Source organism: Peromyscus leucopus, chromosome 12, assembly GCF_004664715.2.
Source record: "Peromyscus leucopus breed LL Stock chromosome 12, UCI_PerLeu_2.1, whole genome shotgun sequence".
In the NCBI taxonomy this organism is placed as follows: Eukaryota; Metazoa; Chordata; class Mammalia; order Rodentia; family Cricetidae; genus Peromyscus; species Peromyscus leucopus.
Genome location: NC_051073.1, coordinates 9,531,134 through 9,603,222, shown reverse-complemented (window position 1 = coordinate 9,603,222; position 72,089 = coordinate 9,531,134). Strand labels below are relative to the sequence as shown.

At 37.4% G+C, this 72,089-nt stretch overlaps 7 protein-coding genes across 7 annotated transcripts; 2 read left to right on the top strand and 5 right to left on the bottom strand.

The window, feature by feature from the left end:
- Window positions 1-4,559: 4,559 nt before the first annotated feature.
- Window positions 4,560-5,067, bottom strand: LOC114698408 (keratin-associated protein 6-1). Its single transcript, XM_028877058.2, has one exon. The coding sequence runs from the start codon at window positions 5,022-5,024 to the stop codon at window positions 4,782-4,784; it is 243 nt and encodes an 80-aa protein (XP_028732891.1). The 5' UTR covers window positions 5,025-5,067; the 3' UTR covers window positions 4,560-4,781.
- Window positions 5,068-11,663: 6,596 nt separating this feature from the next.
- On the bottom strand, window positions 11,664-12,361 carry LOC114698406 (keratin-associated protein 6-1-like). Its single transcript, XM_028877057.2, has one exon. It carries the CDS (start codon window positions 12,359-12,361, stop codon window positions 11,978-11,980), a length of 384 nt encoding a protein of 127 aa, XP_028732890.1. The 3' UTR covers window positions 11,664-11,977.
- An 11,436-nt stretch (window positions 12,362-23,797) lies between these two features.
- Window positions 23,798-24,324, bottom strand: LOC119088846 (keratin-associated protein 6-1-like). The gene has a single exon (XM_037210007.1). The coding sequence runs from the start codon at window positions 24,288-24,290 to the stop codon at window positions 24,033-24,035; it is 258 nt and encodes an 85-aa protein (XP_037065902.1). The 5' UTR covers window positions 24,291-24,324; the 3' UTR covers window positions 23,798-24,032.
- Window positions 24,325-42,821: 18,497 nt separating this feature from the next.
- On the top strand, window positions 42,822-43,326 carry LOC114698392 (keratin-associated protein 20-2-like). The gene has a single exon (XM_028877048.2). It carries the CDS (start codon window positions 42,857-42,859, stop codon window positions 43,037-43,039), a length of 183 nt encoding a protein of 60 aa, XP_028732881.1. The 5' UTR covers window positions 42,822-42,856; the 3' UTR covers window positions 43,040-43,326.
- Window positions 43,327-46,761: 3,435 nt separating this feature from the next.
- Window positions 46,762-47,269, top strand: LOC114698388 (keratin-associated protein 20-2-like). The gene has a single exon (XM_028877043.2). It carries the CDS (start codon window positions 46,762-46,764, stop codon window positions 46,951-46,953), a length of 192 nt encoding a protein of 63 aa, XP_028732876.1. The 3' UTR covers window positions 46,954-47,269.
- A 15,730-nt stretch (window positions 47,270-62,999) lies between these two features.
- LOC114698387 (keratin-associated protein 20-2-like) lies at window positions 63,000-63,522 on the bottom strand. Its single transcript, XM_028877042.2, has one exon. It carries the CDS (start codon window positions 63,469-63,471, stop codon window positions 63,292-63,294), a length of 180 nt encoding a protein of 59 aa, XP_028732875.1. The 5' UTR covers window positions 63,472-63,522; the 3' UTR covers window positions 63,000-63,291.
- A 4,852-nt stretch (window positions 63,523-68,374) lies between these two features.
- Window positions 68,375-68,855, bottom strand: LOC114698383 (keratin-associated protein 20-2-like). Its single transcript, XM_028877039.2, has one exon. It carries the CDS (start codon window positions 68,814-68,816, stop codon window positions 68,640-68,642), a length of 177 nt encoding a protein of 58 aa, XP_028732872.1. The 5' UTR covers window positions 68,817-68,855; the 3' UTR covers window positions 68,375-68,639.
- Window positions 68,856-72,089: the final 3,234 nt, after the last annotated feature.

Below are 72,089 nucleotides of genomic sequence, written 5' to 3'. Positions count from 1 at the left end.
ACAAAATAGAACTGTTCATGTGATAGCCAGAACATGAAAGAGAGCCAATAAGGAAGAGGCTGGGATCCACAGCTGAGAGTGTGTCATGAAGATTGACGGACCTCCCTCAGATCATAAATTGTCTAAATTTCCACTGCCTCTTGTGGTGGTGTTGTGTTCCCCAAAATATTGTGCACACCAATAAACTTATCTGGGGTCAGAGACAGAACGCCACTAGATACAAAGACTAGAAAATGGTGGCACTCACACCTTTAATCCTAGCATTTCAGAGATAGAAATCCCTCTGGATCTCTGTGAGTTCAAGGCCACATTGGAAACAGCCAGGCATGGTGACACACCTTTAATCCCAGAAAGCGAGCTTTTAATCCCAGGGAGTGGTGGTAGAAAGCATAAAGGTATATAACGCATGAGGATCAGAAACTAGAAGCATTTGGCTGGTTAAGCTTTCAGGCTTTTAGCAGCACAGTTCAGCTGAAAGCCATTCGGATATGAGGACACAGAGGCTTCCAGTCTGAGGAAACAAGACCAGCTGAGAAGTTGGCCAGGTGAGGTTAGCTGTGGCTTGTTCTGTCTCTCTGACCATCCAGCATTTCACCCCAATAACTGGCCCCAGGTTTTATTTTATTAATAAGACTCTCTAAGATTCCTGCTACAGCCTCTCAGCACTGCCATCTGGGGGTCTAACTTTTATCCCATGTATTCTGAAGAACACATAAGGTCCACTCACTCCATTTTGTCCCTGGCCCTCAAAGGTGCATGTGAATCTCACAGAATATAATGTTTTAGTCTACTCCACCCCAATAATAACGTTTTAACTATTCCAGCATTGCTTAAATATCCAAAGTCTTCTCCAAGACTTATGGCTCGTTTAGTTAGAAACCTTGATAAAAATTACAAGTATATAGACCTAAGATACTGTGAGAAGACAGGCACAAAATTTTCGAGACAGAGTTTCTCTGTGTAGCTTTGTGCCTTTCCTGGAACTCGCTTTGGAGACCAGCCTGGCCTCGAACTCACAGAGATCCGCCTACCTCTGCCTCCCGAGTGCTGGGATTAAAGGCGTGCACCACCACTGCCCAGCTCCAAAATATACATTCTTATTCCAATGGATGGCATAAGGTGAAATAAAGGAAAGATAAGCCCAAACTATCATATCTTAAATGTTCACATATGCTTTCTGTATGCACTGTATGAGAATGTGGACTCCCAAGAATATGGAAAGCTCCAAAGCAAACATGACCAGTTTCTAGGACTGGTTCTCTTACTACCTGCAGCTTCCCTTGCCAAGTGCTACATATGGTTGGGATCTCCATCCTCCTGGGTTCTCAACTGCAGCCTCAGTTTCATTCCCAAAGCTCCCTATACATTGCCTCAGGGAGGACTGTTTGCAAGGAGTCAGCTCACCTGGACTCATCAACTGTCCTCTGCAGTATTAGTTGGAGACCACATGAACTCAAATTTTCCTTAGTTGAATTTGAAGAAATAAATACCCATATGTCTGATGTGCTTGTATTTCTCTGGATTGTTTTCTACAAAGAATTAACTTTGGGAATATGTTTTTCTTGTAGAACCTTTGGATCTGTGGTAGCTGTTCATGTCGATTCTTAATGTGTATTCAAGTCATCTCTTCTATAGTCCTAGTAAAGCCCATGGCTTAGAGGCAATGTTATCTATGTTCATAGGCATTGCCAAAGTGAAAGTTTGTTGTTTTTTTTTAATCTTCCTACCCTCAGTAAAAGTAGAACCATATTGCTGTCTGAATGTTCTGCTTCCTCCACCAGATAATATAGTCCACAGCATTTAAGCTTAATTTCCCACAACATATGAGAAAACATAGAAGTGTTGGGGGTTGGGGGTTGGGTTTTTTGGTCAAGTTCCGGAAAGATACTCATTTTCATCTGAAAGTTTGCAGCTATAATACTGCTATCAGTGACCTGGTCTTCTGAACTCTCACTAAACATTATAGGCTTGTTCTAGCTTCCTTCTTTAAATACTTCTGGACTCTTCCTGCAAACCTACTGCAAAGGTGCCAGGCATGCAAGCCACAGCAAACATCCTACTCTGGGTAATGATTTCTGTATTAGATTTCTTCCATCATAGCAAATACCCAAGATAGATCAACTATAAAGAGAAAAGAGGAATCTTGGCTGATAGACTTTTAGGTTTCAGGTCATTATTGATTTTCCTATTGTTTGGATCTATGGTAGACAACCGATTGTGCCAGAGTGAAGCGTGTGCTTCATGGCAAGTAAGGAGCAGTGAGTGAAACAGCATTACATATCCACAACCTCCTCCTAAGGCACTTGCCCAATGGCCACAGATCTCCTACCAGAGCCCATGTTGTTCTACTTCCTTGAAATAGTGCAGTGCTAAAGAGAAGGCCTCCCATACTTTCACCTTTAGCAGTTGATGGTCCATCAATCCTGTAAAGAAGCAATAATACACTCTTCATGATAGCCATCTTGAAGCTAAAAAAAATGAAAGGAAGAAAGAGAAGACAGACAGATGGGGGAGAGGATTCTTCCCCATTCGTGTTATGAAACATTGTGCTGGTTTCAGGCTGAACCACACAGTGCTCAAGAGTGTTCCTGTGATTCTCTAAATGATAATGTTGGTTCACAGCACTGAGATTGTTTGTGCCAACAAGATAGTTGTTTCTGAATAAGTGTTTTCTTTCTGAAAATCTGAAATTTTGCTAATTTTTATTGTTTTAGAATCTATAACCAGTTAAAGCCCTGGGTATTGAATTTTAAAGAGATTCAGTTTGAAGGAACAAGCTTTCATGAGGCTTCACTTCTGATTGAGGTAAAGCTTGAACTGTGATTGGGAAAGAATATGAGAAAATCAACACATAAATACCTTAAAACATCTGTCTTCATTTTCTCCTTATGGTCTATGTGTGTAATGTTACTATTTTACTGTGATAAACATACTATTGTTACCAGTATAGAATGAATCCCGTGAGTCTTTCTAGAGAATGTTCAAAATTGGAATGGTTTGGGAGACTCCTAATCAACACAACTGCTAGAAAAGGCAGGACATGGGATTTAGAGATTCACCATCAATGTTACAGGTGTGGAAAGGGAATGACTATAGAGAGACAGAAAAAATGTGGGGAAAGAGTGATGTACCTTTGCTCCTTTAAATTGGCATGTCATGAAACAGAATTCCTGAAACAGAGTGCCAAAGAATGGATTTCCCTGTCTTTTTTTCCAGTGCATACGAGTATGTACCTACATGTATATATGTGAACTCCTTATGTACCTGTAATACCCGAGGACAGAAGACTGTGTCAGATCCCCTGGAACAAGAGTTTCAGATTGTTGGGAACTTCCCTGTGAGTGGAGGGAACTGAACAAAGGTCCCCTAAACAAAAGTAGTAAGTGTTCTTAACCACTTATCCAGTTCCCCAGTCCTGTGTGCATAATGTTTAAACAGCATTTAAAAGAGGATTTGGGGACTCATGTATAAATAACATTCTCAAATACCTACAAAGGGCTGAAGAATAATTTTTAAAAGTGGCAAATGTCCCATAAGTCTTGAAATTTCCAGGCAACAGAAAATAAACCCTTCTTTAACAAAGGAGAAAATTTCAGAGTACAGTAGAGCTTCCCAAGGGTAAGCATCTGGAAGTTTATATAATACAGAAACTATGTCAAAAGAGCCAACTGAAAACTTAAGAAACATCCCTGCAAGATGTGCTGGGGTAATAGTGGTACAGAACTTGCAGAAATACATAAACCATGATGAGTCCAGCTGAGGCCCATGCCACTAGAGGGGATTTCAGAATGGCCAGGGACCAGAAGCTGGATATCCTAGAGACCTAGGATGGAACCAACAAGACTGGACCAAAAAGTCAGTGAAATGATAACTAATGACATTGTGCTATACTCATAAACCACAGCCTGGCATAATAGTTCTCAGAGAGGCCTCACCTGGCAACTAATAGGAACAGACGCAGAGACGCTCAGTCAAATATTAGTCTGCGCTCAGGGAATCCTACAGAAGAGGAGGAGGAAGAGTTACAGGAGCCACAGGGGTCTGGGACACCACAAGAACACGGCCCACAGAATCAACTAACCAGGACTCATAGGGGCTCACAGAGACTTAAGTAGCCTGCGTGGGTCTGTGCTAGACCCTTTGCATATATGTAGCTTGGGCTTTTTGTGAAACACCAAACAATGGAAGGAGAGGTGTCTCTGGCTCTTCTGCCTGCTTTGGGGACCCTCTTTCTCCTACTGGTTTGCTGTTGTCCAGGCTTGGTATAAGAGTTTGTGCCCAGAACTATTGGAACTTGTTATGCCATGCTGGGTTGTTATTTCTGGGAGACCTATTCTTTTCTGACAGGACACAGAGAACAGTGGATCTGGAAGAGAGGAGAGAAGGGAGGAGGGAAGGAAGGAATGGTGGAGGGGGAGGAGGGGAAACAGCAGACTGAATGCAACATATGAAGGAATAAATTTAAAAGAATATCCAGAAATATAAAAGAAATTATACTGCATATAACAAAAATATATATTAATAAATAAAATGAGAACAAGACCTTATTTTTGGTTTGACGATGTTTATTGTAAGTATACAGAATGAAATTAATATTCTTGTCCTTATGCAAAGCTTGTGGAATAAATATTTAGGAGTGGTGGATCTAGATGGATGCCAATGTATTTTAGGCCATCACAGCCTCACATTATTCCAGTTTTGTGTGGTGCTGCCAGGCCTTGGGATCTAAGCTGGAGGATCTTCACATCACACATGTGTGAAATGAGATGCCATCAAGCTCCTCAGTAGTAGTAGCCAAATCCAGATCCATAGCCAGAGCCATAGCCATAGCCACAGCCACACAGAGAGCGTGAACCATAGCCATAGCCATAGCCACAGCCATAGCCACAGCCCAGTCCACGGTAGCCACAGCCATAGCAGGAGCCATAGCCACAGCCCAGACCTCCATAGCCATAGCCCAGGCCTCCATAGCCACAGCAGCCATAGCCTCTGCCTCCATAGTAGTTTCCGTAGTAGCCACACATGGTGCTGGTTGTTGAGGTTGTTCTTGGGTAGAGAGGGAGTGTAGGTGAGTTGAGTCTGTAGAGTTCTGCCTGCAGAGAGGGCCTTTTATATGCCCTGAGTGTGGGTGGGACCTGCCATGTGCTCATTCCATAGGCTAATTTTAAGACTAACCTAATTTAATTAGGTTTTTTTTTTCTCAACCATATGACAAAACCTCAAAGTTATTATGGAAGCTTGTTTTGTTTGCCAACTCGGTGTCTCGTGAAACAATTTCACGCTAATGATGAGGGGAGACTAATACATAGAAATGTTCATTTTAACTTCTGCATATATGCATGATCTATGGAAGCTACACATGTGCTGATTTGTCACAAAATAAAATGTGTATCTTTTCCTTGCATATCCCAAAGTAGACATTGAAACAGTACATTCCATCTGTGTTATTTACTCAAAATTTTTTTTGTTCTTTAGTGTTATAGCTGTCTATCAATAACAACAGAGAAATTTGCAAAGCTTTTCATTTCTATAATGCAATTAACAAGTATCATTGCATTTTATTTTAAAATTTTCTTTTATTTTTTAATTTTTAATAATTTTCAATAAACCAACAGGCTGAGCCAATTTTGTCTCTGAAATTTTAATTACATCAATTTTAGTTTTTTGACTAATTTCTTTTCATGGCTATAAAGACATGGCAGTCGTTTGTGGGGGTATCTTTGTGGATTTCTGTGGGCCTCTTTAGCACTTTGTTTCTTCCTTTTCTCATGTGGTCTTCATTTACCATGGTTTCCTATTCCTTGTTCTCCCTCTCTGTTCTTCATCCAGCTGGGATCTCCTGCTCTCTTTCCCTCGACCCTTACCCTTCATTGCTCCCACTCGTGTCCAGGTTGTTCATGTTGATCTCAGCCATTTCTCGGTCATTGGGCGATCCTCGTGTCTTTCTTGGGGTCCTGTTTTCAAGGTAGCCTCACTGGTGATGTGAGTAGCAGTCCAGCCATCCTTGTTCCACATCTAGTATCTTCCTATGAGTGAGTACATACCATATTAGTCTTTCTGAGTCTGGTGGCAATGGTCGAGAGACAGCTGGAACTGACCTACTCTGGTGATGGGATGGCCAAACACCCTAATAGTTGTGCCAGAAACGCCATCCAAAGACTGAGGAATCAGGATGCAGAGATCCACGGCTAGGCCCCCGGTGGAGCGCCGGGAGTCTAATTAGTGAGAAAGAGGAGGGTTTATATGAGCGAGAATTGTTGAAACCAAGGTTGGATAAAGCACAGGGACAAATAGCCAAACGAATAGAAACACATGAACTATGAACCAAAGGCTGAGGGGCCCCAACTAGATCAGGCCCTCTGAATAGGTGAGACAGTTGATTGGCTTGATCTGTTTGGGAGGCATCTAGGCAGTGGAACCAGGTCCTGTGCTCATTGCATGAGTTATCTGTTTGAAACCTGGGACTTATGCAGGGATGCTTGGCTCAATCTGGGAGGAGGGGAGTGGACCTATCTGGACTGAGTCTATTAGGTCGATCCCAGTCCTGGGGGTGGCCTTGATCTGGAGGAGGTAGGAATGGGGGGTGGGCTGGGGGGGAGGGGAGGGGGCAGGAAGAGAGAGAACAAGGGAATCTGTGGCTGTTATGTAGAACTGAATGGTATTGTAAAATAAAATAAAAGGAAAAAAAAGAAAAAAATTAAAGCTAATAAAACATTGTGCTATCTAAAAAAGAAAAAAGGCAGCCATTGGCTTTCTTTGTAGATTTTAGTTTTCATCAGACCTATCACTATAAATGATGATAATATAATTCAATAAATTAAACTTTGTAATTTATGGGTTTTGATAAATACCATATTTTTGGTTTTTAAAAGTTTAAGAGATTTTATCAGTTACATTCATAAAATTTGTGAGATCTGAAATGTCATTGTTTCTATGACTTTTAGAAAAGCTGTCTATCAGCAATTGCTAGAAAAAAATCCATATTTTAGCATTTATAATAAGTTAATATTGCCTGGGGCATTTTTCCTTCAGGCATTTGATTTCACCAATATATTATTCATACTTTTATTCCTTTGTAATAATAAATAATGTTGAGGAGGAAATCTGCTTTTCGTCATCCATGTGGAACTTTTTGTAATAACCATTAAATATTAGATGACTTTGTTATTTCCACTGGACTACCCAGGCTGTGAGGACACACAGCAGAGCATTTTGTCATTGTGAAGAAAAAAAAAAAACACAGCTTTGCAAGGTGCAGGAAGATCACTTCATTCTACAAGCATGTCCAAAACAATGATCTGAAACGTGATGGGTAAAAGATACTCTGTGTTGAAATATCATTTCCTATTATTTCCAAGCAGGGTCAAATAGCTGTAATTTCACTTTGAAGCAGTGAAGCAGGTTGAAGACAGGAAGCCATCTATCTACATACAAGCAGCTAAACAAATGACCTTTGGAATTCCAGACATAAGATATATTCAATCTGGTTTATTTACCCTGAAAAGTAATTCAAATTAGAGGAGACAATATAATATTAATAATAAAACAATTTTCCTTCTTAGTAAGTAAAACGAAACGATTTCCCATATACTCTAGAATTCTTTATTTATATGGTTATAAATTTAGAATTGTAAACAACACACCTTATCATGCCTACATGTTACTTCAGTCCCGCATGTAATGACTGATAGGAAGTCTTTACTCTGTCACTTTAAATTTTTGTTTGTTTGTTTGTTTGTTTGTTTTTTGAGACAAGGTTTCTCTGTGTAGCTTTGCGCCCTTTCCTGGAGCTCACTTGGTAGCCCTGGCTGGCCTCGAACTCAAAGAGATCTGCCTGGCTCTGCCTCCTGAGTGCTGGGACTAAAGGCGTGCGCCACCAACACCCGGCAAATTTTTCAAAAGTAAATGTCAGTTGTCTCTGATCTCGTACTTTAGAGTCTACCAGCTGACATGATGAAACCTGAATTTTTAAATGGTCAGAAGTTAAAATTATATGAAGTCATTTTCAATTGGATATGCAAAAAGCTCTTATTAAATTACATCAGTTAGTAAAAAGAATAATCATGGAGACTTTTATAACTGGAAAACATCTGTAGAAATATAGTTTTCCTTATAAGTCAATGTTATAAAATTTATAGAAGCAAGTCTTTTAGAATCAATGTTCAAGAGTCATTTTTGTCTTATAAAATATTAGTATTTAGTTTTATGGTCAGTGGTTTATGCACATTAAAAACAGTCAGTTTTTGATGAGTAGCATATATTTTTGAGCATTTTCACCCTTGTGTCATAATTGAGAACTGGAGAAATCTTTCATGTACCACCTCTACTATCCCATTGCCAACAGCAGCCATCAGTACATCAGGAAGCTGTACACAATGGCACACTTATTGCAACATACAGATTACACCCATGCACATTATCTCCCAGAGCCCACAGTTAATGTGCACTCTTAATAACGTATCTTCTTCGGAGTTGGACAAGTGTTGCATAGCATGCATTCAACACGACAGTGTCATAGTTTTATAGCCCTGGGAATCCTTTTGGTATGCCTGCTTTACACTGCAGCATTCCTCTTTTTAAAAGGTTCTGAATGCCTACTGCTCTGAAATATAATTAAAAATTACTTCCCACAGAAACAAACCAAAAGAAATCCTTCACCTAGAGAAATTGTCTTTAGTTTCCTTAGGTGTTGGACTAATTCACTATTTCTCTTTAAAAAAATACAGTTGCAAAGTGTATTTCTAAAGTATATGTTTCACTTCTTACCTCCTTTCTTTCAACCACTCAACATTCCTGTGGAGCCTATCCCAATTCCACCTCAGTTTGTTTCTTGACATTTTGTTGAAGTTCTGAAACACAGTCAGACCTGGTGACCTGTCTAAAATCCTGGAACACTCAGTGTCCAGCTACATCTTTTGTGATTTCTTTTATAGCTTGTTTATATATTTACCTCAATCTCAAGCATAGTCTTGGTCTTTTTTGTATATGTAATCACCTACCTGGTGAATAATTCAATTCTCTATCTTTAAACACATCGATAGCTAACGTCACCAAGCCCAGCCCACAATTTCTAGTGACACCAAATGCAATTAATGCCTTTCCATCACATACATTAAAGCAAATTACTTCCCTTCTTGCCCTTCACAGACTCCACTGGGATTACATTGGCTGTTCTGCAGGAGGCTTCCCTTGACTCTGCATACTCTTCTACAATTTCCTATCATCTATCTCGCTCTTTTAGAGAAAGTGTTTATGGCATCTTTATTGATGGTCGCTAAAATTTAGACACGACCAACATGTTCTCTTCTAACATTTTTGACACTTTTGTGAATATGCTCTCAGGAAAGAACACTTTGCATGATATAAACAATGGAGGGGCTCTTCTCTGAAGACTATTTTGTCTAACTTCTGCATTCCTTATTTCCCTGTAGTTCTATGTCTGCGGCTGGGACTCCTTGATATTTACCTATTCCATGTTAACATGTGTCTTAGTTATGTTTACTATTGCTGTGATGAAATACCATGACCAAAAGCAGCTTAGAAAGGAGAGGATTTATTTGGCTTATGCTTACACATCACAGTTAATCACTGAAGGAAGTCAGGAACTCAAAACTGGGCAGGAACCTGGAGGAAGATGCTGATAGAGACAGAGGCCCTGGAGAAGTCATGATTACTGGCTTGCTCATCATTTCTTCTAGTTTCTTTTCTTATAAATCAGGACCACCAGCCACAGGTACAGCAATTCTGTTGTACATGCATCAGTTGAAGCTGGGCACCACAAGATTACTTGTTCTCTGCATTTCATCAGTGGTGGTTTTCTATAATAATTTCCCCAGGGATGAGGCTTTCAAGCCAGATCCAGTTCAGATGTTCTGTGCCCTGTGTCCTGAGTGTAAGATGTCTTCAGTAAGACAGACTTGCTTTCAATCAAAAGTGGAGTGAACCAAGGGTAATACCAATAGTCTATAATGTTTTTGGAGTATCTTGTTTTTTTCTAACCAAAATCTCACAAGAGGTCTTGTTATGACTGTGCTGGTGTTTTGTTAGATAGTCTATGGCTCTTGTGGGGAACATTCTCTGCTCAGATGGGAAAACTTCATTAAAAATATGTGTGTGTATATACAGGTATATATGTATGTATACACATGGACTTATATGTATTATGTGCAGTTTAGGTGAATTAACAATAATATTATTCCTTATGACTTTTCCAGACATCCTTCCTGTTAATTCATCCTTCTCCCTCATTTCCTGTATTGACCTACCTCCCTCTCTCTCTTACTCTCTGAGTAAAGTCCCTCTTTTTTCCCAGGATCCCCTTCAAACCACTAGTGTCCCAGTATTTGTTTTCCTAAAGCTCCCACTCACCTCGTCCTTTGTTAATTTTTTTCTTTCATGGTTTCCACAGTTACTTAAGGACATATCATCACATCTGAACATTTAGAGATATACCCCAGTGATGAGAAATCAAATGTGTTTCAATTTGAGGGTTCCCTGTTGCTAGGCACAATGAACATGTTTGAGATGCTTCTTATCTGCTCTTATTTCTTCTTTTGAGAATTCTCCGTTCAGAACAACAGCCCAATTTTAATGCGTTGTTGGATTGCTTGACTCTGTGCCTTTTGAGTTCTTTATATATTCTCGCTATTAACCCTCGGGCAGATGTCTAGCCGACAAAGATCCTCTCCCATTCACTGTGCTTCCTCTTCACTTGATTGAACATGAGACAAAATGAAGGCAGACTGAGCAAATACCCTATAATTTAGAATCAAAGCATGAAAATATAAAATCCAAAAATAAGAGACAGTAAAGTTCTAGATATCCTCTATTAGAGAGTTTGAGTTTCATAAATCAGCAGATGAGAGAATGAAGAAAGGTGAAGTAAGTTTTTATAGAGGAAAGGATTAAAATAATCTTGATTTTCAGATACATTTTAATTTAACACTAGACTTCAATAATTAAATGGCACTAATATTGAATTTTAGACCTGAAGTATTCAGCAAATAACTAATAAAATATTGTATTTAACTTAAATATAAAGAGACAATATATGTGTATACAAAATTTTGCCTTCAGACTAAAACTGTCAGTGAGGTTTCTGTTTCATTTATCTTTGTTATCATTCAGCTATAAAATGGGAATATATATAATATGGCTAGTTGTGTTAAGTCACCTTTAAGATAAACGCTCCAGGAGGATTAAGGATCCATCTTAAGGACTTTTTTTTGGTTTTCTCGAGACAGAGTTTGTTTGTAGCTCTGGCTGTCCTGGAACTTACTCTGTAGACCAGGCTGGTCTTGAACTCACAGAGATCCACCTGCCTCTGTCTCCCGAGTGCTGGGATTAAAGGCATGTGTCACCACCACCTGGTGAACTAGAAACTTTAAAGAAGGTATATCCTAAGAAAAACAGTTGTATGTGACAATGAAAAATAAGAAAATCATAGTGCCAGGAAGATGGCTCAAGGGGTAAAGAAGGTGTCTCTAAACCTGGCAACAGGAGTTCAATCCTGGTTACTCATGTGGTGGAGAAAAAGAACCAACCTTAATCCATCTCATTTTCCTCTCACTTCCATATATGTGCTATGGGACACACACACACACACACACACACACACACACACACACACACACACTAAATGAAATAACAACTATAGTACTTTATGAGATTGAATTAGTTTATTAGGAAAAGAGAGGAAAATCAAAATGTAAAACTTGTGACAGTATTCTGATAAGAGACATATGGAAGTTCATAGGGTGAGTTCTAAACACTCTTTGTTCTCAGGAGTCAAGTACAGAGAAGCAAAAGCCTCAGGTCTTATATCTTATATTCATATAATGTCAATAAGGACACTAAAGGGCACATCTTCAACAAGGTCAGATCATTAAACTATGAATAAGACTCTCTAAGAAGAAGGTTCAGAAAACATGGGGATCAGAACTGGAGTTGGAAAGGGTGAGAGTCTTCCATGGTGTCTTCAGTAGTAGTAGCCGAATCCAGATCCATAGCCAGAGCCATATCCATAGCCACAGCCACAGAGAGAGCGTGAACCATAGCCATAGCCACAGCCGTAGCCGCAGCCCAGTCCACGGTAGCCACAGCCATAGCAGGAGCCATAGCCACAGCCCAGACCTCCATAGCCATAGCCCAGGCCTCCATAGCCATAGCCCAGGCCTCCACAGCCACAGCAGCCATAGCCTCTGCCTCCATAGTAGTTTCCGTAGTAGCCACACATGGTGCTGGTTGTTGAGGTTGTTCTTGGGTAGAGAGGGAGTGTAGGTGAGTTGAGTCTGTAGAGTTCTGCCTGCAGAGAGGGCCTTTTATATGCTCTCAGTGTGGGTGGGACCTGCCATGTGCTCATGTCACTTGTCTAATTTTATGACTCATCTAATTATTTTGTTGTTTTTCAGCAGTGACAATGTATCAGATTCATTAAAGAGGCATGCTATTTGTTTTTTGAGGTTTTTGTGATATCAATTTAATCACTATTTTTCTGCATAATACGCATTTATTTATTTATATTTTATTAAGAATTTTTTGTTCATTTTACATAGAAACCATAGATTCCCATCTCTACCCTCCTCCCACCCACCTCCAGCCTTCCTTCTCCCAACCCACCTCCCCATTCCTTCCTCTGACAAGGTAAGGCCTCCCATAGGGTGTCAGCAGAGTTCAACATTCAGTTGAGGCAAGTCCAAGCCCCTTCCCCTGCATCAAGGCTGTGCAAGGTGTCCTACCATAGGTAATGGCCTCCAAAAAGCCAGCTCATGCACCAGGGATGGATCCTGATCCCACTGCCAGGGGACCCCTTAAGCAGATCAAGCTACACAACTGTCTCACTTATGCAGAGGGCCTAGTCCAGTCCCATGGAGGCTTCAGATTTGTTGATCTAAAGTTCATGAGTTCTCACTAGCTTGGTTTGGTTATCTCTGTAGGTTTCCCCATCATGATCACGATGCCCCTTGCTCATAGAATCCCTTTTCTCTCTCTTTGACTGGACTCCTGGAGCTCTATTTATTTTTAATGCTTTGAATGAAATAGAACTACATCCCTTTACTCCCTCCAGCCCCTCCCAGCTAACTTTCCTTGAACCCCTCCCATGCCATTCAAACTCTCAGGTTAAAAACATTTTTTTCTTTATATATATAAATTCAACCTGCTGATCTGTTTTTGCTGTTTATGTGTATGAGGTTTCAAGCCTGACCACTCTGCATTGGAAAACCAATAAGGCTCATCTTTGCAAAAGGCTACTTCTCCTTCTCCCATCAGTCATTATTGGCTTATAGATCTTTCCCTAGAAGTGAGACCCTGCAAACTCCCCCTCAATATTATCATGTCTATTGATATTGCCATTGTATACTAAACAGAATACTAGAACCAGTACTTTAAACTGAAGAGAGAAATAATAGGAGCCAAAGGAGCCTAGAAAGAAAACAAATGAAGCTGTAATTTTATGAAAAATAAGCAACTAAGAACACAAACCAGCAGTAACCAATAAAAACTACAATCTACACACACAGCCTTTGAGAAAAATTCTAAATAACAATGGCCTCAACCCTCCAGTCAAAAGAGATTGGATAGCTGGACGGATGAGAAAATAAAAATTCACCTATAAACTATCTACAAGAAGCTCATCTTAGTTTGAAGATAAACATCACCTTAAAGTGAAAGAATGAATAAAAGTACTCCAGACCAATGAGATCAGAAAGCAAGCCGGTACTGCCATCCCAATATCTGACAAAATAAACTTGAAATTAAACTAATAAGAAGAGACAAAGAAGGCACTTCATTCTGATCAAGGGAACAATTAACAGAAAATATCACAATACTAAACAAGTATACACCAAACTCTGGTGCACCCAATTTCATAAAAGCATACTAATAGAATTAAAGAAACAGATTAACACAAACACCATCATAGTAACTGACTTTATCTTCCCTCTTTCTTAAATAAAAAGGTCATATGAACACAAAATAAACAGAAAAAAACTCAGAATCAAATGACCTCTTACATTAAATGGACTGACATAGCTACAGAATATTCCATCCAATTGCCAAAGAATATACATTCTACCCCACAGCACATGAAAGTGTCTCTAAAACAGACCACAGGCTTGTTGGGACACAAAGCCAACCTTAACAAATACAGAAAAATTGAAATCATCTCATGTTTCTTATCTGACCATTATGCAACAAACAAAACGGTTATCAAACAAAACTCTGATAATCCAAAAATCAACACAAAGAGTAATGAAATAGAAACAAATTCTTATTTGTTTCTAAGTATCGAAGAGCCAGTTGCATTTTTTTCTAAATTATTTGTTCTCTGACAGTTTTATACATACATATGAGACATTCTGCTCCTACTCCCACCCCACCCTTTTTCATGCCCCGTCAAGACCTGTGGTTCTCTGAGCAATTCTCCTTCTCTCCCTCATGCCTTTTTGTTTTGTGACCTAGGGGGTTTAACAAAGTCCAGGGACACCAGGGTCACTAATAAGGAGCTGCCCCCCTGGAGTGTGGGTACCACTACCTGTACTACTGAAAACAATGACTCCCTCTAGCAGCCTTGAATTGGCAATGGACCTCCAGGTAGAGACTGGGTTCTGTGAGCCCTTCTGCCAGTGTTGATATCCCCAATCATCTGTAGGTCCTGTGCGAATAAAGGAGGTTACTGTGAGTTCATGAATGCAGGGGCCTTGCTGTGCCTGGAAGACAGCACACAATCTTCTACCATGTTCCCTGAGAGATATTTGTAAAGACCACAAATCTGGTTGAGTGGAGTTGAGAATTTCAAAGCAGGATGGTTATAGTAGAACAGTGAATTTTGACTCTACTGATCCAACTGAGATCTTAACGAGGGGAGACAAATACACTCCCTTAAACTTTTCTCAGACTAGACCTTTTTAAACTTCTTATAACTATCCTTTCTATAACAAAATCATACTTATTTTAATTACGGTCTCATTTTTGATCCCTCAAATGTCTCCATTTTCTAAAATATTTCAGTGTGGTGGAATTTCTCATGCATTATGACATTTTTTCTCTCTTGATCTGTGCAAAATTTATTCTTCCAGAGATATAATATATATATAACGTGTGATATATATCAAGTCTATGTTTGATATTCATAGAATTGAGAATAATCTAATTAATTAAAACTCCAATAGACCCAGGTCTGAACAAAATGGAGTCTCCTTCTAAAGATTATGAAAAAAACTGATGTGATGAAGTTCCATTTCTCTATTTTCCTCAAATTATTTTTATTTCTTACTATTGATTAATCACAATTTTCTTAAATATTAATAAATATTCTTTATTAAATGTGTGTGAGAAGGCAATATTGTATACCAGTTCACATTGATTTTTGATATTGTAGTCATATTTCTGACATTCCAATAATGGTTCACAGTAATTACTATTTTAATGTATCCTATATCCAGGGATAAAGTTCAGAGACTGGAAGTTAGAAATAGTTTACAATGCAATTAAGAGGGTTCAGGTGTTAACCATGCCATGTATTTTAATCAGCTCTCTTGGCAATCATCAGAATGTGGACATGGATTTTTATAATTATCTAATTTGACATGCCTAGTGTACATTCCAAGTGACTCAAATTAATGGAATTAAAAATGTTTTATGTTAATGTCTAAACCAACATATTAGTCTATTAATTCATCCATTGCATGTTTTCAATGTTGTATTTGTGTTTGTTTCTTGGTAGGTGCATTTTTATGAGATGGATATATGTTACATCTTACTCTCCACTGATTGAGATATTTGAAATAGAGAACATCTTCAGTTATTCAAAGTCAGATTTCTTATACAGAAAATAAAAATCTTAGAGTATACAATCATTGCAACAATAACTTCAGCTTTTAGTAAACAATGGTAGAAATAACTTGTGCATTATTCTTTCTTTGGGTTATTTTAGTTCTTAGAACACTGATTAAATTTGTTAAAAATGTATCACATCAAGCAATTTAAAAATGACTATAAATCTAGGTGCTTGTGTATTTTCTTAGCAGGTGTATTGATAGATTATTTTGTTATTGTTGAATGACCTTGTTAATTATAGTTATTGGAATTTACATTTAACATTTAATTCCACAAGTTAATCTTCGAACAGATTGAACTGTTCTTTCATTTTGATCTTAAAAGTGAAGGCCTTGCACTACATGAGAAGGCTGAGAAAACATCTTTTTATACCATGTTGATGTGTAAAAAAGTCAAAGTGCCAAGTTTTCATGAACATCCATAACCAAAAGAAAGGAAGATAAATCTTGTTCTTCAAACCTTCAAGGTGATTGCCAGAAGTTAATAAGTATACATTCATGGCAGTGTCCTGATAATTCTGTACTTTTCTGCTGATATCTGTCAGTCTTTATTCCCATTACACTATTGCATGAATCAATAAAACCTTAATCTTGCCAAAGTCAGAAAACATGCCATCTAAAGTCGGAGAACATACCATCTTCATCATCCACAGACTCTGAAGAGTGCTGAATTCATGTTCAATTTCTGAAGAATCTTTCACCTGGGTTTTCCTTCTACTGCACATATTGTAATTCCAACCTCAGAAGCTATTCTGCAGATCACCTAGCTTTTCTCTTTTTATTTTTCCCAAATTTGATGGTGTCCTGCTAAACGTTCAACCTTTCTCTAAACTAGACACATCACTTTGCTTACACCCCCCAAAATCAATCTGTTTTTATCTCTATTCTTATTTTCCATAATAAACAATAAAAATTTATGTCACTGAACATTCCTTAATATTCAGAACTATAATACATTTACCAACCAAAGAAAGTATCCCTGTTAATAGTTTTAAAATGGGCCCTTTTATATCAGTTCATGTTCCACTTATGCTCTTTATTTACTGTTCTAGTATCAAGTTCACATTTATATTTTCATGACATTTTATTGAATAATTAATTAGTTAACTTTTGAGGGTGTGTATATACATGTATATGTGTGTGTATATGTATATACATGTTCATGTGTGTGCCTGTGTGTGTGTGTGTGTGTGTATGTGTGCATGTGTGCGTGCTTGTATGTTGAGGTCACTAGGTAACATAGTGATTAAGTTGACTGAGCCATCTCACCAGCTCCTGATTGTCACATCTCTTTATTCTCTAATATGATGACAAATTCTCACTCTTCCCTTGATTTTCATCCCCTTGACTGTTAATAAAAAAAAGTCAAAAAATTTTCATACTATTCCAAAATTTATATTTATCTAAACTTTTCAGATAGCTATGTTGAGATTGATCCGTTGGTCAAGAATATTGGAAACAAGCTAAAGTTTGTCAGAGTTCTACATCAATACTTTCAATAGAGTTTTAAAATTTTCTGTGATCCTTTTAAAACTTGGGTTTCTAATAGAATTAATACTTCCCTTTCTGTATATTCAGGATTGGTAGATATAGGCAGCAGTCTCTACTGTAGATGTGGACAATATATAAACTAATGAGGATATGAATACATGAAACATAAATTTAAGTGAATAAACCTTCTTTACACATGGAGAAGATAAAACATCTTGACATTCAATATGTTATAAATTGATGCTGCCACCATGGTCTCACTTTAGTATTCATGCTGTTACTTATTTTTAACTTTTATTTGAAATAACTTTAATTGATTTTTTTTTTTTTTTTTTTTTTTTTTTGTTTTTTCGAGACAGGGTTTCTCTGTGTAGCTTTGCGCCTTTCCTGGAGCTCACTTGGTAGCCCAGGCTGGCCTCGAACTCACAAAGATCCGCCTGCCTCTGCTTCCCAAGTGCTGGGATTAAAGGCGTGCGCCACCACGCCGGGCACTTTAATTGATTTTTAATGTATGTTTAAGGTACATTCTGACCACTGTGCCCTCCTACCCTCTCTAACGTCTCACTGTCCTCTACACGTACCACCCTTAGAAGTCCCTTTCTCACATCTATGATTTTTAACCAGGTTTTTGTTACCAAGAATTCATGTTTTCATAAATGAGAGAGAGAGAGAGAGAGAGAGAGAGAGAGAGAGAGAGAGAGAGAGAGAGAGAGAGAGAGAGAGAGAGAGAACTACTAAGGAAAACCAGAAATTTACTAAGAGGTATCTTTCTGGGTTATATGACCTAATGTAAGCTGGAATCTACTTTAATTTAGCATCTGAAACAAGTAAGCTAATAAAGTAGGAGAAGAGTCTCTCATTAGAGACACAGCATATCCATTCATGCATCCTGCCGTGAAATAAAATTGTTGGGTTGTAAGAAATACTTCAGAGAGCGTCAATGCCAACTCTTTGTTATGTAAATTCAACAGTGTCTGTGGCTGACCCATAAACCATTCACTTGATCTGTAAAACCATGTAAAAATGGTGAACTTAAAACTGTAGAAGAGAGCCTGTGGGAGCAGGAGATCCCAGCTGGATCAAGAACAGAGAGGGAGAGCAAGGAACAGGATACCATGGTAAATGAAGACCACATGAGAAAAGGAAGAAACAAAGTGCTAGAGAGGCCCACAGAAATCCACAAAGATACCCCCACAATAGACTGCTGGCAATGGCCGAGAGACAGCACAAACTGACCTACTCTGGTGATGGGATGGCCAAACACCCTAATAGTCGTGCTAGAAACCCCATCCAAGGACTGAGGGATCTGGATGCAGAGATCCATGGTTAGACCTCGGGTGGAGCTCCAGGAGTCTAATTAGCGAGAAAGAGGAGGGTTTATATGAGCGAGAATTGTTGAAACCAAGGTTGGATAAAGCACAGGGACAAATAGCCAAACGAATGGAAACACATGAACTATGAACCAATGGTGGAGGGGCCCCCAACTGGATCAGGTCTTCTGAATAGGTGAGCCAGTTGATTGGCTTGATCTGTTTGGGAGGCATCTAGGCAGTGGGACCGGGTCCTGTGCTCATTGCATGAGTTAGCTGTTTGAAACCTGGGACTTATGCAGGGAAGCTTGGCTCAATCTGGGAGAAGGGGACTGGACCTGCCTGGACTGAGTCTACCAGGTTGATCTCAGTCCTCAGGGGAGGCTTTGCTCTGGAAGAGGTGGGAAAAGGGGGGAGGGCTGGGGAAAAGGGGAGGTGTTGGGAGAGGGGAGAACAGGGGACCCGTGGCTGATATGTAGAACTGAATGGTATTGTAAAATAAAATAAAAAGAAAAAAAAAGATTATGATACAAGAAGAAAAAAACTGTAGAATCTGACCCTCCAGTCCTTATTCCACGAGACTCTACATTCTACAGCCATGGCTCTGGAGGCCTGGGCTTTGGCAATGGCTGTGACTGTGGTAGATACACATATGCCTGTTTCTGTCTGTGCTGTTATGGTAGATTCTGGTCCCATGGCTTCTTTTGAGGAATTAAAACTCCTAATATCCTTAAATTTATTTCTTATGAGAAGCTGTATTTTCCTGGATCATCCGTAATATGTCTTTAATGTTAAAAATTGACAGCTTTAGTCTAGAATATCCTCCATACCAGAACTTCTACTTCTTTGAATATTCATCTGAAAGTCTTATGAGCCACTGAAAATAAAAATAAAAAATGAACAGCTTTGATATTGGGATACTAGCAAAAATAAAATACAATTAGCCATTTTAAGTTTTGAAAATGTCTAAACTTAAGGGATAATACCATTTGGTAAAATGCACAAATGTTGAACTTTTCCACTATGGGTAATCCTTTCTGCAAATCTGTGGCTATTTTATATTTGTTTATATAAATTACCTAGGCTAAACTAAGGAAATTCTATTTTAAATAAAGTGACTTATATAGTGTTAAGAAAAAATTAGGTTTACATCAGTATTTTTAGATAATTCAGATTTTGATGAAAAGCAAGAAGAACCTTGTTGATCCTGAAAAGCAATCAGTCAAACCATTGGTCAGAGAATTCACTAGGGAAGCAGGAAAATGGGAGCTACCAATGTCCTTTTGAATGCAGAATAATTCTCAAATCTGGACTCAAAAGCAGAAACTTAATTTGATCATTAGTTTTGTAGCTTTATTGAGACATAATTGACAAACAGCACTCACAAACACACACTATATACAGCCTGGTGGTTTGAAATTTTATTTATTTATCTTTCATACCGTATCTGTGATTGAAAATAGATTTTTTCCTTTTATAATACATCCTTATTATAATTTCCCCTGCCTCTTCTCCTCCCAGCTTCTCCCCACATCCTCCCTCATCCTGATCTACCCCTTTTCTGTCTGTCATTAGAAAATAGACAGGTTTCTAAGGGATAATAATAAAACAAAATAAAATAAAACAAACACATTGGAATAGGACAAAGCTAGCAAACAGAAAGAAAAGATCTCCAGAAGAGGTACAAGAAACAAATATAGATGCAGACCCAGCACACTCGAGAATCTCATAAAAACCCAGAACTTGAAGCAATAGTATATATATGAAAAGGACCTTCAGGCTTAAAAAAGAAAAAAATATAATACATAATAAATTTTAGGATATAAAAATAAATTTTAAAAGACATAAAAAAAACAACCCTGCATGACATTATGAGCCAAAGAACCTCCAAAGATGTTGTTGGGTTTGGTTTCTGTTGATTATTTACTGCTGTGCATGCAGCCTACACTTAAGAATAGTTTACCTAGTGACACTCCCTTTGAGAAAATTAATTTTTATTTTCAAATGGTTAACAATTGGATATTACTTTTGGGTTATGGATGGGAGTGCATGGCCATTTCTTCTCTCAGTTCTAGAAGAATATCTGGTGAAGACCTGTGCAGGCCCACTGCCTGCTGTCTCTGTCTCCGTGAATTTTTATGTGCATTGATCCTGTTAATTTTGAAAGCCTCATTTCCGGGTTGTCCTCCATCATCTCTGGCTCTTACATTCTTTCTACCCCCTCTTCCACAGGGTTTCCTGAGCCATGGGGAGGGGGAGAGTTGATGGACACCCCATCTAGTGCTAAATATTCTGAAGTACCTCATTCTATGCATAATGTCTGGTTAAGGGTCTCTATACTTGTCCACATCTCCTATATGAGAAAGCTTCTTTGATGCTGAGCAAGTCACTGATCTATGACATAAGGATAGAAGAATGTTTAAGAGTTATTTTATTGCTGCATTTTTACAGTAGTATTTGGTTTTACCCTGTATCCCGGGTTATCTAGTCTCAGATTCTTAATTAGTCAACCAAGCAGTGTGGAGTATGGATTCCACCTCATGATGTGGACCTTAAGCCCAATCAAATATTAGCTGTGCCATATTTTGTACAAATATTTGGCCAAATATGACTTTGTGCCATCATTGTCCTAGTATATCACAATGGCAGGACACCTTTGTAGATCAAAGGGTCTGTGACCAGATTGGTGTTTACCTTTCTGCTTTGGTGGTGTGCAGAGTACTCTCCTGTACTAAATATGCTAATACATGGAAGTGAAGGCCCTATGTAGGCACAGACACCAGCTTGACTTCTCTAATGTTCACTGAGTTCTGTAGGTATTGTCATCAGCAACAGGGTCTTGACTTCAGTTTGTCGAAAGCAACCTATAGTCTTGCAACAGCCTGGGTTGCTTGGAGATTCCCATGGGACTCCTTTGGTCAACAACTCAATTAGATGTAATCAATACTTGTATTGGAAGCTTTATTTGGTGACAAGAGATGTCCAGTTGGGAATCTGCTCCATTATTTGGTGATTCCATTTAGATCCCCTTCATACATGTATACAAAGCTTCTCTTATAATAGGTCTTTATATTAACCCTTACATGACCCTTAATTTTAGCTGTCTATTCCCATATTCCTTCCATTGTGCCCCTCTCCACTTGATCCACCTTGCAAGTCCCTCTAAAAACACACACATCCATAGCTATCTATTCTATTTACCTTTCCAGTGGATATCTATCTGCTCCCCACTAGTCCCCTACTCTATCAAACTTCTGTGCTTCAATGGATTGTTACTTGGTTGATATTGACTTTCCAGATGATATCCAGATACAAACAAATACATATCATATTTGTCTTTCTGAGTCTGAGTTACTTCACTCGGAAAGATTGTTTTCATGTCTAGTAAACGTGTCTACTGTGACTTTAGTGCCTACCATCCAAAAGACACCTGCAAAACTTGGAAAACTCCCCTCATATTTCTGAAGACTGGCAGTGAGTATATTCTCAGCCTAAGGAAGGTTTGTTCCTAGGCTCAGAAGTTCCACCTATACCTTGATGAGCTGAGACTACTTCTGAAACCCCCTTTATACATTAAAACAAGGTTACCTCAAGATTGATCATCAAATACAATCTGGTGATTCACAACTTGACCAATTGAGGTAACATTGAGCAGAGACCCAAATACCCATTCAACAAAGGAAAGACCGTAACACATACCAAAAATGCCACCAATGTCCTAACTCTAGATGTCTAGATCTTATCTCAAAAACATAAACTATGAATAACCAAGACAATGTATCTCCTCCAGAAATCAGCAACTAATGATAATGTTCCATGAGAAAAGCAACTTAGCTGATGCACTAGACAATGATTCCAAAATAGCTGTTATAAATACGTGTAAGGAATCAAAGAGGATATAAATAAATGTTTGAATAAAGACCACAAAACAGAAGCAGTTGAATGAACAATGAAAATAATTCAAGATGTGAAAATAGAATTTTGTAAAGTGATAGAATCTCTTAAGAAAATGCCAACTGAAATGAAAATAAGAAACTCGGAACTTGAATAAGTGGATCAAGAGGAAGAAAGATATAAGTCTTGAGATCAAGATACAGGAAATGGATCACTTAATTAAAGAAAAGGTTAAATATAAAGAGAAATCGAAGGAAAAAAATACAAGGACGCTGGGATGTTATAAAAAGACAAACCTAAAATTAGTGTGGTATAAAGAAGGACAAGAGACCCATTTCAAATGCAAAGAAAATATTTTCAACAAATAAGAGAAGAAAAAGTTCCTAAATCTAAGGAAAGAGTTGCCTAAGTGTGAGAGACCTAGAGAAAATCAAATAGATGAGACCAGAAATTTAACTCCTCATGTCACATAAAAATCAAAACACTAAATGTGCAGAACAAAGAAAGGATATTAAAAACCTCTTTACTCTTAAAGGCCCCTCCTTTCTCCTCCTCCTTCCTCCTCCTCCTCCCCTTCTTATTCCTATCCTAGCTTGACCTACACTTATGTTTTCTTGTAGGTGTGTGTGCAAGTGTTATGTTGGTGTTCATTACCTACTTTACTCATATCATAGCCAGAAGACAGAAATTTCCAGTACATATCTTTATGTTCCACCTTTTAAATCTGTCTAGCCTCTCATTGATGATGTCCACTGGGCCTCAGAGAGAGTGTTATAGATGTCTCATTTAGGGTTGAGCATTCAACACTCTATTTTTCTCAGTACTTCGATGTGTCTCTTGCTTTGATCATTGCTCATTGGTAAAAGAGGCTTCTTTGACTAAGGTTAGGAGCTGCACCAATTTACTGGTACAAACATAAATCACTTTAACTACATGTTTATTTAGCAAAACTTTAGTAGTAGAATCTCCCACAGTCTTTTGACCAAATTTACAATCCATAGCATGCTTTCTATTCCAAAATGCGGGTCTAAAATCCAACCAAGGATGTGGTTGATTATTTCTGGGACAATCATATAATAACATTTATACATTCAATGAACTCTTTCTCTGAAGAAACATGCCTAACACATGATCAATTCGTTCTTGCAAACTAAACTGAAAACTTTAAGTAATATTGAGCATTAAATCACTAGAGAAAAACTTTTTTAGATTAAACAACTTTATTGGAATATCAGCAAAACAAATTCCAGCATCAAAGCCAGTGAGGCTTTTGCTCTGTTATCAATGTGATGGTGGCAGAGCTGTGAGTTTGCAGCTGAATTTCACTTGAGAGGAAAGTTCATGGGATGGGTCAACTTCATGCAGGTCAATACCAGTCCATGATGGACTTCATCACTGTGGGATCATCTTCATCCAAGTGTAAAGTTCAAAACATGTGGGGTTGAGAATTGGGTAATCCTGGAGTTGCAAATGGGGCAGGTAAGAGTCTCCAATGGTGTCCTCAGTAGTAGTAGCCAAATCCAGATCCATAGCCAGAGCCATATCCATAGCCACAGCCACAGAGAGAGCGTGAACCATAACCATAGCCACAGCCATAGCCACAGCCCAGTCCACGGTAGCCACAACCATAGCAGGAGCCATAGCCACAGCCCAGACCTCCATAGCCATAGCCCAGGCCTCCATAGCCATAGCCCAGGCCTCCATAGCCACAGCAGCCATAGCCTCTGCTGCCATAGTAGTTTCCGTAGTAGCCACACATGGTGCTGGTTGTTGAGGTTGTTCTCGGGTAGAGAGGAATGTAGGTGAGTTGAGTTTGTGCAGTTCTGCCTGCAGAGAGGGCCTTTTATATGCTCTCAGTGTGGGTGGAATCCACCAAGGGCTCATGCCATTGGCCAAATTTCCAAAGCAATTTGAATAATTAGTTGAGTTGATTTTAAATATGGCATTGAAGTTATTTTCTGTGGTTGAGCCACAGCTGAATAATCTGTGAGTCTTAATGTGAATCAATGTCTCAACATCTAAATACTAATTACATTAAATCTGTAAATTGTTGTTTTGTATCAATGCCTTATAACAGGTGTTAGCATTTTTAGTACACAACTGTGGCCTGTTTCAGACAACAAAAGTTTGGCTTTGCCTTTGTTGGTATACAACAGGTCAGCTTGGGATCCTCTGTGCATCATTCTCCAATGCTTCATACACTCTTACATGCCCTTGGGGAGTCTTTTCATTTATATGAGAAAAGTTTTTTATTAGCATCAATGAAGTCCCAAGATAATACTTTGAACTCACAAACACAAGCCTGAAAAGCTTGATTTTTCTTGTGTTTTTATCAATAATTCATTTTTTACTCTGTTTTTAAAACACCAGATTTGTCCACCCAGTTTGAATTTATGATCTGAATTCAAAATAGAAATGTTGGAATTGCATTTTCTTTATAAAATTTAATTGTCTGTGGAATTTGTGTCTTTAAATTTTAAGACCTTATTTCTGTGTTATGGCTCAAAGGCAAATACAGGTATTTCTTTATCTAAAACAATAATTTTGACAGAGCTACATTTTTGTGTACACAAGAAGAATTAGGCCAACAAACTGGGGTGTTTTTTTTTTTTTATAGATAATCTCAGATTAGGGGAAGCTGCTAGTGTTGGCTTATCTCTAAGATTATGTTCATTGTTTACAGCATTCAGTAAGAGTTTTAGGCAGTTGTTTTTGAAATATATTCTATGTTCTTTTTTTTCTGTTTTGATATGAGGCTCTTAGTCTGCAGCACAGATGGTCCTAAGCCTCATAGCGTATCCAGGCTGGCCTTGAACTTAGGACAATCATCCTGTTTAAACCTCCTAAGGGCTGAGATTACTGAGTACAGACCACCACATTCAGCACAAGTCATATCTTTACCATTCACAGCAGTCTGACTAGCATAATTCCAATACCCAAGTTACTAATCTTAAGATGGAGTGAAACTATTTGCACATATCTCAATTTTGGTAACTAAATTAGGCCATGTTCAGCACTTGCAAATTTTCTAGCTCCTCAGAAGTATGGGAATAATGTTTTCTGATATTATTGTTTCTCTGATAAATGTTTCCTTGGATATAAGCTTTACTAGAAAGCGTTGAATAGCAAGAAAACACAAGAATGCTAAAGTCTTCATCTAGGGAACTTGTTTTATTGAAGCTAAAGGGATAAGAAATTCTGTGTTAAAGTGATATATCTACAAGTAGAGAAAGGCACACTCTAGTTTTCCCAAGGAGCCCTTTTTTTTACTGTGGTCTCTAATGAACATGCAAGCAGGCTGATTCATGATGATTACATGGGTCTCCATGAAGGTGGGCCTGAATGCAAACTCATCATTTGTCTTTAACAATTGATTCAGACCCACAAGAAGTAGAAACACATGCCAGGTAATAGATTCACCAGTTACTTGATCATGACAGAAGAAAATATCATTTAATTTCAACAGATGTCATATAAAATGCATGAAGGTGTTCCACTCAAACCCTAACATACCACTGCACATCACAGTCCACATCAGGAGTGTGGACAGTGAGGAAATATTTTATGTACAGAGAAATCACTAAATTGTGTTGAAATCATAAAGAAGTATAAAATAGATGTTTTATTTTCTAATAGAAATGATGAAGTGAGATATAATTTGGTTAGGCACAAAAATAAACTACATACTCATACAGCTGTATATGGCAAAGATGTTACATCAGTTGTATAATTAAAGTAAAACAAATTCATCTGTAAAGAGATACTGTGCATATTAGATGACATATGACAAATAATGTACAACGTTGTGAATTTCTGCCTACATCTGACACAATAACTTGAGAGAATTAATAAGCTGAGAATAATTTGTATAGTTACTATGATATCATAAAACTTCATTATGGAATTTATATTTGACCTTCAATGAGGAAGGTCTTTAAAACTATTTCAAAACCTGGCATTTAATACATATAATTTGTGAGAATGTTGACCTAACTGTACAGGAATCTTGGCCATTAAAGGCTTCACTCTGCCTTATGAAATATAAGATTTATGAGAGTTCTGCAGGCACTGTTCTTTGTGGTTTATGCAAACTAAATTCTACACAGTGCAGCCTCACTTGTGATTTGCTTCACCTTCCTGGGAAGGAGTGCAAAAAACTGTGTGATAATGGTGATATTCAGACTCAGGGAAATGCCTTCCTTTTCTATACTAGGGTCATCTTCTCCTGACACCATGATCAATGGCAGCTGCTTTGGGGACTATGGGTATGATGGGCTTAGTGTGGCTATGACTGTGGCTACTGAGGTTATAGAGTCTGTGGATTTGGTTGCTATTGTTCAGTATGTGGTGGCAGTTACTGTTCCTGTGGTATCTATTGAGAAATTAACTTGAAAGCCCCTAAAATAAGCTGACTTTGAGCATTATGGACATGGATTCCATTAATAGTCCTGTTCATCTCATACAGATTCTTCAACATAAGAAATTCTATCAGGTATGAAAAAGAGCTATATACAGTTTCACAAAACAATAGTATCTTTTAAAATGCACCATAGAACCTGCAAAAAATTTATTTCTGAAAAATATACTTTCACTTTTACTTATCTTGACTATTTTATAAGTGAATGGTCACCAGACAGAAGGAAAACATGTGTGTGACAATAACCCAAATATAGGCAGGACTTTCCTATGTGTTCCTGAATTTTTTTTGTCCTTGTGTGTACATTATTGACTATTTAAAGCTGAGCTACCAAGTGGTTAGATGCCTTCCTCTTCATATAGAATTTTTTCTCTTTAAGTAACAAGCAATGAGTTCTAAACATTTCCAAATTCTAGATGCTGCCTACTATGCTCAGTTCCTTTTTCCCCAAACCAAAAAAGAGCACACCTACATTTTAAGTGGTGCTTCTGTGAAACATCTCATATGTGTTTTACTGCCTTCTAGTAGCTTCATCATAAGAAAGCCTCTCAACTAATGCCATTCATACAGGTTTATATACCTCTTAAAATGGACACAGGGATCAGAATGAGCTCTAAGAACGTGATGTCTTTTTGGTAAGTCTACCATAGAGCACTTTGCTTTTGAAGTCCATTCCATGCATTCATTCCTCCTGTTCACTTAGTGAGTCACTCTTTAACCAGATCCCAATGCTCTCAGGTATGCTGAGACAGTGAGAGACAGTGTTTCGTAAACAAATGCTTAACAGCTTGTTCATTTCATATGTAGGCAAACAGGCAAGTAAGAATTCACAGGTATAGTTTCTGATGTTACTAGGAGACACAGTCTCAAGCAAACTACCTAATCCTCTGGCTCTTACACTCTTCCCATTATTGCAATATCCCTGAACCTTAGGTGCAGGAGTGTTTTGTAGATGCATGCATTGGGACAGAGCTCTACAACCGAGCTTACTGATTTGTTGTAGTTTTCCATAATAATTTCTGTTGCAAAGAGAAGTTTCCCTAGTGAAGGATAAGAACTGAACTTACCTTTAAATTTTATGAAATGAAATAATACATATTTTAAAATATCAATTTGAATTTCTTATAAGTTACAAAATGGCTTTTTATGGTAAACAGTAATTTTATGACCAAAGTATTACAAAGTCACTATTCTACACATACCAACACTCTCATTGAAGAGGAAATATGTCTAAAATATTTTAAGTCCTCAAAAAGTAGATTTATTTAATATGATATTACATAATGCTACATTTATCTCAATTTGGGGGTTTTGTATTATGTTAATGTTTATAAATTTTACTTTAATTTATGTGATAATCAATAGTTTAATGTGAGTGAAATGTTATGTTTCAATACATGAATAGATTGTATAATAATTAAATAAAGCTAGTCAACATATTTACCATCTGAAATACTAAAAATTGATTATTTGAGCTGTTTTGAAATATACATTATAACAAACCACAGTCACTGTACTATGCAATGAGTCTCCATAGTAATGTATTTTGTTCATAATTCTTAAAAAGCATCCTGGAAAGGATAAGTGCATAGTCCAGCAAGTACGACTAAATCTTCTGGACACTGACTATAAGAGGTACAGTAACTAATTCCACTTAAAATTCACTTTCTAATGCAATAATTCTTCATAGAAAAATTGTCACTCTCTACAATTGAAATATTCTAGTCTACAGCTTCCCTGCTCTTTATAACTACATTTCACTTATAAGTTGAATAACAGCCCCAAATCAAAATTCCCAATGAATTTTCTAATTCTTTATTTCTTATATCAGTGAATTGGTTACAAATAGAACTTATTTGAAAGCAAATAATAAGTTTTTTATTTCTCATACAACACCTTCAATCAAGATGTTGGTGTCTGGTTAGTCACCAGCAAGGACATTCTAAATCATGTGTCATGCTTTATAAGCTATGACCTTCATGTTCATATTAAAGCTCATAACACTGAAAAGATAAGGATATGAACCTCCATGCTTTATATATACATATTTGTAAGAGAGTGTTTCCATGGATACTTGCAAACAGTACTTATATTCATGCATAACCCGGTTAAACAGCATCTCTCATAATAATTCCACTTCCTGTCAACTTTTCTACAGCTGTCTCCATTGTTTTTCGACATTACAGTTAAGTTTGAATCATTGGGATTGCAACATTCAGAGATGTACAGGCAGTTTATTCTGCTGTACTTACTGTTGTCATCCCTCTGTTTCCATGGCAAAGGAACTCAACACATGCCATAGGCATTTGCATACCTGTGAGCCTGTGTCCTAGCCACCTAGGTCCCCCTTTGGACAAGAACATTTCAGCCAAATTTAAAGGTATTCACATTCTTATGACTCCTTCTTTGCTGAAAACAAAGGTGCGTTATTATTGCACTGTAGTGTTCTTGACCTGGCCAATGAAAGTAGGGATAAGAATGTTCATTTCTAAAGCAACAATGAAGAGCAATGTTACTGAATATCTCATACATGATGTCAACAATACCTCACATGTAAATAACAGGTGTTTTCAAGCACTACAAGCATTTCAAAAATGCATTAATTGTGTTTTTGTTTTTGTTTTAGAAATTTGTAAGAAGTTAGAAAATGTATTTACTTCCCACTTAAAGAAATTCTATTTTATTACATCAGTGACTGATTGAAAATGATTTCTTCCAAGAGTGTTTTCCCTGAGGCAGTAGATTTCCACAAAGACACTTATATTCTTTTTTGATGCTTCCTTCAAACTAAATTCTGCTGGTTATCCTTCATCTTCCCAGCCGATGTTAGTAGCAAGTGTTTTAAGAATCTAATTTAAATGATCATGCTGATGTTGAACCACTTCACAGTCTGTCCTATGAAAGGGGCACTGCTCCTTCGCTAAGAGATTTTTTTTTTCCTGCATATGATACCTACCTGTTTCATTCTGTCATCTTCGGAACAGAATTCAGAAATTGTGTATGTAATCATGGGCTCTATGTGATAATTCTAGGCAACTTTACAAACATAAATCACTCCATGTGGAGTGATTATGGCAGGAGAAAACTCTATATCCTTAGCATTTAGCAAATATCATCACAGACCATTCACCAATGTTTCAACACAAAGATGTCTTTTCTTTCTCTAAGGAATCTGAAATACTGAAAGCCAAGCGACTGTCAAACAGACAAAACAATTAAGTAAACAATGATTTTGAAACAGGAAAATCAAACCCACATAGAGTGAAATGTGCAGCACACTCCGGAGGTGGTTCTTTATCTCTTTAGGTAATAGAGTATTCCTGACCTAAGGTCTGTTTTCAAAAGGCAATAAGACAGAGAGTCAAAGGCTGCTGCTAGAGATCATCCCAACACTCCAGATCCAGGAGACAAGTACAGACCTAGAGAAACCAAGTGCCTCCGGTGGAGGAAAATGCTCTAGGTACCTAATTATAACGCTGAAGCGGTAACCCCAGGTTGGTGTAGATAAAGCAGAAACATTATGATAAACAAAAGTGAAAAATCAAATCATTTAACGTCAAGATGTCAAGTTCCATCCTGTTCCAGAAAAATGTTATAAATTCAATTTTCTTTGTAGCTGAATAAAATTCAATTGCATAGATATGTCACAATCTCTTCATCCCTCTGTCTGTTGATGGACATCTATGCAGGTTCTATTTCCAGCTTTTAAAAAGAGTACTGTAACAACTTTTGAAATTAATTTAAAAAAGGAAACAACACAAGAAGTGAAATAAATAACAATAATAATAACTTACCAGAATCTACTGATTTAATGTGAAAAGATCAACTTTTTAGTATCTCATAAAAATTAAATATGTGCAATTAGAATATCTAAGTACCAAGTGCTCACATAAGTAGCTTGTTATCTTTCCTTCTTAAATCCCTTAAAATCTTGTCAAATAACTTTCCATAACTTATGTAGCTTGATGCAGATTCATAAATATAATGACTTACAATTCAATTCTTTATGAGACTATTGGCTGAAAGTAAAGAAAATGCATGTAGCCTATGAGAATTCTTTGTCTAAAGAAACATAATGGTAGGGATGTTTCTTCATGTAAATAGAGTGAACTATGAGCAAAGCCCTTCCTGTGGTTTGTCCCACCCATCACTGACAGGATATTAAAGTTTTGGAAAGGTAGGGTGTTCAGACAGAGGACACCGTTCCCCTAAATTCTTAACAAAACATTCTACTTTCAAATCATGTGTGATTACTATGGTGTCCTGGACTTTGGTTTGCAGCTATGGCTGTGACACCTGGGCTATGGCCATGGCAGGTGTGGATACAGGAACTATAGCCCATGATGGTTTAGAAGATACTTGACCTATGGATTCTATTGAGGCAAACCTAGAGATACTGCAGCACTTGTATATTTCCTGATTCCATGTCTAGGTTCTTCTTTTAGTTTGTTTTTAGATAACAGTTATCCACCTTGACTTACTTGGGGAAGATGCCTCACCTATCATGTTAATTGAATATAATTATTTCGAGTGTCTAATTTTACAAAAAAATTTTTTCTCTTGCTGCCATTATGTTAAAATTGTTATTCTACACACAGTGTGCTTAACATCCCTCACATGATACTACCTTTGATTCATTTTCTATAAAATCTTTTATGTTGACAATATTGTCCCTGTGCTCTAACATTATGATTGTAACATTTCTGATGGGCACACTGGTGAGAGAGTATTACTGTGATAGAAACACTGTCCACATGAAGACTGACCACAAAGCATGCGTGTGAGAATGTGTTATACTCTGAGACTTGCTTTTGATGAACTTGCAATTGCTTCAATGATTCACACTGGTCAAAATGTTATACCATAAGCTTAACTTTTAACTAATGAATAAAATCCAAAAACACACTTGGTTCACATTACCACACCTATACACTTCAGAATTGGGCTGCTTGCTTCCTGGTATACTACATTTGATGGTTGTTCTTCAATGTGCTCTTTCTTGAATCTTCCAGTTCCCCCCACTCTCCATAATCCTTTCCTGTTCCCTAGCACAGGTATTAAAACCACATCTTGTATCTTATATTAACATGTAACATGAGTCTCAACAACACTAGATGTAAAAGCAAAGGATAACCAGACTATAACCTATAGCTCCAGAGAAGCTAGGTAACAAGGTGAACCCTAAGGGAGATGCATGGATTGCCCTGGTAAGGGGAAATAGATGAGATCTTTTGAGTAAACTGGGAGTGAGGGGACAATGAAGAGAAGGAAGTAGGGGATAGAAGCATGGAAGAATAGGATGGTTGAGCTGGAACTGGGGCAGAGTGGGAGATCAATGATGGAGTTACCATGATAGAGGGAGACATCATTGGGATAGAGAGAAACCTGGTGTGAGGGAAGTTCCAAGGAATCCACAAGGATGACCCCAGTTTAGACTACTAGTGGTGGTGCAGGGGGTGCTTGAGTTAGCCTTCCCTGGTGATCAGATTGGTGGATGACCTAGCTGTCATCATAGAGCCTTCATCCAGTAACTGATGGAAATAGATGCAGAGAGCCACTGCCAAGTACCAGGCTGAGCTCTGGAAGTCCAGTCAAAGAGAGGGAAGAGGAATTTTATGAGCAAGGAGCATCAAGACCATGATGGGAAAACTTACAGATACACTCAAACCAACTCAGTGAGAACTCATGAATTTTGGACTGACAGCTGTGAAGCCTGAATGGGACTGAACTGGGCCCTCTGCATGGCAAGACAGTTGTGTAGCTTGGTCTGTTTGAGAGGCCTCTGACAGTGGGAATAGGACCCATCCCTGGTGCATGAACTGGCTTTTTGGAGCCCATTGCCTGTGGTGGGACACCTTGCACACTCCTTGATGCAGGGGGAGGGCTTGGACCTGCCTTAGCTGAATGTGCCTGGCTTTGCTGACTCCCCATGGGAGGCTATACTGGGATGGGTAGTGAGTTGGAGGTAGAATCTGGGAGGGAACAGGGGGAAGGAGGAGGGAGAATTTGTGCTTGGTATATGGAATAAGTAAAAAATTTCTTAATAAAAAAAAATTGAAGACAAGAAAAGAAAGTCTCAAGGAATTGATGCCCCATTCAGGCTTGACAGTGGCATATATAAAATCTCACATCATTTTTTTTCCCATCAAGCAGTACTTTTGCATTCTGTGTTTTTAAAACTGTTCATTGGAAGATACAAGAACTATTTTACATTGGCTATAACCTTATTCCAGATATTATAAGAATGCATTTAGCACAACTTCAACATCAACATGTTTAGGACTCATTTTGAATTAACAAGTTCTGTTTTTTATGACCTTTATCACGATATTAAGATATTTCAAAATTTTGAAATACCAATGTGCTGCATACTGTAAATTATTAATAAAGACATATAAGTACAGTCAGTGATAATCTCAAATTTATATTAATTTAAAAATTAAGTTATGAGTCAATAGATTTGTGGATTCCCATAATATTTGAAGTTCTGTCTCATTTTCTCATCAGATAAAACATTTCAAATACAGTATCCTTGTGTGATTATAAGATTATTTTAAATATCTGTCTACAAATACTACACAGTCTATCCACCATGACAGAGACATATTCTAAATTCTAAAGAACACAAAACCATTCTCAATGAAGTATTCATGATTCAGCACCAAGGACAGTTCCCGCAAGCCATAAGGCTTATTTTTATTTTTCTGTAGATGAAGCAGAGGAAAATAAACCAATTAACTAATTAGTTCAGGGCATACTTTGTGAATATTTTATGTAATTTTCATGCTCTAGAATTAGAAGCATGTGAGAAGCATATCTATTAAAATGTTTATGTGTTCTCTCTCCCTGGGGTCCTAATGATTTTGTCCAAATTATCTGCTCAAATCCGAAATTCTTGCAAGAATAGGCCTGCATTAGAAAATAAATTAATGAACACTGGAAAATACATGTTTTGAACCTCACTTTTCTTTACCCTAAATTCCTAGAGCTATGAACATATGCTAAGGATGTATGACAGTTGCAATGAACAAATTACATTGTGTATTTAACTGAAAATTATTATACTGCAATAATACAATTAGATTCAGAAAGACAAATGCTGCAAACTTTCATATATAGATCTTAGAATTTATATATACGTGTGTGTGTGTGTGTGTGTGTGTGTGTGTGTGTGTGTGTTGTGTGTGTGTTCAGCTATGTATAGGAGGAGGGTAATTGTTAGGAAATGAGAAAGAGCATAATTAGAGGTAAAAATATGTTAATATGGTAGAAAAAGAAGGGAACATTCATACAGGGTGCGTGAGAGTAGAGAGGACCAATGGCTTGAAAGAGAAGGAAGTCAATAGGAATGTGTGGAGGCAGGGGAATGGAGTGGGAAAATAGAAGCATAAGAACTGTGCTGGGCAATGCCACAGTTAATCTCAGTATTCTGTTATTAATTTCAAAACTAATAAAATGCTGGTGGTGTCTGTTTGAAATAAAATAAAATTGCTTTTTTGAGCATAGTTGGAAAAAAAACCTCATTGATTCTCTCCTATGCTGCTCTGCAACGTCTTTCTCGGAAGTATTGATTTATAGCTTCCATGAAAATGCAATTTTTAAATAAAATGAAATAACATTTTATTTCCATCAATTTTTTTGGGTTGTAAGGTACAACTTTGGAAAGATTAGGAGATTGTGGTATTTTAAAGGAAAATCATAGGAGAAAATGTTAAAATGATAAAGGTATATAGTATTCTTGGAGCTGGGGTTTCAGAATTTTAAACTTGCATTTTCGTTAACAGTTTCATTAGTGAGTGATAACCTAAGCTTTCAAACACTGAATAGGTCAAAACACCTAAGATTTAAAATTTCATGGGTTTTAGTAAAAGTTTACAAAATATAATTGACAAAAAATTACTTTTCAAATCTTGAAAGATAATTATTTATGGTCTTGAAAACGAATCCACTTAACAGACCACTAAAGTATTGTAGAAAGTGCCAAAATGGATGGGGAAAAGTCCCAGAGCCTCAACCCTAGAAAAGCAGCTAAGGAATAGTGAGAGCAGGAGAAATTGTCTTCTCCTGGGAAAAGCACAGAAATTGGTTTTCCAATGCCAAATGCTCATCCCTGAGAACATATGTATAACATTACACAGACTGAAATTTAGAAATACATATATACAAATATATATACATATATATGTATATATAGAAAGAGGCATATACATCTAAGAACAATTAATGAAAGAAAGAAAGATGACATAAATTAGGAAGAGCAAGGGGCCTATATGGGAGAGTTTCTAGGGAGGTAAAAGAAAGTATAAATGATATAATTATATTAATCTCCAAAATAAAAGACAAAATGGAGAAAAGAAAACTATTATGTAATACTTCACATGTTGCTTTATATACTGAAAACAAAATGAAAACATGTATTCCAAGAATAACTCCTGATATTCTGGTAATCAGAGGGAGGTGACTCCTAGAATAATTAGAGCTCAGTCATAAAGAAATAGTTCAGGAAGCAATAGGACTATATGACCTATATGACCACATATCCTTGTGGGTGTCACCAGTGTTCATTGTACTTCATAACTCTGGTCAACTGAAGGGCTATACATACAACCTGAGACTGTCAACAGGATTAATAATAAACATGATTGGATGACATGATAACCACACTTGAAGTCACCTAAGGAAATAAAATAACAGTTTTGTATGTCTCAAATAGGGACATGTATTTATTTGTTGGGAAATCTTTAATAACTTCATTTACACACAGCTCTTTAAAGCTGTGAGAATGTACTGTTATGGGTTTGAATAATACAAAATGCACAAAAGAAATGAAAGCTCTCTGAAAGTCTGTACATGACTTAGAACTCAAACTGAAACATTCTGAAGATTAAATATATAACATTAAAAATTGCAAGGAAACAACTGCTGAAAATACAGGGTAGGAAAAGAAACCTAAAAGGGAATAAGGATGAACAAATATAAAACAAACTGATATACAGAAGAGGGTATCACAGGGCTAAACCATGTGCAGTCGTATAGAGGTGCATCATGAGACATGGACAGCACTCAGGAGCATCCATTGTACTTAAAGTCTTTCAGTGAGATGAATAGCTGTTTATTTATTACTTATTTGTCATACTTTTTTTCCTTTAAGACATGGCTCACATCATGAAACATTTTCACATTCATCTTGTACATAGCATTGCTCTTTAAAAAGTTCTCCTGTGAATTCTCTAGGCTATATCACAAAGTGTCTTCCTAAAACATCTTCCCCATTCTGCCATACTGTTCTGTTGTTCAGGGTATGTGGAATCACATTTTGCATACACTCATATTCACACCACAAAAAATAACTGAAATAATACCAGTAATGCCTCCAATACTCTTGTGAGCCTTCATAACCTACCATGAGTAATTCTTTTTGAATCAATGAGTATTTATTTCTGCAGCTGTTTACAAAAGCATAGCTTTTTTTTTTATTTTTTTTACAAAAGCATAGCTATGATTCCTTAAAACTTCCAACAATTTTATTGGCTTGAAGGAATATTAGTGCTCACAAATGATGAATGACTAAATTTCAGGGTTTGTTTTGTTATGTAGGCACTTTCTGATCCAGCACTGGACTTTATTCACTTCTTACATCCCCTCTTTGAAGCCAATGGTAATGGACATTGACATTTCCACGGCTAGGAGCCAGCATTTGCCATTTTTACTTTTGCGAATAGTATTTGGGGGTGGGGGGATTTAAGCTTTGCAAACTTGATCTTTGGGGACTAGACATATCATGACTGCTTTCTGCTGAGTAAACATGTCTAAAACCAATACAGACATAAGCAGTGAGAAAAGGCTCATCTTCTGGTCAGGAAACTGCAAAAACCATGCTGCAAGATGAATAAGTACAAGAAGAAATAACGAACCTATGCAATTTAAATAAACAGTCTTCCAAAGTGGTATAGTTCATTCTTCAAGTAATAGCTGGAGTAACTCATGAGAACTCCATAAAGATTGAGTCTTTTATCAGAGTGAAATAACTTACAGCTAAAAAGAAAAGCAAAACAATTGTATTAACCAAACTTCCTAATCATGTAACTCAACATACAAATTAATTCATTAATTTGCACATTATTTATTTGTATACTTACCTTAGGAGATACAATATTTATCACCATATTATCCTGCTGTGATTTATCAATAAGCTGCATACTACAAACTGAACATTAAGATAGCAACTACAGCCATTGAAAGGGCAGTAGGAAATGTTGCAAAATACCCACTCTGCTTCACAATTTCACTATACTTTACAATCAAGAATTTGTAGAAATCAGGATTTGCTGTGGGATGGTCTGTGTCAAATTGCTCTGATTGGTCAATAAATAAAACACTGATTGGCTAGTGGCTAGGCAGGAAGTATAGGTGGGACTAACAGAGAGGAGAAAGAAAGAACAGGAAGGCAGAAGGAGTCACTGCCAGCCGCCACCATGACAAGAAGCATGTGAAGATGCTGGTAAGCCACGAGCTGCATGGCAAGGTATAGATTTATGGGAATGGATTAATTTAAGTTATAAGAACAGTTAGCAAGAAGCCTGCCACAGCCATACATTTTGTAAGCAATATAAGTCTCTGTGTTTACTTGGTTGGGTCTGAGCAGCTGTGGGACTGGCGGGTGACTGTGGACAAAGCAGGAAAACTCTAGCTAAAAGGATTAATCCTGATTTCCTTTTGTTGGTATTGATTTTCCCATGGTGAGTGGTTTTAGGAAAATATCGCAAAGATCATGTAAAACCTTACATCTTCTAAAAGTCATGAATCCTCTAGATTTTTGTGGCAGCTATAACATGTGTTTCGCCTCTTTTGTACTTAAATTTTTTATGATAATTTCTCATTGGTTGAAGATAAACACATAACCCAAAGGCAAAAATTTTCTAAGAATGCCTTGCTGGAAAATGCATTGGAAAGGGAAGAAACAGTACCGAGCTGCCAAATCTATGACTAAATTCAGTTTTAGTCAAACACACAATGCATTCCCCCTTCTATACACAAATCTGCATGTGAATGGCACCAGTAAAGAATGTCTCATATGTTAAAATAATTGACCTAACATTTATTATTTAACATGTTATCTCCTTAAGAATGCTCCACAATTCCCATGAGCGAGGAAGACTCCTTTGTCTCTATGGAATTCCTCTTGCATCTCCAGGTAACTGTTAAGTAAGACAAGGCCAAAACATGTCACCATCTTCTACCAATGCTGTTTAATAAGCATGTGCTCTACCTACATTCACACACACACACACACACACACACACACACACACGCACATGCACACATGGACACATACACGTACACACAAATACATAAAATAATTATTTTTAAGTGTTCACCATCCATAACCATCAGATAAATACAAATAAATATTGATTTAAAATTGCATCTTATCCCACAGACTATTACAACTCTAAAAAGAATATAAAGATATATCTAAGTGTAATATGAGTCCTAACCAAAAAAACAAAAACAACTACAAAATATGTTTGTGAAGCATTTGAGGAAAGTTTAACATGAATTAAATTGTATAGGATGCCAAGGTTTGTTAAACATTATTGGTGTGGAAATGAAATTATGGCTATACATATATATGAAACTCCTTCTGTAATAAAATACTTATAAGAAAATTCTGTCATAAAAAGCACTGATTATGCAGGAATAGGGAGCACTGATGGCAGAATATTGACACTTATTAAATCTTGAGGGTATGTTTGTGAAGCTCCACAGTTTAATATACTGTTATGCATACATCAAAGAGTCCTTGATAAAATAAATAATGATACACAGAGAATCTACAATGTGTATGTATATGTGAATATTTATATATACATATATATGTAATCCAATGAGAAATATTAAACTAATATACATTACAGTATTTCTGTTCTTATTTACCCTGAGGCCTTTTAGCAGTAACTTTCTGAAAAACCTTTCTTTAAAGTTATACAATCTAGTCCTGAGAAGATCTTGGGCTCAAGTGTAAAATATTAATAAATGATCTAAAATCTTAATACTTATATATAATATAATATACATTCAATAATAAACACTGAATAAAGTATGGTTAATCACAATGAAAACTTCTTGGGTCTAGCTGATGAGAAATTAGATTTCATTGATATAAACTTCCATTAGAAACTTAAACAAAATCAGAATTTCACTTTAGCACACAATGGTATTCATTTGATGATACATTCATGTGTTCTGTTATAATGGTGATTTTTATTCATCTGATGCAAGATTTAACAAAAATACTTCAGTGTGCTCTTTTTGTTCATGACACGCCTTGCCTTTGACATGTGGATCTAGGTAGATTCCACAGAGGTTATCTATAGTGCATTCATCTGACACAGAATCTGGAGCATGGTTTCCTCTGAGTGAAGATTTGCCTTCACAGGGCACAGTCTTCTTAGACAATACTGAGAAAGCTCAAAAGAGGTCCATACTCTCCTTGTGCCACCATGGTTCATTACACACAGGACTGCACATGCTACAGTCAGGACAGTACGCTACTGTAAAATCAAGATAATTCCAAAAAATACAGCAGAGTGGCAACATCTATAACCTCACATCAACCTCAGCTTGGCTTGCAATTTGAGAATTAGCTACAGACACAAGCACGTACAAGGTAAGGCCATGTCATTTGAGGCCACTGACCTGAAGAAGTTCATTTTCGTTTTATTTTATTATAGAAAGTTAATTACATATCTAATATTAGGTTCCTTGGGGATAGCTTACATTCGTCCAGTTTTGTGTGTATTTGTGTATTTGTATTTCCTGTAACAACTCATTTTATACCTGCTCTTAGTTTTCCTGTGAGAACTCGAACAGGTTTTAGTGAGTTTCTTATTTGCATACTATTTATCATTTAATGTGTTAACCATTATCTTAACCTATACTAGGTGTTTGAGAGGTGTGGTTTAGCTAGAAGTGAGTCACCATGGACATGCCTTTGGAGGTCCTAACAGGCTCCAGATCCACTCCTCTTTCTCTGCTTCCTGCCTGCAATGAGATAAACAGCCTATGCATAGGTGTGCTTCCATAACATTCTACCTAAGCTCATAGGGCCAAGTGATCATGGGCTGAGCCCTCTAAGACCTTAAGCCAAAATAAATCATTCTGGAGCAAGAGAGACGGCTCTGCAGTGAAGAGCAGTTAAGAGTTCAGTTCCCACCACTCACACTGGGCAGCTCTCAGCAGCCGGTACTGCCAGTTCCATAGGGCACTATGCTCTCCTCCAAACCCTGCAGGCACAAGCGCACAGTGGCAGACACTCACACAACCGCACAGCTGTACACAGACTAAAGATTAAAACATACATCCTCAGCATAAAGAGTTCCTCTCATTAAGTTGCTCTGTTAGGTGTTTGGTCCCAAAGAGCAGAAAATTAATCAGTTAATAGTCGCTACTTGAACATCTCACGAGGAAAACAAGCACTTCATTGTTGGTTTCTATCCCCTTTGTGCATCTCAGCTGCTAGAAAAATGAAGATTCCATTCCCCTAATGCAAATATGTTGGAGGCGTCCATTCTTTACCTTCGCACTACATGTTTCTTTCTTTTTTTTTTTTTAGCATTCTTTGTAGTTTTTCTACTCACTTGTGACAGGCTGTCGTCACAAGATCTGCTGTCTGCTAAGTGCTGGGATTAAAGGCGTGCGCAACCACCGCCCGGCACATGTTTCTTATTAAATTGATTTAATAAATAGTTCAGCATTTTTAAGTGACTCTGTCACTTAGGTACAATTTTAGCACAAAGTGCTGCAAGAGATAAAGCAAAACAATAAGAAACAAATCACAAATGAAACAAAAAAAAAAAAAAAAAAAAAAAAAAAAAAAAAAAAAAAAAAAAAAAAAAAAAAAACAATAACAGCAAAACAAATAAGACAACTAAATCACTTTGGTAAAGCTGTATAGGTGATAGAGAATTGGGTATTGGACAGCTCTTTTCTATTTTTCAACCACCATTTAACTATGATAGACTATACACACACACACACACACACACACACACACACACACACATATATATATAACATATATGTTATTATACTATTATACACACAGATTTATACATATTGGTGTATAATGTATATGTATGTGTGAATAATAACATACGGTTAGAGAAGATGATTTTAAAGTTTGACAATGTATCTTTAAATAAACTTAGTTAAAATTATCTTTTAATTATGGAAAATTCATTAATAACTTACAAAAAAAGTATAGAATATTTCACCTGCATGTTTGTGGTAAATTTTTTGATGAGCCAGAATGATAAGGGCCTTCTGCTCACGCATGGCACATACAATAAGCAACAGGATACTTCCAAGGCCCTGCATCCAACTCACATTCAGTCTAAGGGAGCATCTTTCTTGCTAATTGACTGACGTTCGGCTTCTGAAACTGTGGACTGTTCTGACACCTCTGTGATGCCTCATCTCTCATTATGAGATTCTCATTTTCTAAAGGAGGATTCTGGTCCTGTAGATTCTCCAAAATCTTCCTGAGCATCTTAATCTATATTGACTTGAATATTGGAATTTGACATCTACATGCTCACTGGAAATGTCAACTTCATCCTATTTACTTGGAAACTATAACTCAGTATTCCCCAGGACTACTCATCTGTAGGAGACATTTACAATGTGCTGTTTATATTATATTTACGTACTGTACCAATTTCATATATTTGGCAGAATATATATATATATATATATAATATATATATATACATGCATACATATATATGATGAACTGTGTGCCTTGTACATTGTGATTCAAGATTTGAGATAATTTACCTCCACTGTATTTCTCTTTGTGTGTGTATATGTGTGTACACATGCATGTGTGCATGCATGTATGCACACATTTGTGTGTGTGAATATCTGTCTGCATGTGTAAGTGAGAAAGAAGAATAGTGATATAGCAATAAGGAGAAAGAGACAGTAATTGACTACAAGAAAACTGTTTCCTGAGTACAGCAAGGCATCTGTACCTATGAACTCACAGTTATTATGACAGCATGCACAGTACCTGTGCTATGCCAAAACAGAGAAAAATCCCAGCATGGAATGGAAAGGTGGACACAAAGTCTAACTCTTAGATAAGGAACTACTGGCAATTATATTGCAAGAAATTCCCAAAGAACTAAAAAAAAATTAAAGGTCATTTTATTTTTTTGAAGATTGAAATAACAAGATTAAAGGACATGACTGAGAAATACACACTGAACCAGGATACACACAATAGTAATTAGTACTTAACAAAACTCACCCACCCACACCTCACCTATCCTGTGTTAGCAAGGCTCAGGATACATTCTTCCACATGAGACTCATTTCACAAAAATATCACAAAGCAAAAACAAAAACAAAAAAAGCAAGAAAAGGGAGGAAGGATGGAAGGGAGGAAGGATGGAAGGGAGGAAGGATGGAAGGGAGGAAGGAAAAACAGAAGAAAGGCCAAACCACTCCTGTGGAATAATGGAAAGCAAAAAAATGTATGAAGGAAAATAATAGTTTTATGATTGTACTGTGAGAAAACCAGGTCATATGTCTTCAACAAACAAAATGTAGAGTAATATAGGAATAGACAGGCTCTTGAAACAGGGTTTCATGCCAGACATCTCATTATTTGACCATAGAACTGTGACACAGGAGCTCAATTATCCCAGTTATTCAGTCTATGTCCAGCAAATCACAGAACTCGTGATGTTTTTGAAAGCACAGGGGAGAAATGTGTGACACTATAATTCCTGTGGCTTTTCCTACCAAACATCCATGTGTATAAAAGGCCCTTAGCAGATGGTGACACCCACATTCAAGAAACCTACCTGTTGTCCATAACTGAAGAGTCCACTCCCGACACCATGTGTTACTATAGCAGATACTATGGAGGCCTGGGCTATGGCTATGGTGGCCTAGGCTATGGCTATGGCTATGGATGTGGCTATGGCTGTGGCTGTGGTGGCTATGGTGGCTATGGTGGCTATGGTTATGGTTGCTGCCGCCCACTGTGCTGTAGAAGGTACTGGTCCTATGGCTTCTACTGAGGAGTTTCTACAGCTTCTCAGTCTATTGGCTATGACCTGCTGTCCTACTGGAAGTATCTCCAGCTCAAATCATGAATTCTTAAATATCTTCAAAACGTCCAACATTATACTGAACTATGAGCAAGATGAATGGACAGCAGTGTGTCAATCTTACTCCTCATCTTCAGGTGGACTGTGTGACAGCTCATAGGGAAAAAAGTTCTTCATAATCTTCATAATTCTGGTCCAGTAGAGAAATTACCTGTGGGGAAATACATGCTTCTGAATAAAGTATTTCTTTGAAAATATTCCTTTCTTACATCTTTGTTAATGTCTCTATTGGTTTGGGATACTTGCTTATGTATTTATGTCTTCTTCATCAATTATGTGTAATAGTGAATAAGTGCCAGAAGATTAAAGGAGAGAGAATAAAAAGGAAGCACAGCAGCAGTGGGAAACATTTTGATTTTGGATTCATATATTGATAGACACTTTGATTATTTCTATAGAGCTGCTATTATATGTAATGTCACAAAGAACCTGTTAGTAGCATACATACCCTTGTGATCAAATCCTTTTGTCTGCTAGTTAAGTTTTCAGAAGAACCAAAAATTAGTTCTACTAATATTTTGGGAGGAGTCTACACAGTGTTTCCTGTAATGGCTGTTATCACATACATTCTCAATAATGGACAAGGTTTCTGATTCTTCACATGTTTTCTAACACCCATGTGTTGGCTAGCTTTATGTCATTGGAAGGAGGGAACTTTAATTGAGAAAATGCCTCCATAAGATCCATTTATAAGGCATTTTCTTAATTAGTGATTGATGGGGATGGCCCAGCCCATTGTAGGGGTGCCATCCCTAGGCTGTTGGACCTAGGTTGTATGAAGACTGAGAAAGCCATATGGAGCAAACAAGTAAGCATCAGCCCTCCATGGTCACTGCATCAGTTCCTGCCTTCAGGTTACTGTCCTGTTTGAGTTTTTGTCTTGACTTCTTTTGATGATGAACAGTGATGTGGAACTATGAGCCAAATAAACACTTACCTTTCCAACCTGCTTTTGTCCTGGTGTTTCATCACAGTAATAGAAACCATAGCTAAGACATCTCAGTTTTCTCTCCATAGCCATTTAATTAACAACTGCTGGGGACAATCTCATTGTAACTTTGATTTACAATTATGAGATAGTGGTGAAATTGAACCTTATTTTACCCTTTGGCTATCTACTAGTTTTCTTTTGAAAAAAATATCTATTTTAATCTCAAATTATTTAATATGTTTGTTTTTATTGTGCTGTTTAGTTGTAGGTAGTACATACATATTTTAGTTATTAATTCCCTACTCTGTGTATCCTTAATTTTTGCTTTCCACTGTGTGGATTGACCTGATGTGCAGAACCTTCCTCTTTGGACATAAGACAATTTGTCTGTTTTCATTTTGAGGCCTATTCTGTTGAACTCCCATGCAGACATGGCTGAGGCCAAGCAAAGAAGCTCTTCCCTGTGTGATCTTATAGGAGTTTCATGGTTTGAAGTTATGTGTAATGTTTTCATTTAGAATTTTGTTTTTAATATTACTTTCATATATAGTTTCAGCCATATGTTCTTTCTTTATATCTATATCAATATATATATATATATATATATGATTGATAGACAGAAAGAAAGAAAGAAAGAAAGAAAGAAAGAAAGAAAGAAAGAAAGAAAGAAAGAAAGAAGGATGGATGGATGGCAGGAACTTGTTTTGTTATATAATGATTATAAATCTACCACTGACAATATTAGTGAGTTCAAGGGATTTTAAGATATGTACAGTAAAATCTGAGTGGATTTTTTCTTTTTTTCTTTCTTTCCTTTCTTTTTCTTTTTTTTTTTTATTGGTTTTTTTGAGACAGGGTTTCTCTGTATAGCTTTGGAGCCTGTCCTGGAACTCACTCTGTAGTCCAGCTGGCCTTGAACTCACAGAGATCCTCCTGCCCCTGCCTCCCAAGTGCTGGGATTAAAGGCATGTGCCAACACTGCCCGGCAGTATTTTTTTTCCATGACATCATCCAATATCTATGTTTGTGGTGGTGGAATCTTATTTGTTTAGATTTGTCTGTTAGAATGTCAAACTCTCTGAATTTGCAAATTTATAAAAAAAAATTGAAAAGAAACATAACCGTGCCTTTTAATGATGGGTTTCATCATCCTTACCAGTACTCCATCCATCAGCTACAAAGTGAGAGAAAGAGGAACTGCATACAGCTTGCTTGGTCTCTTTAAAGAGTACTCATAACAAGATTTTATGAAGAGACTATATTCAGGTTAGCATCTAACATTTTGTGCATAATTGACAAAGATTCCACCACAACACAAACTTCAGGAAACTGATCATAAACACTGTGCCCATGGGTATATGTGTGTGTGAATTTGCATGTGCTATGTCTGCCATGTAGCCAGTTGAGAGGATGCAAGTGAACTTGTGCGAAGCCACAGTAAACACCAAGTGCATTACTCCATGTTCTGTCTGCCCACCGAATCCTTTTGACAGAGAGTGTCACACTGCACATCGACTTAGGCTGGCAACCAGCAAGCTCCAGCAACCCTCCTGTCTCTAACCCACACAGCACTAGGGTACAGGCATGTGACTCCTTAGTTCTGGGGATTTTAACTAAGAGCTTCACACATACATGCCAAGTACTTTCACCCATGGAGTTGTCTCACCAAACACTGGGTAAACTTTTCAAGCAACACGTCACTGCTTTTCTTTCAAAATTATGTGTAAGAGCGCATGTGGACCCTGACTTAAAAACAAATAAAGTTAGAGTTGGAAACACTGTTGGGTGGTTAAGAGCTATGGATGCTCTTACTGTAGGGCTCAGGTTCAATTCCAAGCACCCACACAACAGTTCACATCTATATGTAACTCCATTTCCAGGAATGTACAATCTATACCTGACATTTTCAGGTACTGTATTCACATGCTACCCAGGCATATATTTGCCAAAACCTGAATACATAAATGAAATAAAATAAATTTTTAAATTAAGGTTCATTGAAATTGATGGTAGATCACCCACTCAACAAGAATGAGTTTCAGGGTTACACCTACAATACTTTTACATGGGCTTACAGAGAAAAACATGGATCATGTACAGTTTCTGCACAGAAAATGGTACATTGTGCTCCAGCAGTTTTAAAACAATATATATAGCAAATTTGTGCTTAGGAATAAATCTAGATAAATTAAAATAAGGTAAAAATTTGCCACCAATTACACATAGTGTAAGCAATAAATAGCTTATTCTTCATGAGCAAGACTTCAGAAATGCTCCCTTCAGCAACAATAACAAAAACTTGAAAGAGCACAAAGACCTTCCTGTGGGGTAATGGACTAAATAAATGTAAAAAGGAGAAAACTATTACTGATTTATATTAGCTGACAAAATCATGTGATGCATTCACTAAACTAGATGAAGAATGATCTAGAGTCTTGAAAAATGAAAGTATTGCATGATTTGACCATTGGATTTTGAAGTAGGAGCACAATTATCTCAGTTATGCAGCCTTGTTTATCCAGTAAATCCTGGAACTCGTGATGTTTCCTGAAGCACAGTGCAGAGATGTGTGATGCTGCAATGCCTGTGGTTTTCCCCAACAACAACCCAGCTGTATAAAAGGCCCTTGGCAGATGGTGACAGCCAGACTCAAGGAACCTACTGCTTATCTTCTCTGAACAGACCACTCACTCCTGACAACATGTGTTACTATGGAGGATACTATGGAGGCCTGGGCTATGGCTATGGTGGTCTAGGCTATGGCTATGGCTGTGGTTATGGTGGCTATGGTGGCTATGGTGGCTATGGTGGCTATGGTGGCTATGGTGGCTATGGTTATGGCTGTTGCCGCCCACTGTGCTGTAGAAGGTACTGGTCCTGTGGCTTCTACTGAAGAGATTCTGTAGCTGCTTTTCCTCCTAACTATAACAACCTCTCTAAGTTAAAGTATCTCCAAGTGTTTTAAAAGGAGAATTATTTTAATAGCTTCAAAAACACTTTTATATTCTCAATTATCTGTGGAAAAAAAGAAATTCAACTTGTCTATATGGTTTCATCCTAATTAATAATACAGTATGACAGTCTGTAAAAAAAAAAAAAAACTCTTCTGAAAATGTACTTAATAATGATGTAGACTACATCTAACTTGGCTCTTCACTTACATGTAAAATAGACTTGTGTTGTTAAATAAACCATATTTGTTTCAAGTATTGCCTTGTTCCAGTCCTAACAATTGCCTACAATAATCTTCCAAATGTATCTGTGAGTTTGCAAAAGTTGCATGTGTTCATTTGCCTCTGGGAATGAGAGAGGTAAGTTTATTAAAACCATGAGATAGTTTATCAGTTTCAAATCAACATTAGAGTGTTTTGTTTTGCACAGGTCTATTATTTTTCAAATATGTAATCCCTATGTCCAAATTTTCTCTAAAATCTCATCATTTTCACCTTTGAAATAGTTATGCTTCATTGCAAAAGCCAAGGTGTCAACAGTACCTCTCCCAGAGGACTGTTGATAAGGATGGCGTGAGAGAACATTGATATGTACATTATCAGGGTTTTCCCTATTAGCGTCTCATTCTTTTTACCTGCTTGACATGTCCCAAGAGCTGCCAATCAACTGATGTAACTGTTAGACACACACACACACACACACACACACACACACACACACACACACACACGTTTCTCATGCTTGCATGTCAGGCCAGTTACTGACTCAATCATCTCCCTGCCCTCTTTCATACAGTCTTGCTGTCCCTAAGAAGGTCCAGCATAGACAGTCGCAGTCAGTCGGTGCCAATTCCCCACTCCTTAACTAAATCCACAGCTGTGCTTCTGCCACACACACTCTGTGCCATTCCAGAAACTGCTACAGTGGTCAGCATTACAATTATAGAGCCCAGACGGTGGCTGAGGTATGAATTGCTCTGCTGCTATCTTCTTTATCTGGTGCCAAACATTCCAGTCCTATCTGTTGAGAAACATTAAAAAAAAAAAAAACCCACAGTGCAGATAATTTCACTGCCCCCTCTTCTGAGTTTGGATTAGTGATTGTGAAAAACTGAGTTCTCCCTAAAGTCAGAGAAGGAAAGATAGTATTATTAGGTAACACTAATGTAAACTGTATGCATGCATATAGCTGGAGAGTTTTCTCTCAAGGTTCCACCAAGCCCCAGCAGTCTGACAGCCCACTTATAAAATAAACACACAGACACTTATATTATTTAAACTGTTTGGCCTAATGGCTCAGGCTTCTAGCTATCTAGTTCTTATATCTTAAATTAATCCATTTCTATAAATCTATACCTTGCCATGTGGCTTGTGGCTTACCAGCATCTTCACATGCTGCTTGTCATGGTGGCAGCTGGCAGTGTCTCCCTCTGCCTTCCTGTTCTCTCAATTCTCCTCTATTTTACTCCCACCTATACTTCCTGCCTGGGTACTGGCCAATCAGTGTTTTATTTAATGACCAATCAGAGCAACACATTTGGCATACAGACCATCACACAGCACATGCAAGTAAAGCTATACCCACTGATAAAATATCCAAAATACTAAAACCCTATCAGAATATACTGATGTCATAACCAATAATTGCATTAATTACTCTGAAATACAATACTTCTCACAAGGTGAGCCTCATTTTTCCTGCTCATATTTGTCGTCTTTATCTTTTGTTTGGTGGTAGGCTGGTTTGGACAGGATTCCACAGAGCCCAGGATGGCCTTGAGCTTGCTATGTAGCTAAGGATAAACTTTTATCATCACATCCAGCTGTGTAGCTGAGGATGAACTTTTATCATCAGATCCAGCTGTTGTCTCTATTCTCAGCTTATTCTTGGACACAGAACATTTGAACGGAAACATATTTCTTTGTTTCTGAACAGCCTATTTTATTTTGGTCTGTTCAAATATATTTCTATTCAGGCTAAATTTGTAATCATGGGAAACTTTTCATTTGATGATATTTCAGAGAATTCATACTATTTTCATTAAAAAGGATTAATTCATTTCTATTTGACTTTCAATAGTTTCACATAAAATAAAAATCTAAAGAGTGTCATGTGGTATCCTTTATTGTGAGAAACATTTTTCCCAAATGATATTTTTAGATACATTAAATTTATATTCATTTAAAAATACCATCCACAGAGTGAGTCCCAAGTTTACCAGATATTATGAAAAGTCATGTAGTAACCTCATTAACACAGTAAAACAAATATATTTATTTTTTCTCTAAAATCGTAGATAATTTTCTAACATCCTCTTTAATCTCCAGGTCTTTGTGACTGGATTAGTAAAACAGGTGTATTAATAATCAGTGAAACAGAAGCAGAAAACAGAAAACAAGGATAAAATAAATAGAAATCAGATAACAAACTGACATATTAAAGTTCTCAGATATCAATATTTACTCAAAATATAAATGCACTAAATTCACCCATGTAAGGATAGCATAAGCAGACTGGAAAAATGTATGATCCAACAATATACAATTTGCATGTAACTCTCTAAAGAAAAACAACCTCTTAGATTTAATATAAGTGATACAAATACTATGGCATGCAGCTATTAATAAACATTGTACGAAAAAGCCACTTTGGTTAAAGGTTCTGTTCAGTAACAAGTAGCTTCTTATTGCCCTGTGTGCATTTGCCATGAGGCATTGTCTCAGGCTCACACAACTGTGATTGCTGCTTTCAATTGTCATGACCAGCGCTGTTGTAACATTTCTGTCCACAGTTTTGTAAATACATTTGTTTGTATTTTTCTCTTTTATTGATTTCTTCTGATTTTTGTTTGTCTTTCCCTCAATTTCTTTAAGGGAATTTTTCATTTCCCCATTAAAGAACTCTATCATCTTCATAAAGTTATTTTTAAGGTCTCTCTCTTCTGCTTCTTCTAAATTGTGATGTTCAGGTCTTGCTGTTGTAGAACCACTAGGTTCTGGTGGTGCCGTATTGCTCTGTATGTTGTTGTACGTATTTTTGCACTGGCATCTATCCATCTCTTCCTCCAATAGGTGCAATAGGTGTCTGTGTCTAAGGGAGCTGCTCTTGGTCCAAACAGAGCTTTTGGTCCAATCAGGGTTGGCAGATTCTTGTCTGAGGGATCTGCTCTTGTTCCTCTTGGCTTAATCAAAACTGGCAGATTCTATGTCTCAGGGAGCCACTGAGGTCACAGGGGACCAGTGGTTTGGGGCAGGGGGTGAGTCTTGTAGATTACAGGGTCAGGTGGGATGGGGAATGTTGGTGGGGATGCCTGCCTGCAGGAATCTTCCCTGCTGGCTTGCATCTGGGGGAGCAATGGGTGGGCAAAGGGGGGCACAGGTAGTGCCTCCAGGGCCTGGGTGACTTTTAACTAGTTGTCTCTCATTTATTTAATAAGATTTATTTAATAAGATTATTTAGATGCTCTTGAATTAGAATATGTATGGATTGCATTCACCTCAAAATACTCATACAATCTCTTCTTAAAGTTCTGTCAATTTATTCTTTACAGTTTGTGTTGAAATCATTTTATGTGATTTAATCTAAATAGAACTTTTGTAAATCATTAACCCCTCTAATACCATTTAGTCACAAGATAATCCTATCCCAAGAGGAACACATACCAGTTTTCTGTAAACCAATATACACAATTTAGAAGTCTACATGTCTCTATAAACGTTCCTTTGTGGGGACTGGAGAGATGAGTCAGTTTGTAAGAGCAGATGCTACACTAACATGAAGACCTGAGTTTAGATGCCACCAACCACAGACAAAGCTGTGTGGTCTCCAGCCCCAGGAGGGTCAGAAACAAGAGGTCACTGGCACCTGCCTTCCTAGTTCCACATTCAGTGAGAGATCCTGTATCACAAAAATAAGGTGCAAAGCAACAGAACTAGGCAACATCCTCTGGGGTGCATCAGCACATCACCTACACACACACACACACACACACACACACACACACACACACACACACGCATTTGTGCTCTCTTTCTTTCTCTCTTGCACTCACACACATTCACATTCACACTCACAAACTCACACTCTCATACACAGAAATACACTCTTTTACACACATGCTCACACAGACTCACACATAATGCATGCACACACACACACTTCTTTTTATTCTACATACAATATCAACAGCATTATTTAGTTTTAAAACTTTGATAGCTTGCATTGTGACTTTGTATTTGATCTGTCTCAAGGTAGCTTTCTAATTTGGAAGCTGGGTAGACTTTCTTGTTTCACTCTTTTTATAGTTTTCTAAAATTGATTATATGTGACTAAAATTCAAACCACAACTTGAAGTGCATTATAGTATTTGGAAGCTTGCTTATGGCAGCTTTTCCTCAGGTTTAGAACTCCTCTTGCTCACTTAAAAACCATGCTTTCTAACTTCGGATTCAGTTATTTTCAGCTTTCTGTCAAATTTAGTAAGTACACCATTTTTTAAACTCTTTATATCCTTGTTTACCTATATTTGAATTACCTATTCATATAGTTATTCATATTCATATGTATTTAATTCCATTAATGTTGTGGCAAGAGCTTTTACTTTTGATAACTATGCTATTCACATAACATTGAATGTTACTAGGTTTTTTTTAATGTTTTGTTCTCTGCATGGTTATATTACATTCTTTACTTGTATAGTTTTGTTGCCTTAAAGTGTATCATATCTGTTATTAATGTAGGTAATGCTTATTATCTTCATATTAATGTTAGCATATTATATTAGATTAATAATTAACTTTCAAATACATTTGGCATATTAAGAGATTGTCTCTTTTAGCAACATGTACTTAACACTGTGTTTATCCAGATTTTAATTTTCTGAAATTTTATTAATAAATTTATCTTATTTATACTATTTACCAATATATGGATATAAAATATATATGTATGGGTTTACCATACCTTCACTGTTTGATCTTTTCTCAAGGTTTCCATATTCCATTTTTTGTTTAGTCAGATATTTTATATCCTACTTTTCTCTCTTTTAAAGAATTTTTAATTTCTTTTTTATATGTATGTGTGTTTTTGTTTGTGTATGTTGCCAGAATATAACCACACACATACAGAGAGAGAGAGAGAGAGAGAGAGAGAGAGAGAGAGAGAGAGAGAGAGAGAGAGAGAGAGAGAGAGAGTACATAGAGAGGTAAGAAGACAACATGTAGGAATTGGTTGCCTGCTTCTACTGTGAATTCCACTGTGAATTGAACTCAGGTTGTCAGGCTTAGTAGCCATCTTTTTGATCCACAAAGCTATTGCCCTGGTTCTGTTTTTCTATCCCTTGACTTGAAAATTACATGTTGTTTTAATTTAGATGTTGTCATTCAATAAAGAATAAAATATAGTTTTCTAGATCATATCTTAAGTTAAATTGGCATTTTATCATTCACGTAATCCTAAACCCTTAAAGTACGTAAGTGTCATTATAAAATTCCATCTTTAGTTCTATTGTTTCAGGCAGTTAATTCTATACATAATCTCTTTGGTACTCCACAATATGAAAGAGGATAAAGAGATGATGATGATGATCAATATTTACTGTGGTAATCACTACCCCCTTATTCCTCAATCTTAATTGTGTTTTCAAGAGAAACAATTTTTTGTTCATTTAACAAATTCTTCATAGCATATCCTTTAATGTGTCTGATGCCAACAAATGCCTTGTATTTGTATGCCTGGCATGATTGTTATTTCCTTTTACCATATAAATATTTCCACTTACAACTATTAATTAAGCACTTTAAAAGGCCATCTCTAAAGAAATCAAACAAATTTGGATTTGCAGCATAATTAAAATTCTGGCATTAGTTTTCACAGATTTATAAATTGTGTATCCTCAAAACGAACGTTAGCCTGTTAAGATGATCTTAATTAAACTTAGAAGAGAATAGAAAAACATTTTCAGTAATCCATGAAAGAAATGCTTCAATTACAAGAAATTCTGAAGGGAAAAAGTAAAATGTGTCTCCTTTCACTGGTCAGAATTCCTCTACCTGAGTGCTTGAGAAGACAGAAGAGTCACAGGGATGCTTGAGAGTAACCAGTGATTTAGGTAAAAGCTAACATATCACAAAGTCACATGTGGTCCCTCTACTCTTCTGGGATAATACAGCTTTCTCCTCCTTTAGCCAATCTTGTTCAATTTTTGGGTAAGAGCCTTTTACTGGAATATTTATCATGAAATGCTTCTAAGAAAAGACCCTAATAAAAGTAATTCCTAGTTCCTGTGGTAAATGAAAGAAAGTAGAAACAGACGAAATAATATAGAGTTGTTTTCAGAAAAGGCTGTGTAAGCTTCCTTTGTACACACAAGTAATGCAACCCTTTCAGAGACATAGCTCAGGTGCCATTATGCAGTTCCTGTTTAGAGTGACAGGTTTAGATGAGTCTTTGTCTTATTCTAACATAAGATTTTAAGATTTGCATATGTGAACATAGTTGAACAAGTGTCCTTGTGGTATGATTGAGCATCCCTTGGGTATATGCTCAAGAGTGGTATCATTGGGTCTTGAGGTAGATTGATTCCAGTTTTCTGAGAAACTGCTATACTGATTTCCAAAGTGGCTGTACAAGTTTGAACTCCCACCAACAGTGGAAGAGTGTTCCCATTGCTCCACATTCTCTCCAACATAAGCTGTCATCAGTGTTTTTTATGTTAGCCATTGTGACAGGTTTAAGACGGTATCTCAGAGTCATTTTGATTTGCATTTCCCTGATGACTACAGATGTTGAGCACATCCTTAAATGTCTTTTGGCCATTTGAGATTCTTCTGTTGAGAATTCTCTGTTTAGCTCTGTAGCCCATTTTTTTAATTGGATTGTTTGGTATTTTGATGTCTAGTTTCTTGAGTTCTTTATATGTTTTGGAGATCAGCCCTCTGTCATATGTGGGGTTAAGATCTTTTCCCATTCTGTAGGCTGTCACATTATTTGTAATAGCCAGAACCTGGAAACAACCTAGATGCCTCTCAACCGAAGAATGGATAAAGAAAATATGGTACATATACACAATGGAGTATTATTCAGCTGTAAAAAACAATGACATCATGAAATTTGCAGGCAAATAGATGGAACTAGAAAATATCATCCTGAGTGAGGTAAACCAGAATCAGAAAAAAAAACATGGTATGTACTCACTCATAAGTGGATACTAGATGTAAAGCAAAGGATAATCAGACTACAACCCACAGCTCCAGAGAAGCTAGGAAACAAAGAGGACCCTAAGTCAGATCCATGCATCACTTTGGGAAAGAGAAACAGATGAGATCTCCATGAGTAAACTGGGGGTTGGAGGATAATAGAGGGGAGGGGATGGGGAATGAGAACATGAGGGAACCATGAGGGAATGGGGTGGTTGAGCTGGGGGAGGGATGGAGCGAGAGAGCAATAAAAGAGATCTCTTGATAGAGGGAGACATTATGGGGTAAGTGAGAAAGCTGGTGCTAGAGAAATTCCCAGGAATCCACAAGGATGACCCCAGAGTAGACTACTAGCAATAGTGGAGAGAAGTGCCTTACCCCTATAATCAGAATGATGAATACCCTAACTGTCATCATAGAGCCTTCATCCAGTAACTGATGGAAGCAGATGTAGAGATCCACAGCCAAGCACCAAGCTGAGCTCCAGGAGCCTAGTCAAAGAGAGGAGTGAGGGATTATATGAGCAAGGGGGGGGGGGTCAAGATCATGACTTTGGACTGACAGCTGTGGAGCCTGCAGGGGACTGGGCTGGGCCCTCTGCATGGGCAAGACAGTTGTGCAGCTTGGTCTGTTTGAGGGGCCCCTGACAGTGAGATCAGGATCCATCCCTGGTGCATGAACTGGAATTTTGGAGCCCATTGCCTATGATGGGACAGCTTACACAGCCTTGAAGCAGGGGGAGGGTTTGGACCTGCCTCAGCTGAATGTGCCTGGCTTTGCTGACTCCCCATGTTAATCCATACATTTTCAGAGGAGGGGATGGGGAGATGGACCAGGAGGAAGGCTGGGGGGAGCAGGAGGAGGGATGAGGGAGGGATCTTCTGTGGTTGGTACATGGAATGAATAAAAAAATTTCTTAATTAAAAATAAAAGAAAAAACTCATGCTGGAGAAATCTACAGAGACAACTGAACCAAGCTCATAGGAACTCACAAACATTAGACTCACAGCTGCAGAACTTGCATGGGACCAGACTAGGCCCTCTGCATATGGGAGACAGTTGTGTAGCTTGGTCTGTTTGAGGAGCCCCTGGCAGTGGGATCAGGATCCATCCCTGGTGCATGAACTGATTTTCTGGAGCCCATTACCTATGGTGGGATGCCTTGCTCAGCTTTGATGCAGAGGGGAGGGGCTTGGCCCTGCCTCAACTGAATGTACCAGGGTTTGCTGACTCCCTGTGGAAGGCTTTACCCTTTTGGAGGAAGGGATGGAGGCTGACCTGGCAGAGAGAAGGCTGGGGAGAGAGCAGAAGGAGGGATGAGAGGGGGTTGGTATGTAAAATGAATTTTAAAAAGGATATGCATACATTTATGCCATAAGAAACTTTAAAACTTTAACTATACCTATAGATGCCCAGGAACATGTGATAAAGGATATCATTATCTAAAATGACATTTTTAGGAACATTTACCCAAGCCAAGAATATGAAATTATGAGATATTACTAAATAAAATTAAAGTCATAGAAAAATGGAAAACTGGGGCTGGAGAGATGGCTCAGAGGTTAAGAGCACTGACTGCTCTCCCAGAGGTCCTGAGTTCAATTCCCAGCAACCAGATGGTGGCTCACAACCATCTGTAATGAGATCTGGTGCCCTCTTCTGGTGTGCAGTCATACATGCTGTATACGTAATAAATAAATAAATCTTTTTAAAAAAAAAAAAGAAAAGAAAAGAAAAATGGAAAACTATCTTATTTTTAAGTGCTGACAGAATTAACCTTACTAAAATTCCATACTACTAAAAGTTATTGGTGCATTTATGATTTCATGGTTCCATATGAATTCTCAGGTTGTTTTTTTTTCTATTTCCCTAAACAATTAATATATAAATAACTCAGCAAGAAAATTCAGAGTGAGAGGAAAATCTATACAAAGAAAAATATAGATACATCAGGTACACAGTTGTTAATTAAAATTATATGGAACACTATAAGTAAAAGGTAAAATGAAAAGAACCTGAATTAAAATGAGCAGAGAGTTAGAATGTCTATTCACAAAAGAAAACAAATAGAACATACATATCTAAGATTCATGATAGCTGTGGATAGTAGACAGTTTTCCTACATTTCTCAGTCATTCCTGTTTTGTCTTTGGAGAACTCTATTTAGTTCCATTGCCAGATTTTTGTTTTGGTTTGGTTTGGTTTTGGTTTTTCAAGACAAGGTTTCTCTGTGTAGTTTTGGTGCCTGTCCTGGATATAGCTCTGTAGACCTTACTGATTCACAAAGATCCGCCTGGCTCTGCCTCCTGAGTGCTGGGATTAAAGGCGTATGCCATCACTACCCAGCCTCCGTTGCCAGATTTTTAACTATGTTGTTTGTTTTCTTCATGTTTGGTTTTTCAGTTGTATGTATACTATAGATAATAACTTTCTGTCGGATGCATAGCTGCTAAAGATTATTTTCCCATTTCGTAGGCTTCCTCTCCACTTGAATGCCGGTGCCCTTTGCGGTGCAGAAGCTTTTTAGATTCACGAGGTCACATTTATTAACCATTGGTCTTGATGTCTGCGCTACTGTTCAGAAAGCCCTCTCCTGTGCCGATGAGTCTGCATGCATTCTCCACTTTCTCCTCTATCGGGTAGAAAATTAGTAAGAGGACATGCGGTAGGCCTGCAATGGGTGGGCCAGAGTGTGGGTCTGTAATGGACTAAGGGGGACTACTGATATAGGCAGATTTTAATGTGAATGAGAGCGGAGGGTCTGAGGGTAGCCTAGAGGGTAGAACACAGGGAAGGATAGCAAACACCAAAGATATTTCAAAAAGTCAGATGGAAACGGACTACCTGGGGAAGACTCCTAAAATACACACACACACACACACACACACACACACACACACTTTAAATGGAGTTACCTTATTACAGGGCAACAATGCCCTTTCTGGATATCACAGGAAAATAAGCAAAAAGCCCAATTCCAGGACTGTGTTTCCTCTCTTGGAGTTGTTAGGATGTGAGGCCTCATAGACCAGCAAGCATTGTAGGTTATTGCCAATGCTTTTGGTCAACCCCAGAACTCAGCAGTCAGACTCTACTGCTGAAGACACCAAACACTCGAGTTAGAACTTGGAGAAATCAGCCTAGTCCCCACCAGAAAGCTTCATCACTATTAGTCTGCCTTCACAATGCTCATGGAGGAGAAAGGGAATCAGAAATCTTTCCCAATTTTGAACCAAACCTGTGAACTACAAGAATTACTGGCCTGCAAAGACAAGTTCACTGATGCAGTAGTTCATAAACGTCAGGGCAGTAGCCAGCCACTTTCTGACTGCATTTCAGTCCTGCTTCCCAAGATGAAACACATGCCTGACACTGTTATTGGGCTAAAAACCTGTGGCTAAATGGGTCATAGGCCCAAAATAAGAACAGAACTGAGTACTGTATTATCACTCTGTTAAATGATATTAAGTTGACTCTCCAAAACATCATTATACCCATAAATTAGTGTATCTCTAAACTCTTGTCAGAGAAGATTCTTTTGATGGTAGATAACAACACAGAGATCCACAAGTGATCAAGGAATATCAGATAACATGCTAAAAATGCACCATTCTAAGTAGGACCTCTATATTATACATTTTCCTCCCCACCCCCCACCAAGGTTCAAGGATCACTGTGGAAAGAATAGAAAGATTCGTAGAAGCCAAAATTTGTAGATGACTAAGAGGAAACCCTGTTTTCTGGACATAGCAGAATAGCTGCACCTATCAGTCCATTACAGTTGAGACAGAATAGACAAAATACCTATGTGCCTGACAAAAATCTCATCACAGAAAGGGGAAATTGGTATAAGGGTTCTACCTCCACATGAGGAACTATTTGCAGTTGATAGCTGCTAGCATCAGGAGAGTCAGATTTCTTTAAGGGTACAGCCCGTTCTCCCTTCAGTGAGGCCCATAGAACCGTGACTATATGGGCAGCATGCATGTAGATGTAACCAATCGTCTTATTAAAATAAGAAACACAGAGCCAATGTAAAAGAGAAAGCCGAGAGGTCAGAGCTCAGAGATAAAATCTTACCTCCTGCAGTGCTCCTAACTTCCCCGAGAGAGAGCTTCTTCCTGTTTGTCTGTCTTTAAATAGTCTTTCTGTTCTGCCTTCTCATTGGTTGTAAACCCAACCACATGACTGCCTCGTCACTGCTGTAAGTACCGTCCTCCAGGTCTTAAAGGTGTATGTCTCCAATACTGACTGTATCCCTGAACACACAGAAATCTACCTAGCTCTTCTAACCACCATGCTCTTGCTATGGCTCTAATAGCTCTGACCCCAGGGCAACTTTATTTATTAACATAAAATTAAAATCACATTTCAGTATAAATAAAATATCACCATATTTCCCCTTTTCTATTTTAATAAAAAGAAAAAAGGCAAAAGGTTATAACTAACAAAAGAAAAACTATATACAAAAGTACAATAACTATATACAATATATACAAGTAACAAATACCTAAACGATGTCTAGTCCATTTGTATTTGACAAATCAGAGAAAATAATTCCCTTATCTATCCTATTTTAGTAAGTCCAAAATGTATCTAATTCACTTTCTATCCTAATTAATCTTCAACTATAACTAACTAATCTTCAACTCCCTCAGAGACCCAAGAAGGGAATAATATTAGCTAACAAAAATAAAAACAGGAAGTGCACAAAAGCAACTTCCAAAAATTTTGTGAGTTGACAGAAACAGCCAGCTGCCTGGACAGTCACCTGAGGTTTTTCCGCAGTGTTGGGGCATCATCTTCAGCCTATAGACTTATGGTATCTGACAGACTCATTTGTGAAGTAGGTTGTACACAAGGTCAACAGTTCAACCTCACATAGGGTGAGAGCAGTCCTTGTACCAGAAACACCTGAATTCCACGAGTGTCCTGTCATGATTCAGGATTTTAAATTCTGGAAATTGTTGACAGTTTTTGAATTCAGCTGTCCATTCTTCTTGGCTGTGTATATATGGCTTCATCTCAGTATCCCCTTCTTCTCCACATCCCTCTATTAAATGCCAGTCTACTATTGAGAGGCGTGAGCTTTCAGTTGCTGTTCCATTGCACAACAGAAGCCATCGGCCCACTGCCTATTCAGCTGTCTTCGAAGAAAAGGACACTGTACCTTTTCTGGATTGTGAAGGCCACTTCAGGGATGGTGCCATATTGACCTGGCCTCAGAAGATGCCTTTTGATAAAGCCATAACCACACTTGTTTTGGCAGGAATCGGTAGTCCTTTGTTTTGTGTTCTGTCTGTCCATTTTGTCCTGTTGATTGGAGGATACTTTGTTGTCCAGTGGCTAACTTTTGCCACAATGAAATTAACTCCATATGCAGTTTCTTCAATGCCCATATTTTCTCTGAAGTAGACTGGTACTGCCAGGAGCCGACATATCTCAAAAAAGAAAAATTTCTAAGTTATTAAAACATTTTAAATGCCATATTCAATAGATCTCTGAAGGGTTTGAAGATGACCTGTCTAAAATATATCTGCTCAATTTTTAAAACATATTTAATATGACTACAATTTCTATTGTAATGTCTAACTACTAACTTTCATTTCTTTATATCCTAATAGTTGGTAATAATGTAAAGTATTTAAAACTAGTAGTTGTCTTTTTCTTTTCTTTTCTTTCTTTCTTTTTTTTTAAACAAGAACCTTAAATCTAATCTCCTTTGCTTAGCCTTTTTCCTAACCCTTGACAACAACTTGTAACCAACTCCCTAAATAATGAAAATTATCCCAGACCCAAAACCAGTTAAAAAGAACCAAAAAAAAAACCACCCACCCAACACCACCTCTTTGGGAATGTGGGCGTCGTATTCTTAAAATTGCTTCCTGATGGGTATGGGCAAAGTTATCTTTATCCTGAAAGAAAAATTTAGGTTAATTGTCAAATTCTAGGGAAGGTAACTATATCCTTCATTATTATCCAGTCTGTGTATAAAGCCAAAGTTCAGGGTTTATCTCAAGTCCTTATTCAAGTAGTCTTTGAGACTGGATCATCTCAGCTAGTCATCTCAAAATTGCTCTGAGCACCTTGTAGTTCAAAGCTGATCTGTAGATGATGTTTGTCAGCTTAGTGATATTATTATTGTCCACGTGGAATTGTTGTTGTTGTTGTTGTGGGGCCCCATCTTCTTCCTGGAGACTTCAGTTGATGTTAGGCCTGGCCGTGATTTCCTGCAGAAAACTGATAAGAGACTCGAACACAAAGACATATATATGCAGCTAATTAAAGCCTTTTTTCTAGAATTAGTTAGTACTCTATATGACCATTCATATCTTAACAAAGTTTAAAATGTATATATATATATATTAATCTTGTAAATTTTGATATAAAATTTATACTTTAAGAAAAGTTTAAAGAATCAGAATAGAATCAAAGAGTTGAGATTAGTAATAGAATAGTCCCTTAATTAATTTGGCTTTTGCCCTGTCCCATAGCAGAAAATGGCTCTTTTATTCTGGCACGATACAGGGAGTTTGTATTTTCCTTTTAACAACATGCTTGAGTTTAAAGAAGGAGAGAGCCATTCTCCAACTCCAAAGTCAGCTTTAAATTTTAATTGAACTGGGACTATTAGAAGACCAATAGTGTTAAATCTTTAGAGAAAAGCAGAAACAAACATTTAAGAAGACACAAAATTTTTTAGATAATATATACCCATACGCCGTTTCACTCTGTTTCCTGGGATAGATGATTTGTCCCTTTTATTCAGTTGTCTCATTTGTCTTGTGTTCTTCAGATTCCTTAACCTTCATCCTCCTAAAAGACAAAACAAAAACATTTCCCAAGACTAATTTTGGGGATGTTCCTTTTTGGCAAGTTATTATCTGATTAAATGAAAAGACATGTGTTACTGGTACAAGTTAGTTTAAATTGGATGTTCATGCTGGTCGATGAACTATCACCTCCTCTAATTAAGAGGTTTCTCTTGTTCAAATCGAACCTTTATCAATTTTGATGGTACCCACAGCTTATCTTCTCCTGTAGAAACAAAAGCAAAACCTCGTCCCCAACGTAATACATACCCTGGTTTCCATTCTGAGGTCAGCACATCCTTAAAGTATATAGGCTGATTTAATTCTGTAGTTTTTTCTATTACCCAATGTCTCTCTGCAGCTGTTGTTCCTTTCTCATTGGCATTCAGAAAATTCAAAGTTAATAGAGCATTATGCAGTCTATTTCTGGGGGTTTTTGTTACTCCTTTCTGTTTATTTAGCATATCCTTTAGAGTTCTGTTTGATCTTTCTATAACTGTTTGACCTGTAGGGTTATGTGGTATACCTGTAATATGTTTTATATTGTGATACATGCACTAAACTTAATGATTTTTTTAAGCTGCATTGGAAGAGGATGGAAGACTAGATGTGGGAAAAAATAGGGGAATGACTGTGATCAAAATATATTGCATGAAATTCACATAGAACTAATAAAAAGGTGGAAATAGCCTTGTGAGTGACACCAGCTGACTTCTCATATTGAAATGGCTACAGAGGGAAAATGGATGGTAGAGAACATGGGGGATAAAAGGAACTCTGGACACTGTTGGGAATGTGCATGACAGCCATTGCAGAAAACATTGGTATAGACTACTCTCAAAATGGTCGTAGAACTTACTTATTGTCCTTCTGAAAATTTAACTGACAAAAGAATTTGGTCTCAAATATAGGTCTGCGACTACCGAATTCATTGTGTTTCTCATGGTAGAAAAGATGTGGATTTAATGACTCTTAGTGGCTTATCATTATATCTGTAGATCAGTATATGTCTCATCACAGAAGCATTTTTCAGAAGATGCTGATTAACACAGAGACCCACAAATGATCACAGTACAGAAAATAAGAGATTAGGGAATGCCTATTCCTAAACAGGATGTGTATTTCACAGCCTGTCTTCTCAAGTACCAGAGAGCATTGAAGATGAAAAGCAATAGAAATATTGTAAGAGTCATAAACTGGTGACTGAGTGTTAGGAAATAGTGTTTTCTGGACAAGGCTGGACATGGTGCATGTGAACCCACAGCAGCTGAGACAGTGTTCACAAGCCTGACAGAATTCCATCATGGAAATAGAAGTGGGCATGAGTTCCCACACCCAGCTAGGGAGCTATTGATATCTGATGATTTCTGGAGAAGGAGAAACCTTCTTTAAGGTTGGAGTCTTTGGTGGGTAGAACAAGCTGTAGTGGATGGCCGTCTATTCAAGAGTATGTGGGCAGCACAAACTGTATTTGATCTTTTGCTTGGTTTTTAGGGGTTTTGTTTTGATTTGTTTGTTCTTAAAAAGTACACAAAGTTAGCTGAGTAGTGAAAGGGATGTGGACTTGGGAGCAGAAAGGCCAGGGGTGGTATGACTAAATTATATCACAGGGAATACTCAAAAATAACTAATGAAAATGAGAACAAAACTAAATTTTAAAAAGTGGCGGAGATGATACTTCAACCTCAGTTTTACTTAATGGTAAAATCAAATTTATTTACTTATAAATAAAAACCAATTTTATATCATTTAATAAAAAAGAAAGGCTATGAGAACAACCCAAATGTGTATCAATAGATGAATGTTTAAAAGAAATGTCTCCCTTTGCTTCTCCTGCTCCTGCATTCTTGATCTCTTCCTTTGGCCTCTCCTATTTCTCTGTCATTCATCCACAAACAACTACACAAATGTGTCAAAGTAGACGCAAACACACAAGCATATGTCTGAAAATGATGGAGACTTTTAAATACACAAAAATATTCTCAATTAAATAGTTTATTGAAAAGCATGTATTTTTACACACAAGTTGAGAGTCCAACTGGCTCACATTTTATGAGGCGTTTTGTAGACAATGAAGAACTCTACAAGCTGTCATCTAGTCCAACTGAGGGTAAGAAGTAATACAGGAGTGTTGTATTTAATTTGGTTTACTCAGACAGCTTAGTATAATGGGAAATTTGAAGTTAGGAATTTCTGATGTGAGGAAACTTGTAGAAAATTCCAGTAAGACTGCAGATTACAGCCAATAGGCTGGACAGCTGTAGAAAATCATCAATAGAAGCCATAAGACCAGTATCTCCTACAGCAGAGTGGGCGGCAGCAGCCATAACCACCATAGCCACTGTAGCTACCATAGCCACCATAGCCACAGCCATAGCCACAGCCGTAGCCATAGCCTAGGCCACCATAGCCATAGCCCAGGCCTCCATAGTATCCGCCATAGTAACACATGGTGTCAGTAAGTGGGAATGAATTACTGGTGTTCAGTTGAAGACAACAGTAAGTTCCTTGAGTCTGGATGTCACCATTCAGCAGCAGCCTTTTATACACCTGGGTTGTTGTTGGCAAAACCACAGGCATTGCAGCATCACATGTCTCCTCTGTGCTTCAGAAAACATCATGAATTATGATTTATTAGTACACAAAGCTGCGTAACTGACATAATTATGTCCCTACATCAGGATGCCATGGCCAAATTGTACGTCCTGATTCAGTTGTCAGAACTCTGAGCCATTCTTTGTTTTGTTGAGTGAATACATGGTATAATTCTGACAGATAATATAAATCATTAGTTTTCTGTTTTCTCCATTTTATACTTGTTTGATTTTCATTACCACATAGGAGGAAGGTCTGTGTGTTTTTCTTTCATGTTATTTTGTTTTGTTATTTGACATCAGTCTTACCTGGAAGAGTACATTTCTGTCATTTTCCCCACGAACAGTGAGTTAACTTGGTTATGTTACTGGTTACATTATTTGTAACTTGGTGGCAAGTGTTAACATATTTGGATATATTCCTGACCACATTGTTTTCCCACATACTGTTTTAAAATCATCAGAAAATAAAATACCATTTGTGTGGAAACTGTATGTGCTCTATGTTTCTTTCTGTGAGCCCGTGCAATGACTTTGAAGATGTCACTTTGAAATGTACTATGATTGTGTGGGTAATCCCAAGTCAGCTTGGGTTACTAATGTATTACTGTTTTGTTAGCAGGGCATACAAGTGCTCTCACACATAGCTTTACAAGAGAGCAGTGACATCATCTATCAGTTTACAGATAGCTGGAAAGATATTTCAGTAGATAAGAGTACCTGCCATGAAAGCATAAGCAACTTGGTTCAAGTCCCCTGAACCCACATGAGAAACTTCATACTGTGCCATCAGTGGCATAGGGTTAAGAAGCAAAAACAAACAAATAAAGGCTATTAAACATGAAAAAAAGAAGCGGGGGATTTCTAAGGCTTGCTGGATGCTAGGAAAGCTCCATATGCAGGGAGAGAACCCATCTCATTGTAATAAATTTTGTTGAGAGAGAACAGGGCAGGCAATTTCTTCCCTCGCCTCTATACATATTCACCCAACCAACCACTTATATATGTATGCCTACTAAAAGCGCACGTACGTACACACACACACACACACACACACACACACACACACACACAAAGAACATCAACTTCTATGGGTATGCTTCAGTGATGGGACATCTTTGCCTTGTGTGCACAAAACATCAGAAACAATCCTGAAAATTGTCCCCTCTAAAGAACAACTGTTCAGACTCCTTAAGATTGATCAAATAAGCCACATGCACTTTCTTTGTGCCAGTTTGTAGGTGAAAGCTGGAGTATTTCTATTAATGATGCAAAGCCTTTATTGGAAGGCATGGTTTTGTTTGGTTTGAACATTTTAGAAATTTATCAAAATATATGCTGTATAAAATAAAACATATCTAGTAAACATGTTGAGTTCAGGGAGTATAACAGTGAAAGAAACAAATATATGTAAATGCAGTAACATCATGGTAAATACATCTTTTGGATGATTTCATGAGTAGACAATTTCCCTCTGATTTTACAGCGCCTAACTTGAAATTCTTTGGACCCACAGACACTGCCAGTGATATAATTATGATCATTATATAACAAACCAGTCTTGCATGTATAGAAAGAGCCTTATATAAAACCAAAAAGTATATGAAAATAAAATTTTAAATGAAAGGAATAAAAGTAAGCTTCAATCCATAGAACTTGTATAAAATTACCTGGAATATACCAAATTAAACTTACATATATGAACAATCAAAGTTAACATTCAGAAGTGAGAGAAAACACATGACATTTGACTTTCTGGGTCTGGGTCACCTCACTCAGAATGAATTTTTCAGCTCTATTTATCTGAAAATCACATAATTACATTTTCTTAACAACTAAATAATATCACATTGAGTAAATATAACGTGTTGCATTATGCATTCATCTGTAGATGGACATCTAGGCTGCTCCCATTTCTTGGATGTATGTGAATAGGGCAGCAATGAATATGAATATATGAATAAGCAGGTAATTTTGTAGTAAGATGTAGATTCCTTTGCATACAGCCAAGCCTAGTATACCTGGATCATGTAGCAGATCTCTTTCTAGACTTTGAGGAACCTCCATATTGATTCCTATAGTGGCTGAGCCAGTTTGCACTCCCATGAGCAACAAATCAGTGTTTTCTTTCTCTAACTCCACATCAGCATTTGCAGTCAATTGTGTTTTCCATCTTAGCCATTCTAACTGGAGTAAGGAGAAATTTCAAGATAATATTCGTTTGCATTTCTCTGAATGGTTAATGATGCTGAACAGTTTTAAAATGTTTCTCATGCATTTATAGTTCATCATTTGGGATATGTTTGTTTAGTTCCACATTCTATTTTATAATTGAGTAGTTTGTTTTCTTGATGTTCAGGTTTTTTTGAGGTCTTTGTCTATTTTAGATACTAGGCATCTATTGGAAGTATAGCCATTAAAGATTTTTCCATTATATGGGATGCTTCTTCATTTAAATAATGATGTCTTTTGCTGTACAGAAGCTTTAGTTTTGTGAGTTCCCATTTGTCGGTTGTTGGTTTTAACAACTGTGCTTCTTGGATTTCTAGTCTGAAAGTCTTTCCCTGTGTCAATGAGTTCTAGTGCTTTGCATACTTTCTTCTCTATCAGGTTCCATTATCAATGTGTCTACTGTTATGCCAACACCAGGCCATTCTTATTGTTCTGGATCTGTAGAGGTCAGGAAATTACTAAGAGGACATGTATGGGGCAGGGCTTTGAAGAGAGTAAAGTGGAATGGATTAATATAAAAGTGTAAGGCAGAAAAGTAGATTGGGAATGGGGGCAGGAGGGCATCAAGGAGGAGGAACTAAAGGTAAAACACTACAGACTAAGAAATAAGAGGCCCTGTATCAACAATGGGTTAGCCTTTCTGTAATTGTTAGCTATAAAGATCCCATAGACACCCCCAAAATGACAGACTTTTGCCAATCCTCTTGTTTAGCTTCTAAGACTTGATAGTAAGGTCTGATTGCTGAAGACAGCAAATTTGTGAGTCATAGAACATGGAAAGATCAGTCAGGTAATTACATGGAAGTGTTAGCCCTACTAGCTAGTTTCCAAAGTTGTGGAAAATTCTATGTATGCTACATAAGGGGGAAAGTAGCAATGCGTCTTATGTAGCTGTAAACCCTGGCCTGGCAAGACACACCCACTTGTTCAATAGTAGGAACAGCATGGGAATCAGGGACCAGTTAAGTGGATGTACGGCACTCTTTATAATAAGAAATTCATAGTTGGTACCATTCTCAGGCCAAGAACCTATGGCTGGACATGTGTTTGGACCTAGAGGAAACCTGCTATTGCTATGCTGCTAAATGAACACAATATTAAAGACTAACAATGTCTTGCCACTATGACCTTGACTGGTGCACCTCTAAATCTTCTTCAAAGAAGTTTATTTTTGCAGTAGATGTTGATTCTTGCAAAGACCCATGACTGGTCAATAAGCAGAGTATAAGAGACTGCAGAATACTCAGCCATCAATGGGGCATCAATATCATACCCCATCCTCACAAAGATCTGGTATCATTGTTTACAGAAGGGGGAGGAGAAGATTGTAAAAGCAAGAGGTAATGGATGAATACAAGCACACATTGCTTTCCAGACACAGTAAGAAGCGTGCACATGTGAACTCACAGCAGTTGTGACAAACGCACAAGATCTGTGCAATCTCAAACCAGACAAAATCCCAACATGGAGAAAGGAGGTATACACAAGGTCTCACTATTAGCTAAGGAGCTGTTGGAAATTGATAGCTGCTAGAAGATGGTTTCTTTAGGCGTGTGGCCCTAGGGAGGTCAACCATGCTCCCATGGATGACCACACATCCCAGAGTATATAGGTAGCACAAATCAAGCAGGTATGTTTAATATAATTATATTATTATCTCAAAAAAAGAAAAGAAAGCATTTTTCAAAATGCTAGCTCAACAAAAAAGTGACTCAAAGTAGTATGGACAGGAGGAAAAAGGAGAGTAGATCTGGAAGAGAATTACAGAGAAAGGTAATTATGACCAAAACACAGTTTATGAAATTCTCAAAGAAGTAATGTTTACTCTTAGAATCAATTTGGTTATGAAAACTGAAAAGAAAACCAATATATACAAGAAATAGGTGATTAATAACCAAAACAAGGTAATATCTCTAGCTAAGGAGGAGGACAATAGTAAGCTGATGCTAACAAGATCAGAGATTGGAAATCTCAGATGACAAAAGGGCAAAATAAGGTTCCATTTCACTAATATCTCAGAATTACAAATCAAAGTCACAATAAGAATTTAGCCAACAGCTGTTAATAAAACGGCTCTTTGAAAGCATATGGGTATTAGAAAACATGTGAAGGAAAGCCAACCAGCCCTCTCTTCTGTGAGAATGGTGTGTTGACAGCCATTGTAGGAAATACTATGTAGACTCTTCCTCAAATATTCATGAAACTAACTTGTGATACTTGTGAAATTTTAACTAGAAGACAAAAGGTTGTGACCTTAGAAAAATATCTGCACTACCAAATTCATTGTGACATTACTCGCAATTGCAAAGATATGAGAACAACCCAAATGTCTCTCAATAATAGATGAATGTTCAAAGGAAATATTTCTGTCTCTGTTTCCCCATGTTCTTCCTATTTAACAACAAAACACACACACACACACACACACACACACACACACACACACACACGTGACCGAGTGGACAGGACTGCACAGACACCCATCCCGTATTGATGGAGACTAATAAACAAAACCAAAGGAAACAATATTTTCAGTGAAATGGTTTATTTAAAGGGAAATTATTTTAATACAATAGGTAAGAATCTAACTGGGTCTCATTTTTCAAAGGCATTATGAATACAACGAAGAATTTCTCTGCAAGCTGTCATGCTGTCAATATACAGATGAGGAATGATGAGCATGCTGGATTTTGTTATTTTTCCTCAGAAAGTTTAGTATAAGGATGGAATTTATGACAACTTCTAAAAATTTCTGATGTGCAGAAAGTTGGAGTGAGCAGCTACAGAATCTCCTCAGTAGAAACCATAGGACCAGTACCTTCTATAGCACAGTGGGCGGCAGCAGCCATAACCATAGCCACCATAGCCACCATAGCCACCATAACCACAGCCATAGCCACAGCCATAGCCATAGCCTAGGCCACCATAGCCATAGCCCAGGCCTCCATAGTATCCGCCATAGTAACACATGGTGTCAGGAGTGAGTGGTCTGTTCAGAGAATGATAAGCGGTAGGTTTTTTGAGTCTGGCTGTCACCATCTGCCAAGGGCCTTTTATACAGCTGGGTTGTTGAGGGGAAAACCACAGGCATTGCAGCTGCACACATTTCTGCACTGTGCTTCAGAAAACATCACGAGTTCCAGGATTTACTGGACAGACAAGGCTACATAGCTGAGATAATTGTGCTATGTCAGGATTTCAAGTCAAATCATGGGGCTTTAAGATGCAAGTGGGCGTGGGAGAAATCAGAGTGTGGGTGGGGAAAAGAGGAGGTGGGACTGATGTAAATATAGTGTCCGCTTACAGAATTCTCAAAAGATAAATAATTAACATTTATTCTAAAGAAATAAAATTCTTGTTCTATTTTCAACATTCTATTCGATATGTATTTGAGTGGCCTGATTTTATTGTGTGATACAAATCATCAAGATAGTTAACTCCTTTTAACCCTTTTTAAGAGGGGAGAACATTGTCATTACCACATTTTAAAATAAAAAATACTTTCATTAAATATAGACCTATTCTTTGGGATATCTCTTCTTTAAACTGGTATGAAAGAGGCAGATCTTTTAAGATAAGAAATTAAAATTTAATATAATGAAACTGCTTGTTGTGATTTGTACATATAGGCTTCTGCAAGTCATGGGCATTTATCTTCTATGATCAGTTGGGGTATCACTCTCCCGTCCAACATTTATTTTGTTGCTTCATACAGGTTGTCTTCGGACTGCCACTCGTTTTTCTGTGCAGAAGAGTTTCAATGATTCCTCACACATATGAATACATTGTTAACAGAGTTCTGCAAAATTTGGTTAAGAAAAGAGATTATTTTGTCTATTTTTAGAAGATGGTGGCTAAATCCAGATAAATAAATGTATGTTCAACCGTGGGGGTGCTTATTTGATTTATCAGATCCACTGCTGTTTTATTTGACTAAGGAAGCTTTGGGAGCCACATTATCACTTCCACAGGAAGCCAAAGCTGTTAGAGATACACAAACAAAGTGATTTTCATAATATATTTTAAAAAGAACATGTGTCAAAGGCCATGTAATTTTTGTTAATACAAATGAAATAATACAGCACCTGCCACCCTTCTAGCTCTGAATCTTTCTCTGAAACCTGTCACTGTAGAATCCACCACAGATGTTCCTAGCAGATAATTGGGAGCTGCAGCTACCTGTCAGTAGATACACACGGGAGAAAAGAGAAGGAGAGAGAAATGGATAACTGCCAATGGAGAATACAGTACTGAGGCTCTTCAAACACACCAGATTACTACTGTGTTTTCACAACGCAGAATGATTCTAATACCTGGGTCTATGAAACTTAGGTATGGAACATTTCATAACTGAATTTATAATATTCATAGCATTACTAAAATTGGATATTCACTTACAAAACTCATGAATGGGAATATTTTTTCTATCCTAACAAGGATTTAACTCAAAGAGGAATCAAAGACATAAATCTAAAAAATAATATTAATGACTGTTTTCTATTAAAATATCCAAATGTAACAATACTATATGTTTAGAATAGTATATTCTTTTTCCACCATATTTTCTTCATGAAAATCAATTAATCATAAATTACTGGACTTCCAACATTACACGCACACACACACACACACACACACACACACACAGGATTAAAAGAGAGTAGTATGTGTGTTATTCTAATTCTAAACTTGCAAGACCCCAACCCTTGTAGTTTGTACTGTTTTATAGTAGAGAGTTGCAAAGCCTCTGACTTTATTACTTTTGACCATTGCCTTACTTGTTGCCCGTTGTTTCTCTTAAATCCTCAAAAAAAATCTTGAAGTCATGCTCAACATTCCTGTGATATCAACTAAGATTATGTAATAGACTATATTGAAACTGCAGATTATCTGAGGACCCCTACCAGTTTACCAATATTAATTTTTGCCATATGCAAGCAAAAGATTGAATGTCTTTCAGAACTATTTTGTACTTTTTACTCCTCTCATTAAATTTCTTGTTTATTAAATTCACTAAATTTAGGTTATTCATTGTTAATGTATAACACAACTTATATACTTTTATATCCATCCTGAAAAGAAAATATATCCACTGAAAGAAGAACATGGAAAATAATATTACTTAGGAGACACCAGACCTCATGTAATAGGAAGCTCACATCTGTAATATGTATCAGCAGCTCCCAGAAATGACAGTCTTTCAACTCTAGTGCTGGGTCATAGATTGACCCTTGTTCTCTGTAATTAACATGTTACTGCCCAGGAGTATGCAGTGAGATCTGGGGAAATATCTTATCTGTATTTGCATTGGAATTGAGACATGATCAATCTCAGTCTTGAACAGAGAACTGACAACAATGTGGACTTTATATTACAAAGTTATTCACTCACTCAAGGGAGGAAACATACAGTTTTAAAGGTTTATTAACAAATAAGTTCATGGAAAATTCCATAGTTCAGTAATAAAGCCACCTAGATACCAACTAGCAAGACACTGCCTAACAAATTTCAAGGTGAAAGAAGAGATGGCAGTAAAATAACAAAGGGACTTACAGACATTCTACTTAAATATTCATGGCCAGCACTTATCTAGAGGACACAATTATTTACATACTAATGACGAATAGGTATTTTGTTAACTTTGTAGCTACACTAATGTCTCTGGTCATGAACTCTGTACAGAGACACTAATAAATCCTAAATGCTCATACTGCTGTGAAATGAAAAGCTTATAACAAAATAAAGCACAAAGCTCAAGGACAATTGCCTCCAGTGAGACTTGTCATAGACATTTAACTAACAAAAGCATAGTGTTTCATGACTGGCATTCACATATCACAATTATTCTTGTTAAAGATATCTGCTTGGGTTGCTGGGATCCTGACATAATGCCAAAAGGATTCTTAACTATGAAAAGCGTCTGTGTCCCTATTAAACTGTGCATCCTAAAAGTTAAAAATATGAATTAATGTCAAGCATGAAGCTAACACCTTCCTGTGGCTTGCCCTTCCCAAAATGTAAATTGTTGAAAAGCCACAGGTAGCCACAGGTGACATTCACAAAGAGGAAATCGCAATCTGCTCAACTGAACCCTTCCACTCTCAAAACCATGAGCTATTATGACTGCTATTGTGTGGCATAAGCTATGGCTATGGCATGTATGGATAAGGTTGCTGCCCCCCATGTTGCTGTGGGAGATACTGGTCCTATACATTCTACTGAGAACTGTCTGGAGCTTCTTGG

What these genes read in the sequence shown, in the direction of transcription:
- LOC114698408 (XM_028877058.2), bottom strand. Translation starts at nt 5,024, where the DNA reads ATGTGTGGCTACTACGGAAACTACTATGGAGGCAGAGGCTATGGCTGC.
- LOC114698387 (XM_028877042.2), bottom strand. Translation starts at nt 63,471, where the DNA reads ATGTGTTACTATGGCGGATACTATGGAGGCCTGGGCTATGGCTATGGT.
- LOC114698392 (XM_028877048.2), top strand. Translation starts at nt 42,857, where the DNA reads ATGTGTTACTATAGCAGATACTATGGAGGCCTGGGCTATGGCTATGGT.
- LOC114698383 (XM_028877039.2), bottom strand. Translation starts at nt 68,816, where the DNA reads ATGTGTTACTATGGCGGATACTATGGAGGCCTGGGCTATGGCTATGGT.
- LOC114698406 (XM_028877057.2), bottom strand. Translation starts at nt 12,361, where the DNA reads ATGAGCACATGGCAGGTCCCACCCACACTGAGAGCATATAAAAGGCCC.
- LOC119088846 (XM_037210007.1), bottom strand. Translation starts at nt 24,290, where the DNA reads ATGTGTGGCTACTACGGAAACTACTATGGCAGCAGAGGCTATGGCTGC.
- LOC114698388 (XM_028877043.2), top strand. Translation starts at nt 46,762, where the DNA reads ATGTGTTACTATGGAGGATACTATGGAGGCCTGGGCTATGGCTATGGT.